This window comes from Moschus berezovskii, chromosome 23 (genome assembly GCF_049115385.1).
Source record: "Moschus berezovskii isolate FMDL1 chromosome 23, NW_MosBer_1.0, whole genome shotgun sequence".
NCBI classification, from domain to species: Eukaryota; Metazoa; Chordata; class Mammalia; order Artiodactyla; family Moschidae; genus Moschus; species Moschus berezovskii.
The window spans coordinates 9,679,456-9,750,639 of record NC_142482.1 but is presented as its reverse complement, the minus strand read 5'-3'; positions in this window follow the sequence as shown (position 1 = coordinate 9,750,639).

Genomic DNA, 71,184 nt, shown 5'->3' with positions numbered 1-71,184 from the left:
GCGACAGGGATTTCAGTAAATCGTTCCTGTAGTCCCTGGGAAGTCAGGTCTCGTTTCGTTTTGGTAGGGGAACATCGGGCTTACTCTAGAGGCATGGAATGGGAATAGGGCCTCATCTAAAAATGAGTCAGTAAATTGTGTTGTCCTCTCAAATTGGGACAGCTATGTCAAGGAATGTCTTGAGATGCATAAAGTGTGTCAACTACTTATTGGCGTTTCAAGCGGGAATGTTGGATAACTCTTGACTCTGCCAGGGGAATTTCCTGATCTCACCTTGAGTTCAGAATCTTTGGTTTTTCTCCGAGCTGTGGCGGGAAGCTTGCGGTCTTTCTCGTGTCGTGACACAGACCTCAGGAACTCACTCATGTAGACCCTGGGATTTCAGGTCCCCTTTCCTTATGGTAGTGGAACATCGGGATTACTCTCGAGGTGTGGAATGGGAATAATGCCCCATGTAAAGTTGAGTCCAAGAATTGCGTTTTGCTCTCAAGTGGGGACAGCTATGTCAGGGAATGTCTTGAGTCGCTTAAAGTGTGTCAAGAAACTTTTCGTGTTTCAAGTGGGAATGTGGGATTTCTCTGGATATTCTGCAGGGGAAATTTTCCACATCTCACCTTGAGTGCAGAATATTGTGGTTTTTCTCGAGTTTAGGCGGGAAGCTAGGGGTCCTTCTCAAGTTGCTACAGGGACCTCAGGAACTCGCTGGTGTATTCCCTGGGAAGTCATGACTCATTTCCTTTTGGGAGGGGAACATCGTTATTACTAATGAGGTGAGGAATGCGAATCGGGCCTCATCTAACGTTTGTCCATAAATTTTGTTCTCCTCTCAAGTGAAGACAGCTATCAGGGAATGTCTTGAGTCGCATAAAGGGTGTCAAGTACCCGTTCAAGTTTCAAGCAGAAATGTGCGATTTCTCTTGAGATTCAAAGGGGAAATTTTCCTCATCTCACTTTGAGTGCAGGATCTTGTGGTTCTTCTCGAGTTGCGGCGGGAAGATTGGGGTCCTTCTCGAGTTGCAACAGGGACCTCAGGAACTCGCTCGTGTAGTCCCTGGGACGTAATGTCTCCTTTAGTTTGGTAGGGGAACATCGGAATTACTCTTGAGGCGTGAAATGGGAATAGGTCCTCATCTAAAGTTCAGTCCATAAATTGTGTTCTCCTCTCAAGTGGGGGCAGCTATGTCAGGGAATGTCTTGAGTCGCATAAAGAGTTTCAAATACCATTTCAAGCTTCAAGCGGGAATGTGGGATTTCTCTTGAGACTCTGCAGGGGGAATTTTCCTCATCCACCTTTGAGTGCAGGATCTTGTGTTTTTTCTCAAGTTACGGGGGAAGCATGGTGTCCTTCTCGAGTGGCGACAGAGTCCTCAGAAACTCGCTCGTGTAGTCCCTGGGAACTCAGATCTCCGTTAGTTTTGCTAGGGGAACATTGGGATACTCTCTAGGCTTAGAATGTTAATAGGGCTTCATCTAAATTTGAGTCCATAAATTGTGTTCTCCTCTCAAGTGGGGACAGCTATGTCAGGGAATGTCTTCAGTCACATAAACAGTGTCAATACACGTTCGCGTTTCTAGCGGGATGGTGGGATTTCTCTTGAGATTCTGCAATGGAAATTTTCCTCATCTCACCTTGAGTGCAGATCTTATGTTTTTTCTCGAGTTGTGGCGGGAAGCTTGGGGTCCCTCTTGAGTTGCGTCACGGACCTCAGTAACTCGGTCCTGTAGTCTCTGGGAAGTTAGGTCTCCTTTCGTTTGGTAGGGGAACATCGAAATTACTCTCGAGGTGTGGAATGGGAATAGGGCCGCATCTCAAGTTAAGTCCATAAATTGTGGTCTCCTATAAAGTGGGGACTGCTATGTTAGGGAATGTCTTGCGTCGCATAAGTGGTGTCAATTACCATTCTCGTTTCAAGTGGGAATGTGGGATTTCTCTTGAGACTCTGCAGGGGAATTTTCCTCATCTCACCTTGAGTGCAGAATCTTGTGATTTTTCTCGAGTTGCTTCGGGAAACTTGGGGTCCTTCTCGATTTGGGACAGTGAACTCACAGTTTGTTTATGCAGTCCCTGGTAATTCAGGTTTCCTTTCGTTTTGGTAGGGGAATATCGGGTTACTCTTGAGGCGTGGAATGGGAATAGGGCTTCATCTAAAGTTGAGTCCATAAATTGTGTTTTCCTGTGAAGTGGGGACAGCTATTACAGGGAATGTCTTGAGTCGTATAAATGGTGTCAAATACCAGTTCAAGTTTCAACGGGAATGTACAATTTTTCTTGAGATTCAAAGGGGAAATTTTCCTCATCTCACATTGAGTACAAAATCTTCTGGTTTTTCTCCAGTTGCCACTGGAAGCTTGGGGTCCTTCTCGAGTTGTGACAGGGGCCTCAGGAGCTCGCTCTTGTAGTCCCTGGGAAGTCAGTTCTCCTTTCGTTGTACTAGGGAACATTGGGATTACTCTCGAGGCGTGGAATTGGAATAGGGGATCATCTAAAGAGAGTCCATAAATTGTGTTCTCCTTTCAAGTGGGGACAGCTATGTGAGGGAATGTCTTGAATCCCATAAAGGGCGTCAAGTACCCATTCGCGTTTCAAGCGGGAATAAGGGATTTCTCTTGAGACTCTGCAGGGGATATTTTCCTCATCTCACCTTGAGTGCAGAATCTTGTGGTTTTTCTCGAGTTGCGGCGGGAAGCTTGGGGTCCATCTTTAGTTGCGACCGGGACCTCAGCAACTCGCTCGTGTAGTCCCTGGGAAGTCAGGTCTCCTTTCATTTTGGTAGGGGAACATCAGCATTACACTCGAGGCGTGAAATGGGTATAGAGCCTCATCTAAAGTTGAGTCCATAAATTGTGTTCTCCTCTCAAGTGGGGACAGCTATGTCAGGAAAAGTCTTGAGTCGCATAAAGGGTGTCAATTATCCATCCGTTCAAGTTTCAAGCGGGAATGGGTGATTTCTCTTGAGACTTTGCAGGGGAAATTTTCCTCATCTTGCCTTGAGTGCAGAATCTTGTGGTTTTTCTCGAGATGCAGCGGGAAGCTTTGGGTCCTTCTCGAGTTGCGACGGGGACCTCAGTTACTTGCTGGTCATGCCCCAGGGAAGTCATGTCTCCTTAAGTGTTGGAAGGAAACTTCGGGATTATTCTCCAGGCATGGAATGGCAATTGGAAGTCATCTAGAAATGAGTCCTTAAATTGTGTGCTCCTCTCCAGTAGGGACGGCTTAGTCAGGGAACTTTTATGGGTGCAGAAAGGGTGTCAAGTACCCGTTCGAATTTCAAGCGGTAATGTGGGTTTTCACTTGAAACTCTGCAGCAGACTATTCCTCATCCCGCATTGATGTGGATTTCTCGTGGTTTTTATCAAGTTGATGCGGGAAGCTTGTAGTCCCTCTCAAGTTGAGACAGTGCCCTCAGAAGCTAGCTCTGTTTACTTCAGGGAAGTCAGGTCACTTTTCTTTTTGCAAGGAGAGCTTCGGGATTACACTCGAGGTCTAGAATGGGAATACGGCCTCATCTAAAGTTGAGTCCATAAATTGTGTTCTTCTCTCCAGTGGGGAGAGCTGTGTCAAGGAATGTCTTGGGTCGCATATAGTGTGTCAAGTCCTGGTTCGAGTTTCAAGCGGGAATGTGGGATTTCTCTTGAGACTCAGAATGGGACAATTTTCCTCATCACACCTTGAGTGCACAATCTTGTGGTTTGTCTCGAGTTGCGTCGGAAGCTTGGGGTCCTCTTCGACTTACAACGGGCACCTAAGGGACACGCTCGTGTTGTCTCTGGGAAGTCAGGTCTCCTTTCCTCTGGCAGGGGACTTCGGGATTACTCTTGAAGCGTGGAATGGGAAAAAGGCCTCAGCTAAATTTGAGTCCAGAAATTGTGTTCTCCTCTCAAGTGGGGAAAGCTATGTCAGGGAATGTCTTGAGTCGCATAAAGGGTGTCAAGTGTCCGTTCGAATTTCAAGCGCGAATATATGATTTCCCTTGAGACTCTGTAGGGGAAATTTTCCTCATCTCGCTTTAAGTACAGAATCTTGTGTTTTTTCTCGAGTTGCGGCTGGAAGCTTGGGGTCCTTCTCGAGTTGCGACGGGGAACTCAGTTACTTGCTGGTCATGCCCCAGGGAAGTCAGGTCTCCTTGTGTTTTGGAAGGGAAATCTCGGGATCATTCTCGAGGCGTGGAATGGCAATTGGACGTCATCTAGAGATAAGTCCATAAATTGTGTGCTGCTCTCCAGCAGGGACGGCTTAGTCAAGGAACTTTTATGGTTTCGAAAGGGTGTCAAGTTCCTGTTCGATTTTCAAGCTGTAATGTGGGTTTTCTCTTGAGACACTGCAACAGAAAATTCCTCATCTCGCATTGATTTGGGAATCTCGTGGTTTTTATCGAGTTGCTGCGGGAAGCTTTAGTCCCTCTCAAGTTGACACAGTGACCTCAGAACCTAGGTCATTTTACTTCAGGGAGGTCAGGTCACTTTTCTTTCTGCAAGGAGATCTTCGGGATTACACTCAAGGAGTAGAATGGGAATAGAGCCTCATCTAAAATTGAGTCCATTAATTGTGTTCTTCCCTCAAGTGGGGACAGCTATGTCAAGGAATGTCTTGGGTCGCATATAGTGTGTCAAGTCCTGGTGCAAGTTTCAGGCTGGAATGTAGTATTTCTCTTCAGTCTAAGCATGGGAAAATTGTCCTCATCACACCTTGAGTGCACAATCTTGTGGTTTGTTTCGAGTTGCGGCACGAAGCTTATGGTCCTTCTCAAGTTGCGACGGGGACCTCAGAAACTCGCTGGTGTTATCCCAGGGACGGCAGGTCTCCTATCGTGTTGGAAGGGGAACTCGGGATTCCAATTGTGGCATGGAATGTGATTTGCTTCTCATTTTGTGTTGAGTCCGATAATTGTGTGCTCCTGTCCAGTGGGGACGGCTTAGTCTGGGTTCTTTTTGTGTTTCAGAAAGGGTTTCAATAACTTATCGAGTTTCAAGCAGGAATGTGTGATTTCCCTTGAGACTCTGCAGCAGAAATGTTCATCATCTCGCATTGAGGGGAGAATCTTGTGGTTTTTCTCATGTTGCGGCTTGAAGCTTGGGGTCCCTTTCATGTTGCAACGGTGATATCAGGAACTCGATCATGTAGTCCCTGGGAAGTCAGGTCTCCTTTGGTTTTGGTAGGGGATTTCAGGATTGCTATAGAGGCATGGAATGGGAATACGGCCTCATCTAAAGTTGAGTCCATAAATTGTGTTCTTCTCTCCAGTGGGGAGAGCTGTGTCAAGGAATGTCTTGGGTCGCATATAGTGTGTCAAGTCCTGGTTCGAGTTTCAAGCGGGAATGTGGGATTTCTCTTGAGACTCAGAATGGGACAATTTTCCTCATCACACCTTGAGTGCACAATCTTGTGGTTTGTCTCGAGTTGCGTCGGAAGCTTGGGGTCCTCTTCGACTTACAACGGGCACCTAAGGGACACGCTCGTGTTGTCCCTGGGAAGTCAGGTCTCCTTTCCTCTGGCAGGGGACTTCGGGATTACTCTTGAAGCGTGGAATGGGAAAAAGGCCTCAGCTAAATTTGAGTCCAGAAATTGTGTTCTCCTCTCAAGTGGGGAAAGCTATGTCAGGGAATGTCTTGAGTCGCATAAAGGGTGTCAAGTGTCCGTTCGAATTTCAAGCACGAATATACGATTTCCCTTCAGACTCTGCAGGAGAAATTTTCCTCATCTCACCTTGAGTGAAGAATCTTGTGGTTATTCTCGAGTTGCAGCGGGAAGCTTGGGGTCCTTCTCGAGTTGCGATGGGGACCTCAATTACTCGCTGATCATGCCCCAGGGAAGTCATGTCTCCTTGCGTTTTGGAAGGGAAACCTCGGGATTATTCTCGAGGCGTTGAATGGGAATACAGCCTCATCTAAAATTGAGTCCATTAATTGTGTTCTCTCCAGTGGGGACAGCTATGTCAAGGTATGTTTTGGGTCTCATATAGTGTGTCAAGTCCTGGTTCGAGTTTCAAGCGGGAATGTGGGATTTCTCTTCAGACTCAGCATGGGAAAATTTTCCTCATCACACCTTGAGTCCACAATCTTGTGGTTTGTCTCGAATTGTGGCGGGAAGCTTGGGGTCCTTCTCGAGTTGCAACGGGGACCGCAGAAACTCGCTCGTGTTATCCCAGGGACGGCAGGTCTCCAATCGTGTTGTAAGGGGAACTCGGGATTCCAATTGTGGCATGGAATGTGATTTGCTTCTCATTTTGTGTTGAGTCCGATAATTGTGTGCTCCTCTCCAGTGGGGACAGCTTAATCCGGGATATTTTTGTGTTTCAGAAAGGGTTTCAAGTAACCTATCGAGTTTCAAGCAGTAATGTGTGATTTCTCTTGAGACTCTGCAGTAGAAATGTGTTGCGGCTTGAAGCTTGGGGTCCCTTTTGGGTTGCGACAGTGATATCAGGAACTCGGTCGTGTAGTCCCTGGGAAGTCAGGTCTCCTTTGGTTTTGGTAGTGGATTTCGGGATTACTCTCGAGGCATGGAATGGGAATACAGCCTCATCTAAATTTGAGTCCATTAATTTTTTCTCGTCTCATGTGGCGACAGCTATGTCAGGGAATGTCTTGAGTCGCATGAAGGGTGTCATGTACCCTTTCGAGTTTCAAGCAGGAATGTGGGATTTCTCTTCAGACTTAGCATGGGAAAATTTTCCTCATCACACCTTGAGTGCACAATCTTGTGGTTTGTCTCGAGTTGCGGTGGGATGCTTTGGCTCCTTCTGGATTGTGACGGTATCTCAGGAATTCGCTCATGTTGCACCAGGGATATCCGGTCTCTAATCGTGTTCGAAGAGGAACCTCGGGATACCGCTCGTGGCATGGAATGTGACTTGGGCATCATCTTGTGTTGCGTCCGTGAATTGTGTGTTCCTCTCCAGTTGGGTCGGATTAGTGAGGGATCTTTTTGTGTCAAAGAAATGGTTTAAAGTACCCTTTCGAGTTTCAAGGTTAAATGTGTGATTTCTCTTGAGACTCTGCCTTAGAAATATTTCTCATCTCGCATTGAGTGGAGAATCTTGTGGTTTTTCTCGAGTTGGGGCTGGATCCTTGGGGTCCCTTTCGGGTTGCGACGGGGATCTCAGGAAATCGCTCGTGTTGCCCCAGGGAAGTCAGTTCTTCTTTCCAGTTGGAAAGGGTACTTCGGTATTTCACTCTAGGCATCGAATGTGAATTGAGCCTCATTCTTAGATGAGTCTGTTAAATGTTTGCTCCTCTCCAGTGGGGACGGCTTAGTAAGGGTCCTTTTTGTGTCACAGAAATAGTGTCAAGTGCCCGTTCGACTTTAAAAGGGTATAGGGGATTTCTCTTGAGACTCTGCAGGGGAAATTTTCCTCATCTCACCTGGAGTGAAGAATCTTGTGGTTTTTCTCGAGTTGCGGAGGAAACTTGGGGTCCTTTTCGACTTACAACGTGCACCCCAGGGACACGCTCATGTTGTCCCTGGGAATCAGGTCTCCTTTCCTCTGGTAGGGGAACTTCGGGATTACTCTTGAGGCGTGGAATGAGAATAGGGCCTTATCTAAATTTGAGTCCATAAGTTGTGTTCTCCTCTCAAGTGGGGACAGGTATGTCAGGAAATGTCTTGAGTCGCATAAAGGGTGTCAAGTATCCATTCGGGTTTCAAGTAAGGAATGTGTGATTTCACTTGAGACTCTGCAGCAGAAATGTTCCTCAACTCGCATTGAAGCGAGAATCTTGTGGTTTTTCTCAAGTTACAGCTTGAAGCTTGGCGTCCCTTTCCGTTTTTGATGGTGATATCAGGAACTCGCTCGTGTAGTCCCTGGGAAGTCAGGTCTCCTTTCCTTTTGGTAGGGGATCTTCGGTACTACTCTCGAGGCATGGAATGGGAATACGGCCTCATCTAAAGTTAAGTCCATAAATTGTGTTCTCCTCTCATGTGGCGACAGCTATGTCATGGAATGTCATGAGTCTCATAAAGGGTGTCATGTACCCTTTTGAGTTTACATCGGGAATGTGGGATTTCTCTTGGGACTCTAAATGGGATATTTTCCTCATCTCACCTTGAGTGCAGAATCTTCTGGTTTTTCTCTAGTTGAGGCGGGAAACTTTGGTTCCTTCTGGATTGCTATGGGGAACTCAGGAATTCGCTCGTGTTGCCTCTGGGACCTCAGGTCTCCAATCGTGTTGGAAGGGGAACCTGGGGATTCCAATCGTGGCGTGGACAGTGATTTGGGCATCATCTTGTGTTGAGTTGGTTAATCGTGTGTTCCTCTCCAGTGGGACGGATTAGTCAGGGATTTTTGTGTGTCAAAGAAAGTGTTTGAAGTACCCTTTCGAGTTTCAAGGGGGAATGTGTGATTTCTCTTGAGACTCTGCAGCAGAAATATTCCTCATCTCGCATTGAGGGGAAAATCTTGTGGTTTTTCTCGAGTTGCGGCTGGAAGCTTGGTGTCTCTTTCAGGTTGTTATGGGTATCTCAGGAAATCGCAGGTGTTGCCCTAGGGAAGTCACGTCTCCTTTCCTGTTGGAAAGTGTACTTCAGGATTTCTCTCGAGGCGTCGAATGTGAAATGGGTCTCATCTAGAGATGAGTCCATTAATTGTGTGCTCCTCTCCAGTGGGGACGGCTTAGTAAGGGTCCTTTTTGTGTCGCAGAAATAGTGTCAAGTGCCCGTTCGAGTTTAAAAGGGAATGTGGGATTTCTCTTGAGATTCTGTAGGGGAAATTTTCCTCATCTCACCTTGAGTGAAGAATCTTGTGGTTTTTCTCGAGTTGCGGAGGAAGCTTGGGTTCCATTTTTACTTTCAACGGGCACCTCAGGGACACGTTCGTGTTGTCCTTGGGAAGTCAGGTCTCCTTTCCTCTGGTAGGGGAACTTCTGGATTACTCTTGAGGCGTGGAAAGGGAATAGGGCCTCATCTAAAGTTGAGTCCAGAAATTGTGTTCTCCTCTCAAGTGGGGACAGCTATGTAAGGTAATGTCTTGAGTCGCATAAAGGGTGTCAAGTATCCTTTCAAGTTTCAAGCGGGAATGTGTGATTTCTCTTGAGACTCTGCAGGGAAAATTTTCCTCATCTTGCCTTGAGTGCAGAATCTTGTGGTTTTTCTCGAGCTGCAGCGGGAAGCTTTGGGTCCTTCTCGAGTTGCGACGGGGACCTCAGTTACTCGCTGGTCAGGCCCCAGGGAAGTCAGGTCTCCTTGCTTGTTGGAGGGAAACTTCAGGATTATTCTCTAGGCGTGGAGTGACAATTGGAAGTCATCTAGAGATGAGTCCTTAAATTGTGTGCTCCTCTCCAGTAGGGACGGCTTATTCAGGGAACTTTTATTGTTGCAGAAAGGGTGTCAAGTACCCATTCTAATTTCAAGCGGTAATGTGGTTTTTCTATTGAGACTCTGCAGCAGAAAATACCTCACCTTGCAATGATGGGGGAATATCGTGGTTTTTATCGAGTTGCGGCGAGAAGCTTGTAATCGCTCTCGAGTTGAGACAGTGACGTCAGAACCTAGCTCTTTTTACTTCAGGGAGGTCAGGTCACTTTTCTTTTTGCAAGGCGAGCTTCGCGATTACACTCGAGGTGTAGAATGGGAATACGGCCTCATCTAAAATTAAGTCCATAAATTGTGTTCTTCTCTCCAGTGGGGACAGCTGTGTCAAGGAATGTCTTGGGTTGCAAATAGTGTGTTAAGTACTGGTTCGAGTTTCAAGCGGGAATGTCGGATTTCTCTTCAGACTTAGCATGGGAAAATTTTCCTCATCACACATTGAGTGCACAAACTTGTGGTTTGTCTCGAGTTACGGCAGGAAGCTTGGGGGCCTTCTCGAGTTGCGATGGGGACCTCAGAAACTCTCTCATGTTATCCAGTGATGGCAGGTCTCCAATTGTGTTGGAAGGGGAACCTCAGGATTCCAAACGTGGCGTGGATTGTGATTTGCTTCTCATTTTGTGTTGAGTCCGATAATTGTGTGCTCCTCTCCAGAGGGGACTGCTTAGTCCGGGATCTTTTTGTGTTGCAGAACAGAAAGGGTTTCAGGTACCCTATCGAGTTTCAAGCAGGAATGTGTGATTTCTCTTGAGACTTTGCAGCAGAAATGTTCCTCCTCTCGCATTGAGGGGAGAATATTGTGGTTTTTCTCGTTTTGCGGCTTGAAGCTTGGGATGCCTTTCGGATTGCGAGGTGATATCAGGAACTCACTCTTGTAGTCCCTGGGAAGTCAGGTCTCCTTTCGCTTTGGTAGGGGATTACGGGATTACTCTCGAGCATGGAATGGGAATACGGCCTCATCTAAAGTTCAGTCCATAAATTTTGTTCTCCTCTCATGTGATGACAGCTATGTCACGGAATGTCTTGAGTCTCATAAAGGGTGTCATATACCCTTTCGAGTTTCAAGCGGGAATGTGGGATTTCTCTTGGAACTCGGCATGGAATATTTTCCTCATCTCACCTTGACTGCAGAATCTTATCGTTTTTCTCGAGTTGCGGGGGGAAACTTTGGCTCCTTCTCGATTGCTTCAGGGACCTCAACAATTCCCTCCTTTTGCCCCAGGAACGTCAGGTCTCCAATCGTGTTGGAAGGGGAACCTCAGGATTCCAATCATGGCGTGGACTGTGATTTGGTCATCATCTTGTGTTGAGTCATTTGATTGTGTGTTCCTCTCCAGTGGGACGGATTAGTCAGGGATCTTTGTGTGTCAAAGAATGGGTTTAAAGTACCCTTTTGAGCTTCAAGGGGGAATGTGTGATTTCTCTTGAGACTCTGCAGCAGAAATATTCCTCATCTCACCATGAGTGAACAATCTTGTGGTTTTTCTCAAGTTGCGGCGGAAAGCTTGGGGCCCTTCTCGATTTGTGACAGGGACCTCAGTACCTGGCTCTGTAATCCCTTTGAAGTCAGGTCTCCTTTCGTTTTGGTAGAGATTTCGGGATTACTAGCGAGGCCCTGAAGGTAAATAGGGCCTCATTAAAGTTGAGTTCATAAATTGTGTTCTCCTCTCAAGTATGGACAGCTTTGTCAGGGAATGTCTTGAGTCGCCTAAAGTGTGTCAAGTACCCGTTCGCGTTTCTAGCGCGAATGTGGGATTTCTCTTGAGGCTCTACAGGGGAAATTTTCCTCATCTCACCTTGACTGCAGAATCTTGTGGTTTTTCTCAAGTTGCGGCGGGAAGATTGGGGTCCTTCTCGAGTTGGGACAGGGACCTCAGGAACTCGCTCGTGTAGTCCCTGGAAAGTCAATTCTGCTTTGGTTTTGGTAGGAGAACATCGGGATTACTCTCGAGGGGTGGAATGGGAATAGGGCATCATCTCAAGTTGAGTCCATATACAGTGTTCTCCTCTCAAGTGGAGACAGCTGTGCCAGGGAATGTTCTGATTCGCAAAAGGGTGTCAAGTACCCGTTCGAGTTTCAAGCGGTAATGTGGGATAACTTTTGTGACCCTCTAGGGGAAATTTTCCTCATCTCACCTTGACTGCAGAATCTTGTGGTTTTGCTCGAGTTGCGGCGGAAAGCTTGGGGTCCTTCTCGAGTTGCGACAGGGACCTCAGGAATTCGCTCGTGTACTCCCTGGGAAGTCAGGTCTCTTTTCGCCTTGGTAGGGGAACATCGGGAATACTCTCGAGGCGTGGAATGGGAATAGGACCTCTTTTAAATATGAGTCCATAAAATGTGTTCTCTTCTCAAGTGGGGACAGCTATGTCAGGGTATGTGTCGCATAAAGGGTGTCAAGTACCCGTTCGCGTTTCAAGCGGGAATGTGGGAATTCTCTTGAGACAGTGCAGGGGAAATTTTCCTCATGTCACCTTGAGTGCAGAATCTTGTGGTTTTTCTCGAGTTGCGGTAGGAAGCGTGGGGTCCTACTCGAATTGCGACAGGTACCTCAAGATCTCGTTCCTGTATTCCCTGGGAAGTCAGGTCTCTTTCGTGATGTAGGGGAACCTCGGGATTACTCTCAAGGCATGGAATCTGAACAGGGCCTCATTTCAAGTTGAGTCCATAAATTGTTTTCTCCTCTCAACTGCGAAGAGCTATGTCAGGGAAAGTCTTGAGTCACATAAATTGTGTCAAGTACCCGTTCGCGTTTCCAGCGGGAATGAGGGATTTCTTTTGAGATTCTGCAGGGGAAATTTTCCTCATCTCACCTTGAGTGCAGAATCTTGTTGTTTTTCTCGAGTTGCGGTGGGAAGCTTGGGGTCCTTCTCGATTTGCGAAGAGTTCCTCAGCAACTCCCTCGTGTATTCCCAGGGAAGTCAGGTCTCCTTTCGTTTCGGTATGGGAACATTGGGATTACGCTCAAGGCGTGGAATGGAAATAGGGCCTAATCTCAAGTTCATTCCATAAATTGTGTTCTCCTCTCACGTGGGGAGAGCTATGTCAGGGAATGTCTTGATTTGCCTAAAGGGTGTCAAGTACCCATTCACGTTTCAAGGGGGATTGTAGGCTTTCTCTTGAGACTCTGCAGGGGAAATTTTCCTCATCTCACCTTGAGTGCAGAATCTTGTGGTTTTTCTCGAGTTGCGGCGGAAAGCTTGGGATCCTTCTCGAGTTGTGACATGGACCTCAGGAACTCGCTCTTGTAGTCCCTGGGAAGTCAGGTCTGCTTTTGTTTTGGTAGGGGAACCTCGGGATTACTCTCAAGACTTGGAATGGGAACAGGGCCTTATCTATGATTGAGTCCATAAATTGTGTTCTCCTCTCAAGTGAGTTCAGCTATGTCAGGGAATGTCTTGATTCGCATAAATGTTGTCAATACTTGTTCGCATTTCAAGCCAGAATGTAGGATTTCTCTTGAGACTCTGCAGGGGAAATTTTCCTCATCTCACCTTGAGTGCAGAATCTTGTGGTTTTTCTCGAGTTGCGGCGGGAAGCTTGGGGTCCCTCTCGAGTTGTGACATGGACTTCAGGAACTCGATCGTGTAGTCCCTGGGAAGTCACGTCTCCTTTCATTTTGGTAGGGGAACCTCGGGATTACTGTCGAGGCATAGAATGGGAATAGGGCCTCATCTTAAGTTGATTCAATAAATTTTGTTCTAATCTCAAGTGGGGACAGCTATGTCAGGGAATATCTTGAGTCTCATAAAGGGTGTCAAGTACCCGTTCGCGTTTCAAGCGGGAATGTGGGATTTTTCTTGAGACTCTGCAGGGTAAAATTTCCTCATCTCACCTTGAGTGCAGAATCTTGTGGTTTTTCTCAGTTTGCGTCGGGAAGCTTGGGGTCCTTCTCCAGTTGCGATGGGGACCTCAGGAACTGGCTCATGTAGTCCCTGGAAAGTCAGGTTTCCTTTCGTTTTGGTAGGGAAACATCGGGATTACTCTAGAGGCGTGGAATGGGAATTGGGCCTCATCTAAAGTTGAGTCCATAAATTGTGTTCTCCTCTCAAGTGGGGACAGCTATGTCACGGAATATTTTGAGTCTCATAAAGGGTGTCAAGTACCCGTTCTGGTTTCAAGCAGGAATATGGGATATCCCTTGAGACTCTGCAGGGGAAATTTTCCTCATCTCACTTTGAGTGAAGAATCTTGTGGTTTTTCTCGTGTTGCCGTGGGAAGCTTGGGGTTCTTCTCGAAAGGGGAAAGGGATCTCAGGACCTCCCTCTTGTAGTCCCTGGGAAGTCACATCTTCTTTCGTTTTGGTAATCACATCGGGATTACTCTCGAAGCTTAGAATGGAAATAGGGCCTCTTACCGAGTTGAGTCCTAAATTGTGTTCTCCTCTCCAAAGGGGACGGCTCTGTGAGGGAACTTTCTGAGTTGCATAAAGGGTGTCAAGTACCCGTTCACCTTTCAAGCGGGAATGTGGAATTTCTCTTTATATGCTGCAGCGGAAAATGTCCTCATCTCGCATTGAGGGGATAATTTTGTGGTGCTTCTCGACTTGCGGCGGTAAGAATTGAGTTCCTATCGAGTTACGACGGGGACCTCAGTACCTCGATCTCGATATTCCAGGGCATTTAGGTCTCCTTGAGTGTTGGAAGAGGAACATTGCCATTCCTCTCGAGGCACGGGAGAGTAATAGGGTCGCATCTAGTGATGTGTAGATAAATTGTGTTCTCTGCTTCAATGTGGACGGATACCTGGGGGAAATTTTTGGGTCGCATAAAGTGTGTCAAGTTCCGTTCGGGTTTCAAGCGGTAATGTGCAATTTCTCTTGAGACTCAGCAGCGGAAATTATCCTCATCTCGCATTGAAGGGAAAATTTTGTGGTGTTTCTCGAGTTGCGGCGTAAAGCTTGGTATTTTTTTGGACTTGCGACGGGGACCTCAGGAACTTGCTCGTGTTGCTTCAGGGAAGTCAGGTCCCCTTTTGTGTTGGAAGGGGAACTTCAGGATTACTGTCGACCCGTTAAATGTGAACAGGGCCTCTTCTCGACCTGAGTCTGTAAATTGTGTTCTCCTCTCCAATGGGGACGGCAGTGTGAGGGAACTTTCTGATTCGCATAAAGGATGTCAAGTACCCGTTTGCCTTTCAAGCAGAAGTGTGGGATTTCTCTTGAGATTCTGCAGTGAAAAATGTCCTCATTTGCACTGAAGGGATAATTTTTTTGTGTCTCTCAACTTGCAGTTGGAAGATTGGCGTTCCTCTCGAGTTGCGACGGGGACCCCAGGAACTCGCTCGTGTTGTCCCAGGGAAAGTCAGGTCTCCTATCATTTTCGAAGGGGAACCTCGAGATTCCTATATAAGGAGCAGCAGAGGAATGGGACCTTATCTAGCATTCAGTTGATCCACTGTTTGTTCTTTTCCAGTGGAGACAGAGAAATTTTGGTTGCTCTCAAAATTCTCCAGGGGATTCAGGCCTCGTCTCTTGTTCAGACCTGGAACTGTGCTTTTTTCTCGAGTTGTAATACGGGTGATAGGCCACTTTAGTTTTCCATTTATACCTGGAGATTGTATAGAGTATGCTCGTGGAGTCAGGTCTCCTATCGTCTTCTGAGTTGATACTCGAGGATACATCTGAATCTGTGCAGTAGAATCAGACAATATCTCGAGTGGGTGGTGACATCCGTACCTTTTCCATTTGTGTTTTGAAAACCAGTTATCCTCCCCAGTTTCAAGGTGGTACCTGCCTGCTCGTCCTGTGGGATCGGAACGTCTGATTTCCATTCCAGAGGAAGCAGAGGAATCAACTCTCATCTGGAAAAGAGGAGTGGAAAACGGGGCATTTTGTCAGTGTCACAGGAAACTCGGTGTTCCTCTGGATTGGGGCTGTGTATGTAGGTTTAGTTTTTAGTCTCATTAAGGATGTTAAGTAAACTGTCGAGTTTCAAGCGGGAATGTGGAATTTCTCTTGCGAATCTGAAATGCAAATGTTCTTCATCTCGCCTTGAGGGCAGAATCTTGTGGGTTTTCTCGAGTTGCGGCGGGAAGCTTGGGCTCTATCTCGATTTGCCAAGGGGACATCAGGACATCCTCCATGTTGCTTCAGAGAAGTCAGTTCCCCTTTTTTGTTGGAAGGAAAACTTCGGGATTACTCTCGAGCCGTTAAATGGGAATAGGGCCTCTTCTCGAGTTGAGTCCGTGAAATGTGTACTCCTCTTCAATGGGGACCGCTGTGTTAGGGAACTTTCTGAGTCGCATAAATGTTGTCAAGTTAACGTTCGCGTTTCAAGCGGCAATTTGGGATTTCTCTAGAGATCTGCAGTGGAAATTTTCCTCATCTCTCATTGAGGGGTAATATTGTGCTGTTTCTCGACTTGCGGCAGGAAGTTAGATGTTCCTGTCGTGTTGTGACGGGGACCTCAGGACCTTGATCGTGATGTCCCAGGGAAGTTGGGTCTCATTGCGTGTTAGAAGGGGAACATGGTGATTCCTCTCGAGACACAATAGAATAACAGGATCACATCTAGTGTTGTATAGAAAATTGTGTTCTCCGCTTCAAAGTGGACGGCTTTCCTGGGGAAGTTTTTGAGTCGCATAAATGGTGTCAAGTACCCGTTCGAGTTTCAAACGGTAATGTGTGATTTCTCTTGAGTCTCTGCAGCGTAAAATATCCTCATCTCGCATTGAGGGGAAAATATTGAGGTGTTTTTCGAGTTGCGGCGGGAAGCTTGGTCCCCCTCTCGATTTGGGACGGGGACCTCAGGAAATCCCCCGTGTGGCTTCAGAGAAGGCATGTCCCCTTTTGTGTTCAAAGGGGAACTTCGGGATTACTCTCGTGCCGTTCAATGGGAATAGGGCCTCTTCTCAAGTTGAGTTGGTAAATTGTGTTCTCCTCTCCAATGGGGACGGCTGTGTTAGGGAACTTACTGAGTCTCATAAAGTGTGTCAAGTTCCGTTCAGGTTTCAACCAGTAATGTGCGATTTCTCTTGAGACTCTGCAGCGGAAATTATCCTCATTTCACATTGAGGGGAAAATTTTGTGGTGTTTCTCGAGTTGCGGCGTAAAACATGGTGTTTTTTCCGACTTGCGACGGGGACCTCAGGAACTCACTCGTGTTGCTTCAGGGAAGTCAGGTCCCCTTTTGTGTTGGAAGGGGAACTTCAGGATTACTGTCGACCTGTTAAATGTGAACAGGGCCTCTTCTCGACCTGAGTCCGTAAATTGTGTTCTCCTCTCCAATGGGGACATCTGTGTTAGGGAACTTACTGAGTCGCATAAAGGATGTCAAGTTCCCGTTCGCCTTTCAAGTGGAAATGTGGGATTTCTCTTGAGATTCTGCAGTGGAAAATGTCCTCATCTCGCATTGAGGGGATAATTTGTGGTGTTTCCCGATTTGTGGCGGGAAGCTTGGGGTTCCCCTCGAGTTGCGACGGGGACCCCAGGAACTCGTTCGTGTTGCCCCAGGGAAGTCAGGTCTCCTATCTTTTTGGAAGGGGAACCTCGAGATTCCTCTATAAAGAGCAGCAGAGGAATAGGGCCACATCTAGCGTTGAGTCAGTCAACTGTTTGTTCTTCTCCAGTGGAGACAGGGATCTCACGGTTGCTCTCAAAATTCTCCAGGGGATTCAGGCCTCGTCTCTTGTTCAGACCTGGAAGTGCGCTTTCTTCTCGAGTTGTAATACGGGTGATAGGCCACTTTCAGTTCAGTTCGATTCAGTCGCTCAGTCATGTCTGACTCTTAGTGGCTCCTGAACCACAACACGAAAGGCCTCCCTGTCCATCACCAACTCCCGACGTTCACTCAAATTCATGTCCATCGAGTCAGTGATGCCATCCAGCCACCTCGTTCTCTGTCGTCCCCGTCTCCTCCTACCCCCAACCGCTCCCAGCATCAGAGTCTTTTCCAGTGAGTCATCTCATCGCATGAGGTGGCCAAAGTATTGGAGTTTCAGCTTTAGCATAAGTCCTTCCAATGATCACCCAGGATTTATCTCCTCTAGAATGGACTGGTTGGATCTCCTTGCAGTCCAAGGGACTCTCAAGAGTCTTCTCCAGCACCACAGTTCAAAAGCATCAATTCTTCGGTGATCAGCTTTCTTCACAGTCCAACTCTCACATCCATACATGACCACGGGAAAAACCATAGTCTTGACTAGACAGAACTTGGTGGGCAAAGTAATGTCTCTGCTTTTTAATATGCTGTCTATGCTGGTCATAACTTTCCTTCCAAGGAGTAAGTGTCTTTTAATTTCATGGCTGCATTCAGCATCTGCAGTGATTTTCCAGCCCCCAAAAATAAAGTCTGACACAGTTTCGACAGTTTCCCCATCTATTTCCCAAGAAGTGATGGGACCAGATGCGATGATCTTCATTTTCTGAATGTTGAACTTCAAGCCAACATTTTCACTCTCCTCTTTTGCTTTCATCAAGAGACCTTTGAGTTCCTCTTCACTTTCTGCCATAAGGGTGGTCTCATCTGCATATCTGAGGTTATTGATATTTCTTCTGGCAATCTTGATTCCAGCTTGTGCTTCTTCCAGCACAGAGTTCCTCATGATATACTCTGCATAGAAGTTAAATAAGCAGGGTGACAATATACAACCTTGACGTACTCCTTTTCCTATTTGGAAACTGTTGTTTCATGTCAAGTACTAACTGTTGCTTCCTGACCTGCATACAGGTTTCTCCAGAGGCAGGTCAGGTGGTCTGGGATTCCCATCTCTTTCAGAATGTTCCACAGTTTATTGTGATCCACACAGTCAAAGACTTGGCATAGTCAATGAAGCAGAAATAGATGTTTTTCTGGAAATCTCTTGCTTTCTCCATAATCCAGCGGATGTTAGCAATTTGATCTCTGGTGCCTCTACCTTTCCTTAAACCTGCTTGAACATCTGGAAGTTCACGATTCACATATTGCTGAAGCCCAGCTTGGAGAATTTTGAGCATGACTTTACTAGCGTGTGAGATGAATGCAATTGTGTGGTAGTTTGAGCATTCTTTGGCATTGCCTTTCTTTGGGATTGGAATGAAGACTGACCTTTTCCAGTCCTGTGACCACTGCTGAGTTTTCCAAATTTGCTGGCATATTGAGTGCAGCACTTTCACAGCATCATCTTTTTGGATTTGAAATAGCTCAATTGGAATTCCATCACCTCCACTAGCTTTGTTTGTCGTGATGCTCTCTAAGGCCCACTTGCCTTCACATTCAAGATGTCTGGTTCCAGGTGAGTGATCACGCCATCCTGATTATCTTCATCGTGAAGACCTTTTTTGTACAGTTCTTCTGTGTATTCTTGCCACCTTCTCTTAATATCTTCTGCTTCTATTAGGTCCATACCACTTCTGTCCTTTATCGAGCCCATTTTTGCATGAAATGTTCCCTTGATATCTCTAATTTTCTTGAAAAGATCTCTTGTTTTTCCTATTCTGTTGTTTCCTCTATTTCTTTGTATTGATCGCTGAGGAAGGCTTTCTTATCTCTCCTTGCTCTTCTTTGGAACTCTGCATTCAGATGCTTATATCTATCTTTTCCTCCTTTACTTTTCGCTTCTCTTCTTTTCACAGCTATTTGTAAGGCCTCCTCAGACAGCCATTTTGCTTTTTTGCATTTGTACCTTGAGATTGTATAGAGTATGCTCATGGAGTCAGGTCACCATTTGTCCTGTGATTTGATACTCGAGGATACGTTTGAAACTGTGCAGTAGAATCAGACAATAGGGTCGAATCTATTGCTGTGTAGATAATTTGTGTTCTCCGCTTCAATGTGGACCACTATCTCGGGGATGTTTTGGAATCACATAAAGGATGTCAAGTACCTGTTCGAGTTTCAAGCAGTAATGTGTGATTTCTCTTGAGACTCTGCAGCGGAAAATATCCTCATCTCGCATTGAGGGGAAAATTTTGTTGTGTTTCTCGAGTTGTGGCGGAAAGCTTGGGGTTTTTCTCGATGTGCGACGGGGACCTCAGGAACTCGCTTGTGTTCCCCCAGGGAAGTCAGGTCCCCTTTTCTGTTGGAAGTGGAACTTCGGGATTTCTCTCAAGCCGTTAAATCAGAATAGGGCCTCTTCTCGAGTTGAGCCCATGAATTGTGTTCTCTCCAATGGGGATGGCTCTGTTAGGGAACTTTCTGAGTCACATAAAGTGTGTCAATTTCCCGTTCGCATTTCAAGCGGGAATGTGGGATTTCTCTTGAGATTCTGCAGCGGAAAATTTCCTCCTCTCGCATTGAGGGGATAATTTTGTGTTGTTTCTCGACTTGCAGCAGGAAGCTTCATGTTGCTCTCGAGTTGCGAAGGGGACCTCAGGACCTAGATCGCGATGTCCCAGGGAAGTTACGTCTCCTTGCGCGTTGGAAGGGGAACATCGGAATTCCTCTTGAGGCATGGCAGAGTAATATGGTCGCATCTAGTGCTGTGTAGATATATTGTGTTCTCCGCTTCAATGTGGATGGCTATCTCGGTGAAGTTTTTGGTCGCATAAAGGGTGTCAAGTTCCCGTTCGATTTTCAAGTGGAAATGTGGGATTTCTCTTGAGATTCTGCTGCAGAAAATTTCCTCAGCTCGCATTGATGGGGGAACGTTTTTTTTTTATCTTGAGTTGCAGCGGAAATCTTGGGGTTCCTCTCGAGTTGTGACGGTGACCCCAGGAACTCGATCACGTTGTCCCAAGAAGGTTGAAATCGTTTGCTGTTTGAAGGGGACCTCAGGATTCATGTCTAGTCGCAGGAGACGAATAGGACCGCATCTAGTGTTGTGTACGTAAATTGTGTGCTCCGCTTAAATGTGGACGGCTATGTTGGGGAAGCATTTGGTTCGCTTAAAGGGTGTCAAGTTCCCATTCGAGTTTCAAGTGGGATAGTGGGATTTCTCTTGAGACTCTGCCGCAGAAAAAATTCCTCATCTTGCATTGAGGGGATAATTTTCTGGTGTTTCTCGAGTTGCGGCAGGAGGCCTGGGCTCCCTCTTGAGTTGCAATGGGGACCTCAGGAAATCCCCGTGTCTCTTCAGAGAAGTCAGGTCCATTTTTTGTTGGAAGGAGGATTTCTGGATTACTCTCGAGTCGTTTAATGATAATAGGGCCTCATCTCAAGTTAAGAATATAAATTGTGTGTTCCTCTTGAGTGGGGATGGCTATGGTAGGGAACTTTCTGAGTCACATAAAGTGTGTCAAGTACCCGTTCGCCTTTCAAGCTAGAATGTGGGATTTCTCTTGAGACACTGACACGGAAAAAATTCCTCATCTCGCATTGAGGGGGTAATTTTGTGGTGTTTCTTGAGTTGCGGCGGGAAGTTGGGGTTCATCTTGAGTTGCGACGGGGATGTCAGGAACTCGCTCGTGTTGACCCAGGGAAGTCAGGTCTCCTATAGTGTTGAAAGGGGAAACTCAGGATTCCTCTATAAGGAGAAGCAGAGGAATAGGGCCGCATCGAGCGTTGAGTCAGGCAACTGTTTGTTCTTCTCCAATGGAAACAGGGATCTCCGGTTGCTCTTAATATTCTCCAGGGGCTTCAGTTCTCTCTTGTTCTGACCTGGAACTGCGCTTTCTTCTCGAGTTGTAATACGAGTGTTAGGCCACATTAGAGTTGAATTTGTACCTGGAGATTGTATAGAGTATGCTCGTGCAGTCAGGTCTCCACTCGTCCTGTGAGTTGATACTCGAGATTACATTTGAATTTCTCTTGCGAAACTGAAATGGAAATGTTCTTCATCTCGCCTTGAGGGAAGAATCTTGTGGTTTTTCTTGTGGCGGGAAGCTTGGGCTACCCCTCGAGTTGCGATGGGGAACTCAGGAAATCCCCGTGTTCCTTCAGAGAAGTTAGTTCCATTTTTTGTTGGAAGAGGAACTTCGGGATTACTCTCGAGCTGTTAAATGGGAATAGGGCCTCATCTCAATTTAAGTCTGTAAACTGTGTGCACGTCTCCAGTGGGGATGTTTGTTAGGGAACTTTTTGAGTCGAATAAATGGTTTCAAGTGGCCTTTTGAGTTTCAAGCGGGAATGTGAGATTCCTCTTGAAACTCTGCAGTGGAAATGTTCCTCATCTTACATTGAGGGGAAAATTTTGGTATTTCTCACATTGCACTGGAAAGTTTGGTGTTCTTCTCGAGTTGCGAGGGGGACCTCATGTCTTATCTAGTGTTGCTTCAGGGAAGTCAGGTCGTCTTTTGAGTGGTACGGGGAACTACGGGTTTACTCTCGAGACCTTAAATGGGAATGGGGCCTCATCTCAAGTTCAGTCCATAAATTGTGTGCTCCTCTTCAGGGGTCAGGTATGGTAGGGAACTTTTTGAGTCACATAATGGCTGTCAAGTACCGTTCGAGTTTCAAGTGGGAATATGGGATTTCTATTGAGATTCTGCAGCAGAATATTTCCTCATCCCGCATTGATGGGGTACCATTGTCGTTTTTCTCGTGTTGCGGGGGAAAGCTTGGTGTGGTTCTTGAGTTGCAACGGGGACCTCTGGAACCCAATCTCGTTGTCCCAAGATGTTCAAAATCATTTGCTGTTGGAAGGGAAACCTCAGGATTCATGTCTAGGCTCAGGATACGAATAGGGCCACATGTAGTGTTGTGTACATAAATTGTGTGCTTCGCTTCAATGTGGACGGCTATTTCAGGGAAGTATTTGGGTCGCATAAAGGGTGACAAGTACCCAATCGCCTTTCAAGAGGGAATGTGGCATTTCTCTTGAGACTCTGCCCCCGAAAGAAGTCCTCATCTAGCATTGAAGGGATAATTTTGTGTTGTTTCTTGGCTTGTGTTGGGAAGCTGGGGATTCCTCTCGAGTTGCGATGGGTATGTAAGGAACTCGCTCGTGTTGCCCCAGGGAACTCAGGTCTCCTATCCTGTCGAAAGGGGAACCTCGGGATTGCTCTATAAGGAGAAGCAGAGAAATAGGGCCGCATCGAGCATTGAGTCGGGCAACTGTTGTTCTTCTCCAGTGGAGAGAGGGATTGCGCGTTTGCTCTCAAAATTCTCCAGGGTATTCAGGCCTCGTCTCTTATTCAGTCCTGGAACTGCGCTTTCTTCTCGAGTTGTAATACGGTTGATGGGCCACTTTAGAGTTGCATTTGTACCTGGAGATTGTATAGAGTATGCTCGTGGAGTCAGGACTCCATTCGTCCTGTGAGTTGATACTCGAGGAAACATTTGAACCTGTGCAGTAGAATCAGACAGAATATCTGGATTGGGTGGTGACATCCGTACCTTTTCCACTTGTGTTTTGAAAACCGGTTATCCTCCCGAGTTTCAAGATTGTACCTGCCTACACGTCCTGTGCGACTGGAACATCTGGATTCCATTCCAGAGAAAGCAGAGGAATCAACCCTCATCTGTAAAAGAGAAGTGGAAAATGGGGCATTTTGTTAGTGTGGCAAGAAACTCGGTGTTCCTCGGGATTGGGGCTGTGTATGTCGGTTTAGTTTTTAGTCGCATAAAAAATGTTAAGTAACCTGTCGAGTTTCAAGTGGGAATGTGGAATTTCTCTTACCGAATCTGAAACGGAAATGTTGTTCATCTCGTCTTGAGGGCACAATCTTGTGGTTTTTCTTGAGTGTCGGTGGGAAGCTTCGGCTCTCTCTCGATTTGCGACGGGGACCTCAGGTAATCCCCCGTGTTGCTTCTGAGAAGTCAGTTTCCCTTTGTGTTGGAAGTGGAACTTCAGGATTACTCTCGAGCCGTTCAATGGGAATAGGGCCTCTTCTCGAGTGAGTCCGTAAATTTTGTTCTCTGCAATGGGGACGGCTGTGTTAGGGAACTTTCTCAGTCGCATAAAGGGTGTCAAGTTCCCATTCTCCTTTCAAGCGATAATGTGGGATTTCTCTTGAGATTCTGCAGCGGAAAATTTCCTCATCTCGCATTGAGGGGAAAATTTTGTGGTGTTTCTTGAGTTGCTGCCGGAAGCTTGGGGTTTATCTCGACTTGTGATGGGGACCTCAGGAACTCGCTCGTGATGCTTCAGGGAAGTCAGGTCCCCTTTTGTGTTGGAAGGAGAACTTCAGGATTACTCTCGAGCCGTTCAATGGGAATAGGGCCTCTTCTCGAGTGAGTCCATAAATTTTGTTCTCTGCAATGGGGACGGCTGTGTTAGGGAACTTTCTCAGTCGCATAAAGGGTGTCAAGTTCCCATTCTCCTTTCGAGCGGTAATGTGGGATTTCTCTTGAGATTCTGCAGCTGAAAACTTCCTCATCTCGCATTGAGGGGATAATTTTGTGGTGTTTCTATACTTGTGGCGGGAAGCTCGGGGTTCCTCTCGAGTTGCGACGGGGACCTCAGGAACTCGCTTGTGTTGCCCCAGGGAAGTCATGTCTTCTATCGTTTTTGAAGGGGAACCTTGAGATTCCTGTATAAGGAGCATCAGAGGTATAGAGCCGCATCTAGCGTTGTGTCGGTCAACTGTTTGTTCTTCTCCAGTGGAGACAGGTATAGCACGGTTGTTCTCAATATTCTCCAGGGTATTCAGGCCTTGTCTCGCGTTCAGGCCTGGAACTTCGCTTTCTTCTCGAGTTGTAATACGGTTGATGGGCCACTTTAGAGTTGCATTTGTACCTGGAGATTGTATAGAGTATGCTCGTGGAGTCAGGACTCCATTCGTCCTGTGAGTTGATACTCGAGGAAACATTTGAACCTGTGCAGTAGAATCAGACAGAATATCTCGATTGGGTGGTGACATCCGTACCTTTTCCACTTGTGTTTTGAAAACCGGTTATCCTCCCGAGTTTCAAGATTGTACCTGCCTACACGTCCTGTGCGACCTGAACATCTGGATTCCATTCCAGAGAAAGCAGAGGAATCAACTCTCATCTGTAAAAGAGAAGTGGAAAACGGGGCATTTTGTTAGTGTGGCAAGAAACTCGGTGTTCCTCGGGATTGGGGCTGTGTATGTAGGTTTAGTTTTTAGTCGCATAAAGGATGTTAAGTAACCTGTCGAGTTTCAAGTGGGAATGTGGAATTTCTCTTACCGAATCTGAAACGGAAATGTTGTTCATCTCGCCTTGAGGGCACAATCTTGTGGTTTTTCTTGAGTGTCGGTGGGAAGCTTCGGCTCCCTCTCGATTTGCGACGGGGACCTCAGGTAATCCCCCGTGTTGCTTCTGAGAAGTCAGTTTCCCTTTGTGTTGGAAGGGGAACTGCGGGATTACTCTCGAGCCGTTCAATGGGAATAGGGCCTCTTCTCGAGTTGAGTCCGTAAATTTTGTTCTCCTCTCCAATGGGGACGGCTGTGTTAGTGAACTTTCTCAGTCGCATAAAGGGTGTCAAGTTCCCATTCTCCTTTCAAGCGATAATGTGGGATTTCTCTTGAGATTCTGCTGCCCAAAATTTCCTCATCTCGTATTGAGGCCATATTTGTGTGGTGTTTCTAGCGTTTCGATGGGAAGCTGTGGGTATTTCTCTAGTTGCCTCGGGGACCTCAGCAACTCGCTGTGGTTGCTTCAGGAAAGTCAGCTCTCCTTTTGTGTTGGAAGGGGAACTTCCAGATCACTCTCCAGGCGTTAAATGGGAACAGGTCCTTCACTCAGGTCGAGTCCAAAAAGTGTGTTTTCCTCTCCAATGGGGACGGCTGTGTGAGGGAAATTTCTGAGCCGCATAAATGGTGTCAAGTACCATTTTACCTTTCAAGTGGGTATGTGGGATTTCTCTTGAGATACTGCTGCGCAAAATTTCCTCATTTCGCATTGAGGCCATACTTTGTGGTGTTTCTCAAGTTACGGCGGGAAGCTGGGGGTACTTCTAGAGTTGCAACGGGGACTGCAGGAACTAGATCGGGTTGCTTCAGGGAAGTCAGGTCTCCATTTTGTGTTGAAAGGGGAACTTCTGGATTACTTTCAGGCCATTTAATGGGAATAGGGCCTCTTCTCGAATTGAGTCCATAAAGTGTGTTCTCCTCTACAATGGGGACGGCTGTGTGAGGGAAATTTCTGAGTCACATAAAGGGTGTCAAGTACCCTTTTGCCTTTCAAGTGGGAATGTGGGATTTCTCTTGAGATACTGCCACGCAAAATTTCCTCATGTCGCATTGAGGCCATATTTTTGTGGTGTTTCTGGAGATTTGGCGGGAAGCTGGGGGTACTTCTCGAGTTGAGACGGGGACCTCAGGAACTCGCTCGGGTTGCTTCAGGGATGTCAGATCCCCTTTTGTGTTGGAAGGGGAACTTCCGGATTACTCTCGAGCCATTAAATGGGAGTAGGGCCTCTTCTCGTGTTGAGTCCATAAAGTGTTTTTTCCTCTCCAATCGGGACATATGTGTGAGGGAACTTTCTGAGTCACATAAAGGGTGTCACTACCATTTTGCCTTTCAATCGGGAATGTGGCTTTTCTCTTGAGATCCTACAGCACAAAATTACCTCATCTCGCACTGAGGGGATAATTTTGTGGTGTTTCCCGAGAAGCGGCGGGAAGCTGGCAGTAATGTTCGAGGTACAACGACGACCTCGGGAACTCATTCCGGTTGCTTCAGGGAAGTCAAGTCCCCTTTTGTGAAGCAAGTGGAAATTCGGGATTACTTTCACGACGTTAAATGGGAAAGGGCCTCTTCTCGAGGTGAGACCATAAAGTGTGTTCTCCTCTCAAATGGGGACGGCTGTGTGAGGGAACTTTCTGAGTCCCACTAAGGACTTTAAGTATCCTTTTGCCTTTCAACAGGGAATGTCGGATTTCTCTTGAGATTCTGCAGCGCACAATTTCCTCAACTCGAATTGAGGGGATAATTTTGTTGTTTTTCTCTAGTGTCTACGGGAATCTTGTGGTACTTCTCGAGTTGCGACGAGGACCTCATGAACTCGCTCGGGTTGCTTCAGGAAAGTCAGTTCCCCTTTTGTGTTGGAAGAGGAACTTCCAAGTTACTCCAGAGGCATTAAATGGGAATAGAGCCTCTTCTCGAGTTTAGTCCATAAGGTGAGTTCTACTCTCCAATCGGGAATGCTGTTTGAGGGAACTTTCTGAGTCACATAAGGGGTGTCAAGTACACTTATGCCTTTCAAGCGGGAATGTGGGAATTCTCTTGAAATTCTGCAGTCCAAAATTTCCTCATTTCACTTTGAGGGGATAATTTTGTGGTGTTTCTCGAGTTTCGGTGGGAAGCTGGAGGTACTTCTCGAGTTGCAACAGGGACCTCAGGAACTAGCTCGGGTTGCTTCAGGGAATAAGGTCACCTTTTTTGTTGGAAGGGCAACTTCCGGATTACTCTCGAGCCGTTAAATGGGAATAGGATCTCTTCTCGAGTTTAGTCCAAAAAGTGTGATTTCCTCTCCTATGGGGCAGCCGTTTCAGGGAACTTTCTGAGTCGCACAAAGGTTGTCAAGTAACCTTTTGCCTTTCAAGCGGGAATGTGGGTCTTTTCTTTAGATCTGCAGCCCAAAATTTCCTCATTTCGCTTTGAGGAGATAATTTTGTGGTTTTCTCGAGTTGGGGGTAGCTGGGTGTACTTCTCCAGTTGCCACGGGGACCTCAGCTACTCGCTCATATTGCTTTAGAGAATTCAATTCCCCTTTTGTGAAGGAAGGGGAATTTCGGGAATACTCTCGAGCCATTACATGGGAATAGGGCCTCTTTTCGAGTTGAGTTCATAAAGTGTGTTCTCCTCTCCAATGGGGACAGCTGTGTGAGGGAAATTTCTGAGTCACATAAAGGGTGTAAAGTAGAGTTTTGCCTTTCCAGCGGGAACGTGGGATTTCTTTTCAATTGTGCAGTACAAAATTTCCTGATCTAGCATTGAAGGGATAATTTTGTGGTGTTTCTCGTGTTACGGCAGGAAGCTGGGGGTAATTCTCGAGTAGCAAAGAGGACCTCAGGAACTTACTCAGGTTACTTCAGGGAAGTCAGGTCCTCTTTTGTGTTGGAAGGGGAACTTCAGGATTACTCTCGAGCCGTTAAATGGGAATAGGGCCTCTTCTCCAGTTGAGTCCATAAATTGTGTTCTCCTCTCCAATGGGGACAACTGTGTGAGGGAATTTTCTGAGACTCACCCGTTTGCGCAGACCCGAGAGATCCCGGCCCCGCCCGCGGAGATGGGAGAGATGCCAGCCCCGGAGCAACCGATCATGCAAAGATGTGCGGCCATGAGGAGCTACCACATGCCTGAGGCCAGGGCAGGCGGCCGAGAGGAGGTACCCCACGTCCAATAGGCGGTGGATGTTCGAGGGAGGGCCGAGAGGATCTACTCACGTTCAAGATCAGGAGGGGTGGCCTTGAGGACATAACCTTCATCCAAGGTAAGATGCAGCAGCTGTGCTTTCTTGGAGCAGCTGTGAAGAGATATCCCACACCCAAGGTAAGAGAAACTAAACAAGATGGTAGGTATTGCGAGGGGGCATCAGAGGGCAGACACACTGAAATCATAATCACAAGAATCTAGTCGATCTGATCACATGGACCACAGCCGAATGTGGTCCACTGGAGAAGGGAATGGCAAACCACTTCAGTATACTTGACTTGAGAACCCCATGAACAATATCAAAGGGCAAAATGAGAGGATACTGAATGAGGAATTCCCCAGGTCGGTAGCTGTCCAGCATGCTACTGGAGATCAGTAGAGAAATAACTCTAGAAGGAATGAAGGGATGGAGCAAAAGCAAAATCAGTACCCAGTTGTGGATGTGACCGGTGATAGAAGCAAGGTCCGGTGCTGTAAAGAACAATATTGCATAGGAACCTGGAATGTTAGGTCCATGAATCAAGGCAAATTGGAAGTGGTCAAACAGGAGATGGCAAGAGTGAACATAGACATTCTAGGAATCAGTGAGTTAAAATGGACTGGAATGTGTGAATTTAAATCAGATGACCATTATATCTACTACTGTGGGCAGGAATCCCTTAGAAGAAATGGAGTAGCCATCATGGTCAACAAAAGAGCCGGAAATGCAGTACTTGGATGCAATCTTAAAAATGACAGAATGAATTCTGTTCGTTTCCAAGGCAAACCATTCAACATTACAGTAATCCAGGCCTATGCCCCAACCAGTAACACTGAAGAAGCCGAAGTTGAATGGTTCTATGAAGACCTACAAGACCTTTTAGAACTAACACCCAAAAAAGATGTCCTTTTCATTCTAGGGGACTGGAATGCAAAAGTAGGAAGTCAAGAAACACCTGGAGTAACAGGCAAATTTGCCCTTGGAGCACGGAATGAAGCAAGGCCATGTCTAATAGAGTTTTGTCAATAGAACGCACTGGTCATAGCAAACACCCTCTTCCAACAACACAAGAGAAGACTCTACACGTGGACATCACAAGATGGTCAACACCGAAATCAGATTGATTATATTCTTTGCAGCCAAAGATGGAGAAGCTGTATACAGTGAGCAAAAACAAGACCAGGAGCTGACTGTGGCTCAGATCATGAACTCCTTATTGCCAAATTCAGACTGAAATTGAAGAAAGTAGGAAAAACCCCTAGAGCATTCAGATATGACCTAAACCAAATCCCTTATCATTATACAGTAGAAGTGAGAAATAGATTTAAGGGACTAGATCTAATAGATAGAGTGCCTGATGAACTCTGGACGGAGGTTCGTGACATTGTACAGGAGACAGGGACCAAGAGCATCCCCATGGAAAAGAAATGCAAAAAAAGAAAAATGGCTGTCTGAGGTGGCCTTACAAATTACTGTGAAAAGAAGAGAATCGAAAAGCAAAGGAGAAAGGGAAAGATATAAACATTAGAATGCAGAGTTCCAAAGAATAGCAAAGAGAGATAAGAAAGCCTTCCTCAGTGATTAATGCAAAGAAATAGAGGAAAACAACAGAATAGGAAAAACAAGAGATCTCTTCAAGAACATTAGAGATTCCAAGGGAATATTTCATGCAAAGATGGGCTCGATAAAGGACAGAAATGGCATGGACCTAACAGAAGCAGAAGATATTAAGAAGAGGTGGCAAGAATACACAGAAGAACTGTACAAAAAAGATCTTCTCGAACAGGATAGTCACGAAAATGTGATCACTGACCTAGAGCCAGACATCTTGGAATGTGAAGTCAAGTGGGCCTTAGAAAGCATCACTACGAACAAAGCTAGTGAAAGTGATGGAATTCCAGTTGAGCTCTTTCAAATCTTGAAAGATGATGCTGTGAAAGTGCTGCACTCAATATGCCAACACATTTGGAAAACTCAGCAGTGGCCACAGGACTGGAAAAGTCAGTCTTCATTCCAATCCCAAAGAAAGGCAATGCCAAAGAATGCTCAGACTACCGTACAATTGCATTCATCTCACACGCTAGTAAATTCATGCTCAAAATTCTCCAAGCCAGGCTTCAGCAATATGTGATCCGTGAACTCCCAGATGTTCAAGCGGGTTTTAGAAAAGGCAGGGGCACCAGAGATCAAATTGCCAGCATCCGCTGGATCATGGAGAAAGTGAGAGAGTTCCAGAAAAAACACCTATTTCTGCTTCATTGACTATGCCAAAGCATTTGACTGTGTCGATCCCAATAAACTGGGGAAGATTCTGAAAGAGATGGGAATATTAGACCACCTGACCTGCCTCTTGAGAAACCTGTATGTAGGTCAGGAAGCAACACTCAGAACTGTACATGGAACAACAGACTGGTTCCAAATAGGAAAAGGAGTACGTCAAGGCTGTATATTGTCACCTTGCTTATTTGACTTAAATGCAGAATACTTCATGAGAAATGCTGGTCTGGAAGAAGAACAAGCTGGAATCAAGATTGCTGGGAGAAATATCAATACCTCAGATATGCAGATGACACCACCCTTAGGGCAGAAAGTGAAGAGGAACCCAAAAGCCTCTTGATGAAAGTGAAAGAGGAGAGTGAAAAGTTTGGCTTGAAGCTCAAAATTCACAAAACAATGATCATGGAATCTGGTCCCATCACTTCACTGGAAATAGATGGAAAAACAGTGGAAACAGTGTCATACTTTATTTTTTGGGGGGCTCCAAAATCACTTCAGATGCTGATTGCAGTCATGAAATTAAAAGGCGCTTACTCCTTGGAAGGAAAGTTATGACCAACATTGATAGGATATTAAAAAGCAGAGACATTATTTTGCCAGCAAATGTCCGTCTAGTCAAGGCTATGGTTTTTCCCATGGTCATGTAAGGATGTGAGAGTTGGACTGTGAAGAAAGCTGATCGCCGAAGAATTGATGCTTTTGAACTGTGGTGTTGGAGAAGACTCTTGAGAGTCCCTTGTACTGCAAGAAGATCCAACCACTCCATTCTAAGGGAGATCAATCCTGGGTGTTCATTGGAAGGACTGATTCTAAAGCTGAAACTGCAATACTTTGGCCAACTCAGGCGACGAGTTGACTCACTGGAAAAGATTCTGATGCTAGGAAAGATTGGGAACGGGAGGAGAAGGAGACGACAGAGTATGAGATGGCTGGATAGCATCACCGACTCTGTGGACATGAGTTTGAGTGAATTCTGGGAGTGGGTGATGGACAGGGAGGCTTGGCGCACAGTGATCCATTAGGTCGCGGAGAGTTGGACACGACAGAGAGACTGAACTAAACTGAATAAAGTGTGTCAAGTACCCTTTTACCTTTCAGGTGGATATGTGGAATTTCTCTTGATTGTGCAGTGCAAAATTTCCTCATCTCGCATTGAGGGGATAATTTTGTGGTGTTTTTCGAGATGCGGCGGGAAGCTGGGTGTAATTCTCGAGTTGAGACGGGGACCTCAGGAATTCGCTCGGGTTGCTTCAGGGAAGTCAAGTTCACTTTTGTTTTGGAAGGGGAACTTCCGGATTCCTCTCCAGCCATTAAATGGGAATAGGGCCTCTTCTCAAGTTGAGTCCAAAAAGTGTGTTCTCCTCTCCAATAGGGACGGCTATGTCAGGTAACATTGTGAGTCGCATAAAGGGTGTCAAGTAACATTTTTCCTTTCAAGCGGGAATGTGGGATTTCTCTTGACATTCTGCAGCAAAAATTTCCCCATCTCCCATTGAAGGATAATTTTGAAGTGTTTCTCGAGTTGCAGCCGGAAACTGCGGGTTCTTCATGAATTGCGATGGGGACCTCAGGTATTCGCTCGGGTTGCTACAGGGAAGTCAGGTCCCTTTATGTGTTCGAAGGGGAACTTCGGGATTACTGTCGAGTCGTTAAATGGGAATTGGCCTCTTCTCGAGTTGAATTCATAAAGTTTGTCCGCCTCTCCAATGGGGACGGCTGAGTGAGGGAACTTTCTGAGTCGCATAAAGGGTATCCAGTACCCTTTTGCCTTTCAAGAGGGAATGTGGGATTTCTCTTGGGATTCTGCAGCATAAAATTTTCTCCTCTTGCATCGAGGAGATAATTTTGTGGTGTTTCTCGAGTTGCGGCGGGAAGCTGGGGTTACTTCTAGAGTTGCGATGGGGACTTCAGCAACTCGCTTGGGTTTCTTCAGGGAAGTCAGGTCCCATTTTGTGTTGGAAGGGGAAATTCGGGATTACTCTGGAGCCGTAAAATGGGAATAGGGCCTCCTCTCGAGTTGAGTCCATAAAGTGTGTTCTCCTCTCCAATGGGGACTAACAGTGTTAGGGAAATTTCTGAGTCGAATTATTGTTGTCAAGTACCCTTTTGCCTTTCAAGCTGAAATGTGGGATTCCTCTTGAGATCTGCTGCACAAAATTTCCTCATCTCGCATTAAGGGTATAATTTTCTGGTGTTTCTCGAGTTGCGGCAAGAAGATTGGGGTATTTCTTGAGTTGCGACGGGGACTTCAGGAACTCACTCGGGTTGCTTCAGATTATTCAGGTCCCATTTTGTGTTGGAAGGGGAACTTCCGGATTACTCTCGAGCTATTAAATGGGAATAGGGCCTCTTCTCGAGTTGAGTCCATAAAGTGTGTTCTCCTGTCCAATTGGGATGTCTGTGTGAGGGAAATTTATGTGTCGCATAAATAGTGTCAAGTACCCTTTTGATTTTCAGGTGAGAATGTGGGATTTCTCTTGAATAGTGATGCACAAATTTTCCTCATCTCGCATTGAGGGGATTATTTTGTAGTGTTTCTCCTGTTGAGGCGGGAAGCTGGGGGTACATGTCGAGTTGCGACATGAAATTCAGGAACTCGCTCGTGTTGCTTCAGGGAAGTTAGGTCCCCTATTTAATGGAAAGGGAATTTCGGGATTACTCTCGAGCCCTTAAATGGAAATAGGGCCTCTTCTCGAATTGAGTCCGTAAAGTAGTTTCTACTCTCCATTGGGGACGACAGTGTGAGGGAAATTTCTGAGTCGCATAAAGCGTTTCAAGTACCTGTTTGCCTTTCAAGCGGGAAAGTAGGATTTATCTTGAGATTCTGCAGCGCAAAATTTCCTCATCTCGCATTGAGGGGATAATTTTGTGGTGTTACGCCTGTTGAGGCCGGAAACTGGGGGTACATCTAGAATTGCAACGGGGACGTCAAGAACTCGCTCAGGTTCCTTCAGGGAAGTAAATTCCCCTTTTGTGAAGTAGGGGAAACCTCAGGATTACTCTCGAACCGTTAAAGGGGAATAGCGCCTCTTCTCGTGTTGAGTCCAAAAAGTGTGTTTTCCTCACTAATGGGGACGGCTGTGTGAGGGAACTTTCTGAGTCTCATAAAGTTTGTCAAGTACACTTTTGCCTTTCTAGAGGGAATGTGGGATGTCTCTTGAGATTCTGCAGCAAAAAATTTTAGTCATTTCACATTGAGGGGATAATTTTGTGGTGTTTCTCGATTTATGGCGGGAAGTTGGGTACTTCTCGAGTTGCGACGGGGACCTCAGGAACTCGCTCGGGTTGTTTCAGAGAAGTCAGGTTCCCTTTTGTGTTGGAAGGAAAACTTTGGGATTTCTCCCAAGACGTTAAATGGGAATAGGGCCTCTGCTAGAGTTGAGTCCTTAAATTGTGTTCCCCTCTCCAATGGGGACGTCTGTTAGGGAACTTTCTGAGTCGCATAAAGTGTGTCAAATAAACTTTTGCCTTTCAAGCAGAAATGTGGGATTTCTCTTGAGATTCTGCAGCGCACAAATACCTTATCAGGCATTGAGGGAATAATTTTGAGGTGTTTCTCCAGTTGGGCCTTGTAGGTGGAGTATTTTACGAAATGCGACAGGGACTTCAGGAATTTGCTCGGGTTGCTTCAGGGAAGTCAGTTCCCTTTTTGTTGGAAGGAGAACTTTCGGAATACTCTCGAGCCGTAAAATGGGAATAGGGCCTCTTCTCGAGTTGAGTCCATAAAGTGTGTTCTCCTCTCCAATGGGGACGGCTGTGTGAGCGAACTTTCTGAGTCGCATAAATGGTGTCAAGTACCCTTTTGCCTTTCAAGAGGGAATGTGGTATTTCTCTTGAGATTCTGAGCTCAAAATTTCCTCATCTCGCATTGAGAGGATAATTTTGTGGTGTTTCTGGACATGGGGAGGAAAGCTGGGGTTACTTCTCGAGTTGCGACGGGGACCTCAGGAACTCGCTCGGGTTTCTTCAGGGAAGGAAGGTCCCCTTTTGTGATGGGAGGGGAACTTCCGGTTTACTATTGAGCCATTAAATGGGAATAGGGCCTCATCTCTCTTTTTTTTTAATTTCTTTTTTTTTACGATAACTTTGGGGTTTTTTTGTAATTAATTTATTTTTTATTGGAGGCAAATTATTTTACAATATTATATTGGTTGGTTTTGCCATACATTGACATGAATTCGCCCCGGGTTTACATAAGTTCCCCCTCCTGAACCCCCCTCCCACCTCCCTCCTCCCTTTATCCTCCCTCTGGGTCATCCCCGCATGCCAGCCCCGAGCATCCTATAACATGCATTGACCCTGAACTAGTGATTCGTTTCACATATGACAACATGCGTGTTTCAATGCCATTCTCCCAAATCATCCCACCCTCACCCTCTCCCATAGAGTCCCAAAGACTGTTCTATACATCTGTGTCTCTTTTGCTGTCTCGAATACAGGGTTATCATTTGTATCTTTCTAAATTCCATATATATGCGTTAGTATATTGTATTGGTGTTTTTCTTTCTGGCTTACTTCACTCTGTATAATAGGCTCCAGTTTCATTCACCTCATTAGAACTGATTCAAATGTATTCTTTTTAATGGCTGAATAATACTCCATTGTGTATATGTACCAAAGCTTTCTTATCCATTCGTCTGCAAATGGACATTTAGGTTGCTTCCATGTCCTGGCTATTGTAAACAGTGCTGCGATGAACATTGGAGTACATGTGTCTCTTTCAATTCTGGTTTCTTCGGTGTGTATGCCCAGGAGTGCGATTGCTGGATCATATGGCAGTTCTATTTCCAGTTTTTTGAGGAATCTCCACACTGTTCTCCATAGTGGCTGTACTAGTTTGCATTCCCACCAACAGTGTAAGAAGGTTCCCTTCTCTCCACACCCTCACCAGCAGTTATTGCATGTAGACTTATAGCAGCCATTCTGACTGGTGTGAAATGGTATCTCATCATGGTTTTGATTTGCACGTCTCTGATTATGAGGGATGTTGAGCATTTTTTCATGTGTTTGTTAGCCATCTGTATGTCTTCTTTGGAGAAATGTCTGTTTAGTTCTTTGTCCCATTTTTTGATTGGGTCATTTATTTTTCTGGAATTGAGCTGCAGGAGCTACTTGTATATTTTGGAGATTAATCCTTTATCCGTTGTTTCATTTGCTATTATTTTCTCCCATTCTGAAGGCTGTCTTTTCACCTTACTTATAGTTTCCTTTGCTGTGCAGAAGCTTTTGATTTTAATTAGGTCCCATTTCTTTATTTTTGCTTTTATTTCCAATATTCTGGGAGGTGGGTCATGGAGGATCCTGCTGTGATTTATGTCGGAGAGTGTTTTGCCTACATTCTCCTCTAGGAGTTTTATAGTTTCTGGTCTTACATTTAGCTCTCTAATCCATTTTGAATTTATTTTTGTGTATGGTGTTAGGAAGTGTTCTAGTTTCATTCTTTTACAAGTGGCTGACCAGTTTTCCCAGCACCACTTGTTAAAGAGACTGTCTTTTCTCCATTTTATATTCTTGCCTCCTTTGTCAAAGATGAGGAGTCCATAGGTGCGTGGATTTATCTCTGGGCTTTCTATTTTGTTCCATTGATCTATATTTCTGTCTTTATGCCAGTACCATACTGTCTTGATGACTGTGGCTTTGTAGTAGAGCCTGAAGTCCGGCAGGTTAATTCCCCCAGTTCCATTTTTCTTCCTCAAGATTGCTTTGGCTATTCGAGGGTTTTTGTATTTCCATACAAATTGTGAGATTATTTGTTCTAGTTCTGTGAAAAATATCGTTGGTAGATTGATAGGTATTGCATTGAATGTATAAATTACTTTGGGTAGTATACTCATTTTTACAATATTTATTCTTCCAATCCATGAACATGGTATATTTCTCCATCTATTAGTGTCCTATTTGATTGCTTTCAGTGGTGTTTTATAGTTTTCTATGTACAAGTCTTTTGTTTCCTTAAGTAGATATATACCTAAGTATTTAATTCTTTTCGTTGCAACAGTGAATGGAATAGTTTCCTTAATTTCTCTTTCTATTTTCTCATTATTGGTGTATAGGAATGCAAGGGATTTCTGTGTGTTGATTTTATATCCTTCAACATTACTGTAATCATTGATTAGCTCTAGTAGTTTTCTGGTAGAGTCTCTAGGGTTTTCTGTGTAGAGGATCATGTCATCAGCGAACAGTGAAAGTTTTACTTCTTCTTTTCCAATTTGGATTCCTTTTATGTCTTTTTCTGCTCTGATTGCTGTGGCCGAAACTTCCAGAACTATGTTGAATAGTAGTGGTGAGAGTGGGCACCCTTGTCTTGTTCCTGACTTTAGGGGAAATGTTTTCAGTTTTTCACCATTGAGGATAATGTTTGCTGTGGGTTTGTCATATATAGCTTTTATTATGTTGAGATATGTCCCTTCTATTCCCACTTTCTGGAGGGTTTTTATCATAAATGGATGTTGAATTTTGTCGAAGGCTTTCTCTGCATCTATTGAGATAATAATATGATTTTTATTTTTCAGTTTGTTAATGTGGTGTATTACGTTGATTAATTTGCGGATATTGAAGAATTCTTGCATTCCTGGGATAAAGCCCACTTGGTCATGATGTATGATCTTCTTAATATGCTGTTGGATTCTGATTGCTAGAATTTTGTTAAGGATTTTTGCATCTATGTTCATCAGTGATATTGGCCTGTAGTTTTCTTTTTTGTGGGATCTTTACCAGGTTTTGGGATTAGGGTGATGGTGGCCTCATAGAATGAGTTTGGAAGTTTCCCTTCCTCAGCAATTTTCTGGAAAAGTTTGAGTAGAATAGGTGTTAGCTCTTCTCTAAATTTTTGGTAGAATTTGGCTGTGAAGCCGTCTGGACCTGGGCTTTTGTTTGCTGGAAGATTCCTGATTACAGCCTCTAGTTCCGAGCTTGTGATGGGTCTGTTCAGATTTTCTATTTCTTCCTGGTTCAGTTTTGGAAAGTTGTACTTTTCTAGGAATTTGTCCATTTCTTCCAGGTTATTCATTTTATTGCCATATAATTGCTGATAGTATTCTCTAATAATCCTTTGTATTTCTGTGTTGTCAGTTGTGATCTCTCCATTTTCATTTCTAATTTTATTGATTTGATTCTTCTCCATTTGTTTCTTGATAAGTCTGGCTAGTGGTTTGTCAATTTTATTTACCTTTTCGAACAACCAGCTTTTGGCTTTGTTGATTTTTGTTATGGTCTCTTTTGTTTCTTTTGCATTTATCTCTGCCCTAATTTTTACGATTTCTTTCCTTCTACTGACCCTGGGGTTCTTCATATCTTCCTTTTCTAGTTCCTTTAGATGTAGAGTTAGGTTATTTAGTTGACTTTTTTCTTGTTTCTTGATGTGTGCCTCTATTGCTATGAACTTCCCCCTTAGTACTGCTTTTACAGTGTCCCAGAGGTTTTGGGTTGTTGTGTTTTAATTTTCATTCATTTCTATGCATATTTTGATTTCTCTTTTGATTTCTTCTATGATATGTTCATTATTCAGCAGCGTGTTGTTCAGCCTCCATATGTTGGCATTTTTAATAGTTTTTCTCCCGTAATTGAGATCTAATCTTATTGCATTGTGGTCAGAAAAGATGCATGGAATGATTTCAACTTTTTTGAATTTACCAAGGCTAGATTTATGGCCCAGGATATGATCTATCCTGGAAAAGGTTCCGTGTACACTTGAGAAAAAGGTGAAATTCATTGTTTTGGGGTGAAATGTCCTATAGATATCTCTTAGGTCTAACTGGTCTATTGTATCATTTAAAGTTTGTGTTTCCTTGTTAATTTTCTGTTTAGTTGATCTATCCATAGATGTAAGTGGGGTATTAAAATCTCCCACCATTATTGCATTATTGTTAATTTCCCCTTTCATACTTGTTAGTAATTGTCTTACATATTGCGGTGCTCCTATGTTGGGTGCATAAATATTTATAATTGTTATATCTTCTTCTTGGATTGATACTTTGATCATTATGTAGTTTCCTTCTTTGTCTCTTTTCACAGCCTTTGTGTTAAAGTCTATTTTATCTGATATGAGTATTGCTACTCCTGCTTTCTTTTGGTCTCTATTTGCATGGAATATCTTTTTCCAGCCCTTCACTTTCAGTCTGTATGTGTCCCTCGTTTTGAGGTGGGTCTCTTGCAGACAAAATATATGGGGGTCTTGTTTTTGTATCCATTCAGCCAGCCTTTGTCTTTTGGTTGGGGCATTCAACCCATTTACGTTTAAGGTAATTATTGATAAGTGCGATCCCGTAGCCATTTTCTTTATTGCCTTGGGTTCGAGTTTATACACCCTTTCTGTGTTTCCTGTCTAAAAAAGATCCTTTAGCATTTGTTGGAGAGCTGGTTTGGTGATGCTGAATTCTCTCCGCTTTTGCTTGTCTGTAAATCTTTTGATTTCTCCTTCATATTTGAATGAGATGCTTGCTGGGTACAGTAGTCTGGGCTGTAGGTTATTTTCTTTCATCACTTTAAGTATGTCTTGCCATTCCCTCCTGGCCTGAAGAGTTTCTGATGAAAGATCAGCTGTTATCCTTATGGGAATCCCCTTGTGTGTTATTTGCTGTTTTTCCCTTGCTGCTTTTAATATTTGTTCTTTGTGTTTGATCTTTGTTAATTTGATTAATATGTGTCTTGGAGTATTTCGCCTTGGGTTTATCCTGTTGCGGACTCTCTGGGTTTCTTGGACTTGGGTGATTATTTCTTTCCCTATTTTAGGGAAGTTTTCAACTATTATCTCCTCAAGTATTCTTTCATGCTCTTTCTTTTTGTCTTCTTCTTCTGGGACTCCTATGATTCGAATGTTGGAGCGTTTAACATTGTCCCAGAGGTCTCTAATATTGTTCTTATTTGTTTTAATTTGTTTTTCTTTTTTCCTCTATGTTTCATTTATTTCTACAATTCTATCTTCTAGCTCGCTTATCCTGTCTTCTGCCTCTGTTATTCTACTGTTTGTTCCCTCCAGAGTGTTTCTGATCTCATCTATTGCATTATTCATTGTATATTGACTGTTTTTTATTTCCTCTAAGTCCTTCTTAAACCTTTCTTACATCTTCTCCATCCTTTTCTCCAGGTTATTTATCTGTAACTCCATTTTGCTTTCAAGATTTTGAATCATTTTCACCACCAAAATTCGAAATTCTTTATCAGGTAGATTCCCTATATCTTCCTCTTTTGTTTGTGTTGGTGGGCATTTATCTTGTTCCTTTACTTGCTGGGTATTTCTCTGCCTCTTCATCTTGCTTATAATGCTTTGCTTGGGGTGGCCTTTCCCTCTTCTGGCCGTTTGTGGAGATCTCTTTATTATGTAGTTTCCTCTCTGTGTGTGGGGTTGGACAGGTGACTTGTCAAAGTTCCCTGGTTATGGAAGCTTGTGTCGGTGTTCTGGTGGGTGCAGCTGGATTTTTTCTCTCTGGAGTGCAATGAAGTGTCCAGTAATGCGTTATGACATGGCAGTGCGTTTGGAGTGACTTTGGGCAGACTGTATATTGAAGCTCAGGGCTGTGTTCCTGGAGAATTTGCGTGGTATGTCTTGTTCTGGAACTTGTTGACCCTTGGGTGGTGCTTGGTTTTAGTGTAGGTATGGAGACGTTTAATGAGCTCCTATCGATTAATGTTCCCTGGAGTCAGGAGTTCTCTGGTGTTCTCAGGATTCGGCCTTAAGCCTCTTGCCTCTGGTTTTTGGTCTTATTCTTGGAGTAGCCTCTAGACGTCTCTATCTATCATTTCCAAGGTGGTTCCCTCTGTTTTAGCTTCTGTTTGCTGGTTTCTTCAGTGTCTAATTTCCGCCCTGATACTAGGGGGTGGGTGGACACTTTCTAAGGCTCAGTTGTTCAGTCCTGTTCTGGGAAGGGAGGAACGCTTCAGTCGAATATCTCTGGCGTCTGTGGGGAGTGCTCGCAGCGTCTCGGCCACACTGGGTTTGCCGCCGCTCACAGCACGTATGCTGTCCCAGTCTATACTGCACAGGCTCTAGGTTGCTCTGCTGGGAGCTGTCTGAGGCCGGCGCCGGGTTGTATGCACTTCCCAGGTCTGAGCGGCTCAAGTTCAGGTTCTCAGGTACTCCACAAAGGTGCAGACTTGGTTGGGCCTGCGTTTTGTGCCTTCCCCGGTCCGAGCAGCTCAGGGGACCAGGTGTTTGGCGAGCGCGGTCTCTGCGACTTATCGCCTCCCCAGTCCCCACCACTCAGTTTTTTGGGTGTCCAACCGGCGCACCTTCTCAGGGGGATATCGACCGGCCCGAGCCCAAGAAGTCCTGAATAGCAACAAGCCTGTCTGCAGTTTGTATCAGATGCCTTTCTGGGGCCGCAGTTGCCTGCTCCAGCTCTGACTGCGCTCCCTGCCTGTCTCGGCGGGGGATGGGGGATGGGCCAGCCGCAGCCACCTCACTCTGCTTAGTCCTTTATTCTGTGAGCGGGGCTGGCCGATTCATAGGTTAGAGCTTTCCGCCTTTTCGTTGTGAAGCTATCCCACAGTCTGCTTTGCTCTCCCCATTTCTCTCAAATTGTTCTCGCGGCATTCAAGCCCAGTCCTCTCTCTAAGCAGTTCAGCCGGCTCCTCCCTGCCCAGCCCCCGCTTGCTAATGGCGTATGCAGACGTCTGCGCTGCTTCTCCACTGGGAGTTACCGTTTGGCGGGTAATCTGTGGGTTTTTAAAAAATCTTAAAAAAAAAAAGAGGGTTATGTGGCCCTTTGAGCTTCCAAGGCTTGCCACAGATTTGCCAGTAAGAGTGTTTCCTGGTGTTTGGAAAGTTCTCTCTTTTTAAAGCCTCCCTTCCCGGGACGGAGCTCTGTCCTTACTTCTTTTGTCTCGCTTTTTATCTTTTATGTTTTTTCCTACCTCCTTTCGAAGACAATGGGCTGCTTTTCTGGGTGCCTGACGACCTCTGCCAGCATTCAGAAGTTGTTTTGTGGACTTTACTCGCCGTTCAAATGTTCTTTTGATGAATTTGTTAGGGAGAGAGTGGTCTATCTGTCCTATTCCTCCGCCATCTTGTTCCCTCCACCCTTTTAGCCTTTCAAGCGGGAATGTGGGATTTCTCTTGAGATTCTGCAGCGCAAAATTTCCTCATCTCGCATTGAGGGGAAAATTTTGTGGTGTTTCTCGAATTGCCCTTTGTTACTGTTCATGGGGTTCTCAAGGCAAGTGTACTGAAGTGGTTTGCCATTCCCTTCTCCAGGGGACCACATTCGGCTGTGGTCCATGTGATTAGATCAGCTAGTTTCCTGTGATTATGATTTCAGTTTGTCTGCCCTCTGGTGCCCCCTAGCAATACCTACCGTCTTATTTGGGTTTCTCTTACCTTGGTCGTGGAAAATCTCTTCACAGCCGCTCCAGCAAAGTGCAGCCGCTGTACCTTACCTTGGACGAGGGGTATCTCCTCAAGGCCACCCCTCCTGACCTTGAACGCGGAGTAGCTCCTCTCGGCCCTCCTGCGCCCGCGCAGCCACCGCCTGTTGGACGTGGGGTAGCTCCTCTCGGCCGCCGGCCCTGGCCTCAGGCGTGGGGTAGCTCCTCACGTCCGCACCTCTTTGCGTGGTTCGCTGCGCCGGGGCCGGCGTCTCTCGCGTCGCGTCTGCGCCGCCGGGGCCGGCGTCTCTCGCGTCGCGTATGATAGGATACTGAATGAGGAATTCCCCAGGTCGGTAGGTGCCCAGTATGCTACTGGAGCTCAGTGGAGAAATAACTCTAGAAGGAATAAAGGGATGGAGCAAAAGCAAAACCAATACCCAGTTGTGGATGTGACCAATGATGGAAACAAGGTCCGGTGCTGTAAAGAGCAATATTGCATAGGAACCTGGAATGTTAGGTCCATGAATCAAGGCAAATTGGATGTGGTCAAACAGGAGATGGCAAGAGTGAACGTCGACATTCTAGGAATCAGTGAATTAAAATGGACTGGAATGGGTGAATTTAACTCGGATGACCATTATATCTACTACTGTGGGCAGGAATCCCTTAGAAGAAATGGAGTAGCCATCATGGTCAACAAAAGAGTCCGAAATGCAGTACTTGGATGCAATCTTAAAAATGACAGGATGATTTCTGTTCGTTTCCAAGGCAAACCATTCAATATTACAGTAATCCAGGCCTATGCCCCAACCAGTACTGCTGAAGAAGCCGAAGTTAATCGGTTCTATGAAGACCTACAAGACCTTTTAGAACTAACACCCAAAAAAGATGTCCTTTTCATTCTAGGGGACTGGAATGCAAAAGTAGGAAGTCAAGAAACACCTGGAGTAACTGGCAAATTTGGCCTTGGAGCACGGAATGAAGCAGGGCAAAGGCTAATAGAGTTTTGTCAAGAGAATGCACTGGTCATAGCAAACACCCTCTTCCAACAACACAAGAGAAGACTCTACACATGGACATCACCAGATGGTCAACACCGAAATCAGATTGATTATATTCTTTGCAACCAAAGATGGAGAAGCTGTATACAGTTAGCGAAAACAAGACCAGGAGCTGACTGTGGCTCAGATCATGAACTCCTTATTGCGAAGTTCAGACTTAAATTGAAGAAAGTAGGGAAAACCACTAGACCATTCAGATATGACCTCAATCAAATCCCTTATGATTATGCAGTGGAAGTGAGAAATAGATTTAAGGGACTAGATCTGATTGATAGAGTGCCTGATGAACTCTGGACGGAGGTTCGTGACATTGTACAGGAGACAGGGACCAAGAGCATCCCCATGGAAAAGAAATGCAAAAGAGCGAAATGGCTGTCTGAGGAGGCCTTACAAATAGCTGTAAAAAGAAGAGAGGCGAAAAGCAAAGGAGAAAAGGAAAGATATAAGCATCTGAATGCAGAGTTCCAAAGAATAGCAAGGAGAGATAAGAAAGCCTTCCTCAGTGATCAATGCAAAGAAATAGAGGAAAACAACAGAATAGGAAAAACAAGAGACCTCTTCAAGAAAATTAGAGATTCCAAGGGAACTTTTCATGCAAAGATGGGCTCGATAAAGGACAGAAATGGTATGGACCTAACAGAAGCAGAAGATATTAAGAAGAGGTGGCAGGAATACACAGAAGAACTGTACAAAAAAGATCTTCCGACCAAGATAGTCACGATAATGTGATCACTGACCTAGAGCCAGACATCTTGGAATGTGAAGTCAAGTGGGCCTTAGAAAGCATCACTACAAACAAAGCTAGTGGAGGTGATGGAATTCCAGTTGAGCTATTTCAAGTCTTGAAAGATGATGCTGTGAAAGTGCTGCACTCAATATGCCAGCAGATTTGGAAAACTCAGCAGTGGCCACAGGACTGGAAGAGGTCAGTCTTCATTCCAATCCCAAAGAAAGGCAATGCCAAAGAATGCTCAAACTACCGCACAATTGCACTCATCTCACACGCTAGTAAAGTCATGCTCAAAATTCTCCAAGCCAGGCTTCAGCAGTATGTAAACCGTGAACTCCCAGATGTTCAAGCAGGTTTTAGAAAAGGCAGAGGCACCAGAGATCAAATTGCCAACATCCGCTGGATCATGGAGAAAGCAAGAGAGTTCCAGAAAAACATCTATTTCTGCTTCATTGACTATGCCAAAGCCTTTGACTGTGTGGATCACAATAAACTGTGGAACATTCTGAAAGAGATGGGAATCCCAGACCACCTGACCTGCCTCTTGAGAAACCTGTATGCAGGTCAGGAAGCAACAGTTAGAACCGGTCATGGAACAACAGACTGGTTCCAAATAGGAAAAGGTGTACGTCAAGTTTGTATATTGTCACCTTGCTTATTTAACTTATATGCAGAGCACATCATGAGGAACGCTGGGCTGGAAGAAGCACAAGCTGGAATCAAGATTGCTGGGAGAAATATCAATAACCTCAGATATGCAGATGACACTACCCTTATGGCAGAAAGTGAAGAGGAACTCAAAAGCCTCTTGATGAAAGTGAAAGAGGAGAGTGAAAAGGTTGGCTTGAAGCTCAACATTCAGAAAACAAAGATCATGGCATCTGGTCCCATCACTTTATGGGAAATAGATGGAAAAACAATGGAAACAGTGTCAGACTTTGTTTTTTTGGGCTCCAAAATCACTGCAGATGCTGATTGCAGCCATGAAATTAAAAGACGCTTGCTCCTTGGCAGGAAAGTTTTGACCAACCTTGATAGTATATTAAAAAGCAGAGACATTACTTTGCCGACCAAGGTCCGTCTAGTGAAGGCAATGGTTTTTCCCGTGGTCATGTATGGATGTGAGAGTTGGACTGTGAAGAAGGCTGATCGCCGAAGAATCGATGCTTTTGAACTGTGGTGTTGGAGAAGACTCTTGAGAGTCCCTTATACTGCAAGGAGATCCAACCAGTCCATTCTAAAGGAGATCAATCCTGGATGTTCATTGGAGGGACTGATGCTAAAGCTGAAACTCCAATACTTTGGCCACCTCATGAGACGAGTTGACTCACTGGAAAAGACTCTGATGCTGGGAAAGGTTGGGGGCGGGAGGAGAAGGGGACGACGGAGAATGAGATGGCTGGATGGCATCACCGACTCTGTGGACATGAGTTTGAGTGTACTCCGGGAGTTGGTGATGGACAGGGAGGCCTGGCGTGCTGTGATTCATGGGGTCGCGGAGAGTCGGACACGACTGAGCGACTGAACTGAACTGAACTCTCGAATTGCGGTTGGAAGCTGGGGGGATTTCTCGAGTTGCGACAAGGACCTCAGGAACTTACTCGAGTTACTTCAGGGAAGTCAGGTCCCCTTTTGTGCTGGAAGGGGGACTTCCGGATTACAGTCGAGTCCTTTAATGGGAATTGGGCCTCTTCTCGAGTTGAGTCCATAAAGTGTGTTCTCCTCTCCAATGGGGACGGATGTTAGGGAACTTTCTGAATGGCATAAAGTGTATCAAGTACCGTTTTGCTTTTCAAGCGGGAATATGGGATTTCTCTTGAAATTCTGCAGCGAAAAATTTCCTCATCTCACATTGAGGGGATAATTTTGTGGTGTTTCACGAATTGCGGCGGGATACTGGGGGTACTTCTCGAGTTGCGAGGTGGACTTCAGGAACTCACTCGAGTTACTTCAGGGAAGTCAGATCCCATTTTGTGCTGAAAAGGGAACTTCCGGATTACTCTCGAGCTGTTAAACAGGAATATTGCTTCTTCTCCATTTGAGTCCATAAAGTGTGTTCTCCTCTCCACTGAGGACCAATGTTAGGGACCATTCTGAGTCGCCTAAAGGGAATCAAGTACCCTTTTGCCTTTCAAGCAGGAATGTGGGATTTCTCTTGAGATTTTGCAGCACAAAATTTCCTCATCTCGCATTAAGGGGTAATTTTGTAGAGTTTCTCGAGTTGCGGAAGGAAGCAGGGGGTACTCTTGAATTGCAACGGGGACCTCAGGAACTCGGTCTGGTTTCTTCAGGTAAGTCAAGTCCCCTTTTGTGTTGGAAGGGGAACTTCCGGATTACTCTCCAGCCGTTAAATGGGAATATTGCCTCTTCTCGATTTGAGTCGACAAGTGCATTCTCCTCTTCTCTGCAGAGGGATGTTAGGGACCATTCTGAGTCGCCTAAAGGGACTTAAGTACCCTTTTGCATTTCAATCAGGAATGTGGGATTTCTCTTGAGATTCTGCAGCTCAAAATTTCCTCATCTCGCATTGAGGGGATCATTTTGTGCTGTTTCTCGAATTGCGGTTGGAAGCTGCGGGGTTTTCTCGAGTTGCGACTTGGACCTCAGGAACTCACTCGAGTTACTTCAGGGAAGTCAGGTCCCCTTTTATGCCAGAGGAGAAACTTCTGGATTACTCTCGAGCCCATTAATGGGAATAGGACATCTTCTCGAGTTGAGTCCATAAAGTGTGTTCTCCTCTCCAATGGGGATGGCTGTCTGAGGGAACTTTCTGAGTCGCATAAAGAGTGTCAAGTTCCCTTTTGCTTTTCAAGCGGGAATGTGGGATTTCACTTGAGACTCTGCAGCGCAAAATTTCCTCATCACGCATTGAGGGGATAATTCTGTGGTGTTTCACGTTTTGGGGCGGGAAGCTGGGGTACTTCTCCAGTTGCGACGGGGACCTCAGGAACTCGCTCGGGTTTCTTCGGGGTAGTCAGGTCCCCTTTTGTGTTGGAATTAGAACTTCTGGATTACTCTCCAGCTTTTAAATCGGATAGGGCCTCTTATCGAATTGAGTCCATAATGTGTGTTATCCTCTCCAAGGTGGTCGGCTTTGTGAGGGAACATTCTGAGTCGCAAAAAGGGTGTCAATAAACTTTTACCTTTCAAACGTTAATGTGGGATATATCTTGAGATTCTGCAGCTGAAATTTTCCTCATCTCGCATTGAAGGGATAATTTTGTGTTGTTTTTGAGTTGCGGCAGGAAGCTGGGTGTACTTCTTGAGTGGCGAAGGGGACCTCAGGAACTCACCCAGGTTGTTTCAGGGATGTCAGATCCCCTTTTGTTTTGGAAATGGAACTTCCGGATTCCTCTAGAAACGTTCAATGGGAATAGGGCCTTTTTTCGAATTGAGTCTTTAAAGTGTGATCTCTTCTCCAATGGGGACGGCTGTGTGAGGGAACTTTCTGAGTCGCATAAAGCATGTCAAGTACCCTTTTGCCTTTCAAGCGGGAATGTGGGATTTCCCTTGAAAATGTGCAGCGGAAATTTTCCTCATCTCGCATTGAAGGTATAAATTTGTGTTATTTCGAGAGTTGCAGCAGGAAGCTGGGTGTATTTCTCGAATTGCGACTGGGACCTCAGGAACTCGATCTGGTTTCTTCAGGGAAGTCTGATCACCTTTTTTGTTGGAAGGGGAATTTCCGGATTACTCTCGAGCCTTTAAATGGGAATAGGGCCTCATCTCAAGTTGAGTCAACAATTGTGATTTCCTCTCCAATGGGGACGACTGTGTGAGGGAACTTTCTGAGTCATATAAAGAGTGCCAAGTACCCTTTTGCCTTTCAAGCAGGAATTTGGGTATTCTCTTGAGATTCTTCAGTGCAAAATTTCATCATCTCCCATTGAGGGGATAATTTTGTGGTGTTTCTTGACTTGTGGAGGAAGCAGGGGATACTTCTCGAGGTGCAACGGCGAACCCAGGAACTCGCCGGAGTTGCTTCAGGGAAGTCAGGTCCCCTTTTGTTCTGGAAGGGGAACTTCCGGTTTATTCTCCAGACGTTCAGTGGGAATATTGCCTCTTCTCGATTTGAGTCCATAAAGTGTATTCTCCTCTCCACTGAGGACGGATGTTAGGGAACATTCTGAGTCGCATAAAGGAAGTCAATACCCTTTTGCCTTTCAAAGTGGGATTTCTCTTGAGATTCTGCAGCGCAAAATTTCCTCACCTCGCATTGAGGGGATGATTCTATGATGTTTCACGAGTTTCGGCGGGAAGCTGGGGTACTTCTCCAGTTGCGGCAGGGACCTCAGGAACTCGCTCAGGTTGCTTCAGGAAAGTCAGGTCCCCTTTTTGTTGGAAGGGGAATTTCCAGTTTACTCTCGAGCCTTTAAATTGGAATCGGGCCTTTCTCGAGTTGAGTGCATAATGTGTGTTCTCCTCTCCAAAGGGGACGCCTGTGTGAGGAAAATTTATGAGTCGCATAAATGGTGTCAAGTACACTTTTGCCTTTGAAGCGGGAATGTGGGCATTCTCTTGAGATTCTGCAGCGCAAAATTTCCCCATCTTGCATTGAGCGGACAATTTTGTGGTATTTCTCGATTTCAGCGGGAAGCTTGGGGTACTTCTCGAGTTGCCATAGGGACCTCAGGTACTCCATTTTGTTACTTCATTGAAGTCAGGTCCCCTTTTGTGTTGGAAAGGGTAATTTGGGATTACTCTGTAGCCATTAAATGGGAATAGGGCCTTTTCTTGATTTGAGTGCATAAAGTGCAATGGGGACGGCGGTGTGAGGGAATTTTCTGAGTCATGTAAAGGGTGTCAAGTAGCCTTTTGCCTTTCAAGCGGGAAATGGCATTTCTCTTGATATTCGGCAGGGCAAAATTTCCTCATCTCGCATTGCAGGGATAATTTTTTCGAGTTTCTCGAGTTTCGTCGGGAAGCTGGGGGAACTTCTGAGGTTGTGACGGGGACCTCAGGAACTCGCTCGGATTTCTTCAGGGAAGTCAGTTCCCCTTTTGTGTTGGAAGGGGAACCTCCGGATTACTCTCGAGCTGTTAAATGGGAATAGGGCCTCTTCTCGAGTTTAGTCCTTAAAGTGTGTTCTCCTCTCCAATGTGGATGGCTGTGTGAGGGAAATTTCTGAGTCACATAAAAGTTGTCAAGTACCGTTTTGATTTTCAGGCAGGAATATGGAATTTCTCTTGAATTGTGCAGTGCAATATATCCTCATCTCACATTGAGCAGATAATTTTGTGGTGTTTCGCCTGTTTAGGCGGGAAGCTGGGGGTACCTCTTGAGTTGTGACGGGGTCCCCAGTAACTCGCTCATGTTGCTTCAGGTATGTTAGGTACCCTTTAGTGCTGGAAGGGGAATTTTGGAATTACTCTCGAGCCGTTAAATGGGAATAGAGCCTCTTCCCAAGTTGAGTCCATAAATTGTGTTCTCCTTTCGAATGGGGACACCTGTGTGAGGGAACTTTCTGAATCGTGTAAAGGGTGTCAAGTACAGTTTTGCCTTTCCAGCCGGAAGATGAGATTTCTCTTGAATTGTGCATCGCAAAATTTCCTGATCTCGCATTGAGAGGATAATTTTGTGGTGTTTCTCGTGTTGCGGCCGTAAGCTGGGGGAACTTCTCGAGTAGCCCAGAGGACCTCAGGAATTCACTCTGGTTGCTTCAGGGAAGTCAGGTCCCCTTTTGTGTTGGAAGGGGAATTTCGGGATTACTCTCGAGCCGTTAAATGGGAATAGGGCCTCTTCTCGAATTAAGTCCATAAAGTGGGTTCTCCTCTCCAATGGGGACGACTGTGTGAGGGAATTTTCTGAGTCTCACCCCGCGGCGCAGACGCGAGAGACACCGGCCCCTTCCGCGCAGATGCGAGTGACACTGGCCCCGCCCAGGCAGACGTGAGAGTCGCCGGCCCCGCCCGCTCAGACCCTAGTGACCCGGGCCCCTCCTGCGCAGACCCGAGAGACCCCGGCCCCTCCGGCACACACGCGAGAGACACCTGCTCCACCCGTGGAGACAAGAGTATCGCCGGCCCAGCACGCTCAGAAGCGAGAGATGCTGTCCCCGCTGGGGCAGACGCGAGAGACTCGGGCCCTGCCCTCGCAGATGCAAGAGACGCCTTCCCCATCCGTGTAGTCGCGAAAGATGCTGGCCCCGCCTACGCAGACGCCAGAGACGCCGTCCCTGGCACAACCTACCATGCAAAGATGCGTGGCCATGAGGAGTTACCCCACGCTTGAGGCCAGGGCAGGCGGCCAAGAGGAGGTATCCCAGGTCCATAGGCGGTGGCTGTGCGGGGGAGGGCTGAGAGGAGCTACTCAGGTTCAAGGTCAGGAGGGGCAGCCTTGGGGACATACCCCTCATCCAAGGTAAGGTGCATCAGCTTCACTTTCTTGGAGCAGCTGTGAAGAGATATCCCACACCCAAAGTAAGAGAAACTCAAATAATATGGTAGGTATTGCGAGGGGACATCAGAGGGCAGACACACTGAAATCATATTCACAGGAATCTAGTCGATCTGATCACATGGACCACAGCCGAATATGGTCCACTGGAGAAGGGAATGGCAAATCACTTCAGTATACTTGTTTGAGAACCCCATGAACAGTATCAAAGGGCAAAATGACAGGATACTGAATGAGGAATTCCCCAGGTCGGTAGGTGCCCAGTATGCTACTGGAGATCAGTGCAGAAATAACTCTAGAAGGAATGAAGGGATGAGCAAAAGCAAAATCAGTACCCAGTTGTGGATGTGACCGGTGATAGAAGCAAGGTCCGGTACTGTAAAGAACAATATTGCATAGAAACCTGGAATGTTTGGTCCATGAATCAAGGCAAATTGGAAGTGGTCAAACAGGAGATGGCAAGAGTGAACATAGACATTCTAGGAATCAGTGAATTAAACTGGACTGGAATGTGTGAATTTAACTCAGATGACCATTATATCTACTACTGTGGGCAGGAATCCCTTAGAAGAAATGGAGTAGCCATCATGGTCAACAAAAGAGTCTGAAATGCAGTACTTGGATGCAATCTTAAAAATGACACAATGATTTCTGTTCATTTCCAAGGCAAAACATTCAACATTTCACTAATCCAGGCCTATGCCCCAACCAGTAACACTGAAGAAGCCGAAGTTGAACGGTTCTATGAAGACCTACAAGACCTTTAAGAACTAACACCCAAAAAAGATGTCCTTTTCATTATAGGGGACTGGAATGCAAAAGTAGGAAGTCAAGAAACACCTGGAGTAACAGGCAAATTTGGCCTGATAGCACGGAATTAAGCAGGGCCAAGGCTAATAGAGTTTTGTCAAGAGAACGCACTGGCCATAGCAAACACCCACTTCCAACAACACAAGAGAAGACTCTACAAGTGTACATCACCAGATGCTCCACACCAAAATCAGATTGATTATATTCTTTGCAGGCAAAGACAGAGAAGCTGTATACAGTTAGCAAAAACAAGACCAGGAGCTGACTGTGGCTCAGACCATGAACTCCTTATTGACAAATTCAGACTTAAATTGAAGAAAGTAGGGAAAACCACTAGACCATTCAGATATGACCTAAATCAAATCCCTTATGATTATACAGTGGAAGTGAGAAATATATGTAAGGGACTAGATCTGATAGATAGAGTGCCTGATGAACTCTGGACGGAGGTTCGTGACATTGTACAGGAGACAGGGGCCAAGAGCATCCCCATGGAAAAGAAATGCAAAAAAAGCAAAATGGCTATCTGAGGTGGCCTTACAAATAGTTGTGAAAAAAGAGAAGCGAAAAGCAAAGGAGAAAGGGAAAGATATAAGCATTAGAATGCAGAGTTCCAAAGAACAGCAAGGAGAGATAAGAAAGCCTTCCTCAGTGATCTATGTAAAGAAACAGAGGAAAACAACAGAACAGGAAAAACAAGAGATCTCTTCAATAACATTAGAGGTTCCAAGGAAATATTTCATGCAAAGATGGGCTAGATAAAGGACAGAAATGTTATGGACCTAACAGAAGCAGAAGATATTAAGAAGAGGTGGCAAGTATACACAGAAGAACTGTTCAAAAAAGTTCTTCACTACCAGGATAGTCACGAAAACAGGATCACTGACCTAGAGCCAGACATCTTGGAATGTGAAGTCAAGTGGGCCTTAGAAAACATCACAACGAACAAAGCTAGTGGAAGTGATGGAATTCCAGTTGAGCTCTTTCAAATCTTGAAACATGATGCTGTGAAAGTGCTGCACTCAATATGCCAACAAATTTGGAAAACTCAGCAGTGGCCACAGGACTGGAAAAGGTCAGTCGTCGTTCCAATCCCAAAGAAAGGCAATGCCAAAGAATACTCAAACTGCCACACAATTGCACTCATCTCACACGCTGGTAAAGTCATGCTCAAAATTCTCCAAGCCAGGCTTCAGCAATATGTGATCCGTGAACTCCCAGATGTTCAAGAAGGTTTTAGAAAAGGCAGAGGCACCAGAGATCAAATTTCCGACATCCGGTGGATCATTGAGAAAGCAAGAGAGTTCCAGAAAAACATCTATTTCTGCTTCATTGACTATGCCAAAGCCTTTGACTGTGTGGATCACAATAAACTGTGGAAGATTCTGAAAGAGTTGGGAATCCCAGACCACCTGAGCTGCCTCTTGTGAAACCTGTATGCAGGTCAGGAAGCAACACTCAGAACTGTACATGCAACAACAGACTGGTTCCAAATACGGAAAGGATTAAGTCAAGGCTGTATATTGTCACCTTGCTTATTTAACTTATATGCAGAGTACATCATGAGAAATGCTGGGCTGTAAGAAGAACAAGCTGGAATCAAGATTGCTGGGAGAAATATCAATAACCTCAGATATGCAGATGACACCACCCTTAGGGCAGAAAGTGAAGAGGAACTCAAAAGCCTCTTGATGAAAGTGAAAGTGGAGAGTGAAAAGGTTGGCTTGTAGCTCAACATTCAGAAAACGAAAATCATGGCATCTGGTCCCACCACTTCACTATTAATAGATGGAAAAACATTTGAAACAGTGTGAGACTTTATTTTTTTGGGGCTCCAAAATCACTGCAGATGCTGATTGCAGCCATGAAATTAAAAGGGGCTTATTCCTAGGAAGGAAAGTTATGATCAACCTTGATAGTATATTAAAAAGCAGAGACATCACTTTGCCAACAAAGGTACGTCTAGTCAAGGCTATGGTTTTTCCCGTGGTCGTGTATGGATGTGAGAGTTGGACTGTGAAGAAAGCTGATCGCCGAAGAATTGATGCTTTTGAACTGTGGTGTTGGAGAAGACTCTTGAGAGTCCCTTGTACCGCAAGAAGGTGCAACCATTCCATTCTAGAGGAGATCAATCCTGGGTGTTCATTGGAAGGACTGATGCTAAAGCTGAAGCTGCAATACTTTGGCAACCTCAGGCGACCAGTTGACTCACTGGAATAGATTCTGATAATAGTAAAGGTTGAGGGAGGGAGGAGAAGGGGACGACAGATAATGAGATGGCTGGATAGAATCACCGACTCTGTGGACATGAGTTTGAGTGAACCCCGGGAGTTGGTGATGGACAGGGAAGCTTGGGGAACATTGAATCATGGGGTCGCGGAGAGTCGGACACGACTGAGCGACTGAACTGAACTGAACAGAATAAAGTGTGTCAAGTACCCTTTTGCCTTTCAGACAGGAATTTGGAATTTCTCTTGATTGTGCAGTGCAAAATTTAATCATCTCGCCTTGAGGGGATAATCTTGTGGTGTTTTTCGAGATGCGGCAGGAAGCTGGGGGTTCCGCTCGAGTTGCGACGGGGACCTCAGGAACTAGCTCCAATTGGTACCGGGAAGTTAGGTCCCCTTTTCTGTTGGAAGTGGAACTTCGCGATTACTCTCGAGCCGTTAAAAAGGAATTGGCCTTTTCTGGAGTTGAGTCCATAAAGTGTGTTCACCTATCCGATGCGGACAGCTGTGTAGGGAATTTTCTGAGTCGCATAAAGGGTGTCAAGTAACCTTCTGCCTTTCAAGAGGGAATGTGGTATTTCTCTTGAGATTCTGCAGCGCAGAATTTCCTCATCTCGCATTGAGGGGATAATTTTGTGGTGTTTCTCGAGTTGCAGCGGGAAGCTGAGGGTACTTCTCGAATTTGGATGGGGACCTAATGAACTCGCTCGTGTTGCTTCAGGGAAGTCAGGTCCCCTTTGTTGTTGGAAGGGGAACTTCCAATTTTCTCTCGAGCCATTAAATGGGCATAGGGGCTCATCTCGAATTGAGTCCATAAATTGTGTTATCCTCGACAATGGGAATTGATGTTTGTAAAATTTCTGAGTCACATAAAGGGTGTCAAGTACCCTTTTGTGTTTCAAGAGGGAATGTGGTATTTCTCTTGAGATTCTGCAGCGCAAAATTTCTTCATCTCCAATTGAGGTGATATATTTGTGGTGTTTCTCGAGTTGCAGCGGGAAGCTGAGGGTACTTCTCGAATTTGGATGGGGACCTAATGAACTTGCTCGTGTTGCTTCAGGGACGTCAGGTCCCCTTTGTTGTTGGAAGGGGAACTTCCGGTATACTCTCGAATGGGAATAGGGTCTCATCTCGAATTGAGTCCATAAACTGATTATCTCGAATGGAGACTGACGTTAGTGAAATTTCCGAGTCCATAAAGGGTTTCAAGTACCCTTTTGCGTTTCAAGAGGGAATGTGATATTTCTCTTGAGATTCTGCAGTGTAAAATGTCCTCATCTCGCATTGAGGGTATAATTTTGTGGTGTTTCACGAGTTGCAGTGGGAAGCTGGGGGTACTTCTCGAGTTGCGACGGGGACCTCAGGAACTCGCTCGGGTTGCTTCAGGGAAGTCAGGTATCCTTTGTTGTTGGAAGGGGACCTTCTGGTTTACTCTCCAGCCGTTAAATGGGAATAGGGCCTCATCTCGAATTGAGTCCATAAAGTGTGTTCGCCTGTCCATTGAGAACGGCTGTGTGAGGGAACTTTCTGATTGGCATAAAGGGGGTCAAGTACCCTTTTGCCTTTCAAGAGGGAATGTGGAATGTCTCTTCAGATTCTGCAGAGCAAAATTTCCTCATCTCGCATTGAGGGGATCATTTTGTTGTGTTTCTCGAGTTTTACTCGGAAAGCTGGGGTAATTCTCGTGTTGCGACGGGGACCTCAGCAACTCGGTCGGGTTGCTTCAGGGAATTCAGCTCCCCTTTTGTGTTGGAAAGGGAACTTCTGGTTTACTCTCGAGCCATTAAATGGAAATAGGTCTCATCTCAAATTGAGTCCATAAAGTGTTTTCTTCTCTCCAATGGGGACTGATGTTAGTGAAATTTCTGAGTCGCATAAAGGGTGTCCAGTACCCTTTTGCCTGTCAAGAGGGAATGTGGTATTTCTCTTGAGATTCTGCAGCGCAAAATGTCCTCATCTCCCATTGAGGGGATAATTTTATGGTGTTTCACGAGTTGCGGCGGGAAGCTGGGGGTACTTCTCGAGTTGCGACAGGTACCTCAGGAACTCGGTCGGGTTGCTTCAGGGAAGTCAGTTCCCATTTTGTGTTGGAAGCGGGACTTCCGGTTTACTCTCGAGCTGTTAAATGGGAATAGGGCCTCATTTCGAATTGAGTCCATAAAGTGTGTTCCCCTGTCCATTGAGAACGGCTGTGTGAGGGAACTTCCTGATTGGCATAAAGGGGGTCAAGTACACTTTTGCCTTTCAAGAGGGAATGTGGAATGTCTCTTGAGATTCTGCAGCACAAAATTTCCTCATCTCGCATTGAGGGGATCATTTTGTGGTGTTTCTCGAGATTGCGGCCGAAAGCTGGGGTACTTCTCGAGTTGGGACGGGGACCTTTCGGAACTCGCTCGGGTTGCTTCAGGGAAGTCAGGTCCCCTTTGGTGTTGGAAGGGGAACTTCCGTTTTCCTCTCGAGCCCTTAAATGTGAACAGGGACTCATCTCGAATTGATTCCATAAAGTGTGTTCTCCTCTCCAATGGGGCTTCTGTGTGAGGGAACTTTCTGAGTCGAATAAAGGGTGTCAAGTACCTTTTTGCCTTTCAAGAGGGAATGTGGTATTTCTCTTGAGATTCTGCATCACAAAATTTCCTCATCTCGCAAATAGGGGATAATTTTGTGGTGTTTCTCGAATTGCGGCGGGAACCTAAGGGTACTTCTCGAGGTGCGACGTGGACCTCAGAAATTCATTCGAATTACTTCAGGAAAGTCAGGTTCCCTTTTGTGCTGGAAGGGGAATTTTCGGATTACTCTCGAGCCCTTTAATGGGAATAGGGCCTCTTCTCGAGTTGAGTCCATAAAGTGTGTTGTCCTCTCCAATGGGGACAGATGTTAGGAAACTTTCTGAGTGGCAAAAAGTGTGTCAAGTACCCTGTTGCCTTTCAAGTGGGAATGTGAGATTTCTCTTGAGATTCTGCAGTGCAAATTTACCTCATCTCTCATTGAGGGAATAATTTTGTCGTGTTTCTCGAGTTTCGGCGGGTAGCAGAGGGTACTTCACCAGTTGAGACGAAGATGTCAGGAAATCGCTCGGTTTGCTTCATGGAAATCAGGTCCCCTTTTGTGCTGGAAGGGGAACTACCGGATTACTCTCTAGCCCTTTAATGGGAATAGGGCCTATTCTCGAGTTGAGTCCATGAAATGTTTTCTCCTCTCCAATGGGGACGGATATTAGGGAAAATTCTGAGTGGCATGACGTGTGTCAACTACACTTTTGCCTTTCAAGCGGGAATGTGGGATTTCATTGAGATTCTGCAGCGCAAAATTACCTCATCTCGCATTGAGGGGATAATTTTGTGGTGTTTCTCGAATTGCGTTGGGAAGCTGGGGGTAGTTCTCAAGGTGCGATACGGACCTCAGGAACTCACTCGTGTTACATCAGGGAAGTCAGGTCCCCGTTTTTACTGGAAGGGGAACTTCCGGATTACTCTCGAGCCGATAAATGGAAATATTGCCTCTTCTCGATTTTAGTCCATAATGTGTGTTCTCTCTCCAATGAGGGCGGATGTTAGGGGCCATTCTGAGTCGCCTAAAGGGAGTCAAGTACCCTTGTGCCTTTCAAGCTGGAATGTGGGATGACTCTTGAGATTCTCCAGTGCAAAATTTCCTCATGTCGCAATTAGGGGATAATTTTGTGGTGTTTCTTCAAATGCAGCGGGAAGCTTGGCGTAGTTCTCGAGATGCCACGGGGACCTCAGGAACTCACTCGAGTTACTTCAGGGAAGTCAGATCCCCTTTTGTGCTGGAAGAAGAACTTCCGGATTACTCTCGAGCTTTTTAATGGGAATAGGGCAACTTCTCGAGTTGAGTCCATAAAGTGTGTTGTCCTCTCCAATGGGGACAGATGTGAGGGAACTTTCTGAGGGGCATAAAGTGTGTCCAGTACCCTTTTGCCTTTCAAGCGGGAATGTGGGATTTCTCTTGAGATTCTCCAGTGCAAAATTTCCTCATCTTGCATTGAGGTTATAATTTTATACTGTTTCTCGAATTGCGGCGATGAGCTGGGGGTACTTCTCGAGTTGCAACGGGGACCTCAGGAACTCACTTGAGTTACTTCAGGGAAGACAGGTCCCCTTTTGTGCTGGATGGGGAACTTCCTGATTACTCCCGAGCCCTTTAATCGGAATAGGGCCTCTTCTCGAGTTGAGTCCATAAAGTGTTTTCTCCTTTCCAATGGGTACGGATGTTAGGGAAAATTCTGAGTGGCATGAAGTGTTTCAAGAACACTTTTGCCTTTCAAGCGGGAATGTGGGATTTCATTGAGATTCCGCAGCGCAAAATTACCTCATCTCGCATTGAGGAGATAATTTTGTGGTGTTTCTCGAGTTTTGACGGGAAGCAGGGGGTGCTTCTTGAGTTGCGACGGGGACCTAAGGAACTCGCTCCGGTTTCTTTAGGGAATTCAAGTCCCCTTTTATGTTGAAAGGGGAACTTCCGGATTACTCTTGAGCCATTAAATAGGAATAATGCCTCTTCTCTTTTTGAGTCCATAAAGTGTGTTCTCTTCTGCACTGAGGACGGAATTTAAGGTCCATTCTGAGTCGCCTAAACGGAGTCACGAAAACTTTTGCCTTTCAAGCGGGAATATGGGATTTGTCTTGAGATTCTGCAATGCAAAATTACCTCATCTAGCATTGAGGGGATAATTTGGTGGTGTTTCTGTAGTTGCGGCGGGAAGCAGGTGGTACTTCTAGAGTGGCAACGGGGACCTCAGGAACTCGTTCGGGTTGCTTCAGTGAAGTCAAGTCCCCTTTTGTGTTAGAACAGAAACTTCCGGGTTATTCGCGAGCCGTTAAAGGGAAATATTGCCTCTTCTCGATATGAGTCCATAAATTGTGCTCCATTCTCCACTGAGGACGGATGTTAGGACCATTCTGAGTCGCCTAAAGGGAGTCAAGTACCCTTGGCCTTTCAAGGAGGAAGGTGGGATTTCTCTTGAGATTCTGCAGCGCAAAATTTCCTCATCTCGCATTGAGGGGATAATTTTGTGGTGTTTCTCGAGTTGCGGCGGGAAGCTGAGGGTACTGCTTGAGTTGTGAATGGGCCTCAGGAACTCGCTCCGGTTATTTCAGGGAAATCACGTCCCCTTTGGTGTTGGAAGGGGAACTTCCGGTTTACTCTCGAACCGTTAAATGGGAATAGGACCTCATCTCGAATTGAGTCCATAAAGTGTGTTCTCCTCTCCAAAGGGGACTGATGTTAGTGAAATTTCTGAGTCGCATAAAGGGTGTCAAGTACCCTTTAGCCTTTCAAGAGGGAATGTGGTATTTCTCTTGAGATTCTGCAGCGCAAAATTTCCTCATCTCGCATTGAGGGGATAATTTTGTGGTGTTTCTCGAGTTGCGGCGGCAAGTTGGGGGTTCTTCTCGAGTTGCGACAGGGACCTCAAGAACTCGCTCGGGTTGCTTCAGGGAAGTGCGTCCCCTTTTGTGTTGGAAGGAGAACTTCCGGTTAACCTTCGAGCCATTAAATGGTAATAGGGAATCATCTCGAATTCAGTCCATAAATTGTGCTCTCCTCTCCAATGGGGACTGATGTTAATGAAATTTCTGAGTCCCTTAAAGGGTGTCAAGTACCCTTTTGCCTTTCAAGAGGGAATGTGGTATTTCTCTTGAGATTCTACAGCGCAAAATTTCCTCACCTCGCATTGAGGGGAAAATTTTGTGGTGTTTCTCGAGTTGCAGCGGGAAGCTGGGGTTACTGCTCGAGTTGCGACGGAGACCTCAGTAACTGGCTCGGGTTGCTTCAGGGATTTCAGGTCATCTTTGGTGTTGGAAAGGGAACTCCAGGTATACTCTCGAGCCGTTAAATGGGAATATTGCCTCTTCTCGTTTTGATTGCATAAATTGTGTTCTCCTCTAAACTGAGGACGGATGTTAGGGAACATTCTGATTCGCTTAATGTCAGTCAAGTACCGTTTTGACTTTCAAGCGGGATGTTGGATTTCTCTTGAGATTCTGCAGAGCAAAATTTCCTCATCTCGCAATGAGGGGAGAATTTTGTGGTATTTCTCGAATTGCGACTGGAAGATGGGGGTACTTCTCGAGTTGCGACAGGGACCTCAGGAACTCACTCGAGTTACCTCAGGGAAGTCAGGTCCCCTTTTGTGCTGGAAGGGGAATTTCCGGATTACTCTCGAGCCCTTTAATGGGAATAGGGCCTCTTCTGGTGTTGAGTCCATAAAGTGTGTTCACTTCTCCGATGGGGACAGCTGTGTGAGGGAATTGTCTGAGTCGCATAAAGTGTGTCAAGAACACTTTTGCCTTCCAAGAGGGAATGTGGTATTTCTCTTGAGATTCTGCAGCGCAACATTTCCTCATCTTTCATATAGGGGATAATTTTTTGGTGATTCTCGAGTTGCCGCCAGAAGCTGGCGGTACTGCTCAAGTTGCGACAGGGACCTCAGGAATTCGCTCGAGTTACTTCAGGGAAGTCAGGTCACCTTTTGTATTGGAAGTGGAACTCCGGTTTACTCTCGAGCCGTAAAATGTGAATAGGGTATCATCTCGAATTGAGTCCATAAAGTGTGTTCTCCTCTCCAAAGGGATCTGATGTTACTGAAATTTCTGAGTCCCATAAAGGGTGTCAAATACCCTTTTGCCTTTCCAGAGGGAATGTGGTGTTTCTCTTGAGATTCTGCAGTGCAAAATTTCCTCATCTCGCATTGAGGGGATCATTTTGTGGTGTTTCTCGAGTTGCGGTGGTAAGCTTCGGGTTCTTCTCGAGTTGCGACGGGGACCTCAAGAACTCGCTCGGGTTGCTTCAGGGTAGTCAGGTCCCCTTTTGTGTTGGAAGGGAAACTTCCGGTTAACTCTCGAACCGTGAAATGGTAATAGGGAATCATCTCGAATTCAGTCCATAAAGTGTGTTCTCCTCTCCAATGGTGACGGCTGTGTGAGGGAACTTTCTGAGTCGCATAAAGGGTGTCAAGTACCCTTTTGCCTTTCAAGAGGGAATGTGGTATTTCTCTTGAGATTTTGCAGCGCAAAATTTTCTCATCTCGCATAGAGGGGATAATTTTGTGGTGATTCTCGTGTTGCGGCGGGAAGCTGGGGTTACTGCTCGAGTTGCGACGGAGACCTCAGTAACTGGCTCGGGTTGCTTCAGAGAAGTCAGGTCTCCTTTTGTGTTGAAAGCGGAACTTCCGGTTTACTCTCGAGACATTAAATGGGAATAGGGGCTCATTTCCATTTGAGTCCATAAAGTGTGTTCTCCTGTCCAATGGGAACGGCTGTGTGAGGGAACTTTCTGAGTGGCATAAAGGGTGTCAAGTACCCTTTAGCCTTTCAAGAGGGAATGTGGTGTTTCTCTTGAGATTCTGCAGCGCCAAATTTCCTCATCTCGCATTGAGGGGATTATTCTGTGGTGTTTCTTGAGTTGCAGCGGCAAGTTGGGGGTCCTTCTCGAGTTGCATAGGGACCTCAAGAACTCGCTTGGGTTGCTTCAGTGAAGTCAGGTCCCCTTTTGTGTTGGAAGGGGAACTTCCGGTTAACTCTCTAGCCGTTAAATGGAAATAGGGAATCATCTCGAATTCAGTCCCTAAAGTGTGTTCTCCTCTCCATTGAGGAAGGAAGTTAGGGACAATTCTGAACCGCTTAAAGGAAGTCAAGTACCCTTTTGCTTTTCAAGCGGGACTGTGGGATTTCTCTTGAGATTCTGCAGCGAAAAATTTCCCCATCTCCAATTAAAGGGATAATTTTGTGGAATCTCTCGAATTGCAGCGGGAAGTGGGGGGAACTCCTCGAGTAGCAACGGGGACCCCAGGAACTCACTCGAGTTACTCTAGGGAAGTCAAATCCCCTTTGTACTGGAAGGGGAACTTCCGGATTACTCTCCAGCCCTTTAATGTTAATAGGGCCTCTCCTAGGGTTGAGTCCATAATGTGTGTTCTCCTCTCCAATGGGGGCAGCTGTGTGAGGGAACTTTCTGAGTCGCATAAAGGGTGTCATGTACTCTTTTGCCTTTCACGAGGGAATGTGTTATTTCTCTTGAGATTCTGCAGCGCAAAATTTCCTCATTTCGCATAGAGGGGATAATTTTGTGGTGATTCTCGAGTTGCGGTGGGAAGCTGGCGGTACTGCTCGAGTTGCGAGGGGCACCTCAGGAACTCGCGCGGGTTGCTTCAAGGAAGTCAGGTCCCCTTTTGTGTTGGAAGGCGAACTTCCGGTTTACTCTCGAGCCGTTAAATGGGAATAGGGTCTCATCTCGAAATGAGTCCATAAAGTGTGTTCTCCTCTCCAAAGGCGACTGATGGTAGTGAAATTTCTGAGTCCCATAAAGGGTTTCAAAAACCATTTTGCCTTTCAAGAGGGAATGTAGTGTTTCTCTGGAGATTCTGCAGTGCAAAATTTCCTCATCTCCCATTGAGAGGACAATTTTGTGTTGTTTCTCCAATTGCGGCGGGATGCTGGGGGTACTTCTTGAGTTGCGACGTGGACTCAGGAACTCACTTCAAGGAGGTCAGGTCCTCTTTTGTACTGGAAGTTTAACTTCCGGATTACTGTCGAGCCCTTTAATGGGAATAGGACCTCGTCTCGATTTGAGTCCATAAATGTTTTCTCCTCTCCATTGGGGACGGATGTTAGGGAACTTTCTGAGTGGCATAAAGTATGTCAAGTACCCTTTTGCTTTTCAAGCGGGAATGTGGGATTTCTCTTGAAATTCTGCAGCGCAAAATTTCCTCATCTCGCATTGAGGGGAAAATATTGTGGTGCTTCTTGAGTTGCATCGGGAAGCTGGGGGTACTTCTCGAGTTGCGACGGGGACCTCAAGAACTCGCTTGGGTTGCTTCAGGAAATTCAAGTCTCCTTTTGTGTTGGAAGGGGAACTTCCGGATTACTTTCGAGCCGTTAAATGTGAATATTGCCTATTCTCTATTTGAGTCCATAAAATGTATTCTCCTCTCCACTGTGGAAGGATGTTAGGGAACATTCGGAATCGAATAAAGGGAGTCAAGTACCCTTTTGCCTTTCAAGTAAGATTGTGGGATTACTCTTGAGATTATGCAGCGAAAATTTCCTCTTCTCGCATTGAGGGTATAATTTTGTGTTGTTTCTCGAGTTGCGGCCGGAAGCTCGAGGTACTTCTCGAGTCCCGACGGGGACCTCAGGAACTCGCCTGTTTTGATTCAAGGTAGTCAGGTCCCATTTTTGTTGGAATTGGAACTTCGGGATTACCCTTGAGCCGTTAAAAGGAAATTGGTCTCTTCTCGAGTTGAGTCCTTAAAGTGTGTTCTCCTCTCCAATGGGGACTGATGTTAGTGAAAATTCTGAGTCGCATAAAGGGTGTCAAGTAACCTTTTGCCTTTCAAGAGGGAATGTTACATTACTCTTGATATTCTGCAGCGAAAATTTCTTCATCTCGCATTGAGGGGATAATTTTGTGGTGTTTCGAGTTGCGTCTGGAATCTGGGGGTACTTCTCGAGTTGCCACGGGGATCTCAGGAACTCGCTCGGTTTGCTACAGGGAAGTCAGGTCTGCTTTTGTGCTGGAAGGGGAACATCCGGAATACTCTCGAGCCGTTAAATGGGCATTGGCCTCTTCTTGAATTGAGTCCATTAAGTGTGTTCTGCTCTCCAATGGGGACGGCTGTGTGAGGGAACATTCTGAGTCGCATAAAGGGTGTCAAGTACCCTTTTGCCTTTCAAGCGGGAATGTCAGTTTTCTCTTTAGATTCTGCAGCGCAAAATTTCCTCATTGAGGGGATAATTTTGTGGTGTTTCTCCAGTTGAGGCGGGAAGCTGGGGGTATTACTCTAGTTGTGAAGGGGACCTCTGGTAGTCGCTCAGGTTGCTTCAGGAAAGACAGGTCCACTTTTGTTTTGGAAATTTAACTTCTGGATTATTCTCGAACGTTAAATGGGAATAGGGCCTCATCTCGAGTTGAGTCCAAAAGGTTGTATTCATCTCCAATGGGGACGGCTGTGTGAGGGAGCTTTCTGAGTGGAATAAAGAGTGCCAAGTACCCTTTTTTCTTTCACGTGGTAATGTGGGATTTCTCTTGAGATCCTGCAGCGCAAAATTTCTTCATCTCGCATTGAGGGGATTATTTTGTGCTGTTTCTCGTGTTGCAGCGGGAAGATGGGGTAATTAGTGATTTGCGTCGGGACCTCAGGAACTCGCTCGGGTTGCTTCAGGAAAGTCAGGTCCGCTTTTGTCCTGGAGGCGGAACTTGCGGATTACTCTCGAGCCATTAAATGGGAATAGGGAATCTTCTCGATTTGAGTGCATAAAGTGTGTCCTCCTCTCCAATGGGGACGGCTGTGTGAGGGAACTTTCTGAGTCGAAAAAAGGGTGTCAACTAACCTTTTGCCTTTCAAGCGGCATTGTGGGATTTCTCTTGAGATACTGCAGCGCAAAATTACCTCATATCGCATTGAGGGGATAATTTGGTGGTGTTTCTTGAGTTGCAGCGGGAAGTAAGAGGTACTTCTCGAGTTGTGACGGGGACCTTAGGCACTCGCTCGGGTTGCGTCAGGGAAGACAAGTCCCCTTTTGAGTTGGAAGGGGAACTTCCGGATTACTCTCGAGCCTTTAAATTGGAATATTGCCTCTTCTCGAGTTGAGTCCATAAAGTGTGTTCTCCTCTACAATGGGGATGGAATGTAGGGACCTTTGAGTGGCATAAAGTCTGTCAAGTACCCTTCTGCCATTCAAGCGGGAATGTGGGATTTCTCTTGAGATTCTGAGCACAGAATTACCTCATCTCGCATTGAGGGGATAATTTTGTGGTGTTTCTCGAGTTGCGGCCAGAAGCAGGGGGTACTTCTCGATTTGCGACGGGGAGCTCAGGAACTCGCTTGGGTTACCTCAGGGAAGTCAGGTCCCTTTTTGTGCTGGAAGGGGAATTTCCGGATTACTCTCGATCCCTTTAATGGGAATAGGGCCTCTTCTGGTGTTGAGTCCATAAAGTGTGTTCACCTCTCCGATGGGGACGGATTTTAGGGAACTTTATGAGTGGCATAAAATATGTGAAGTACACTTTTGCCTTTGAAGCGGGAATGTGGGATTGCTCTTGAGTTTCTGCAGCACAAAGTTACCTCATCTCACATTGAGGAGATAATTTTGTGGTGTTTCTCGAATTGCGGCGGGAAGCAGGGTGTACTTCTCGAGTTGGGACGGGGACCTCAGGAAATCGCTTGGGTTGTTTCAAGGAAGTCAAGACCTCTTTTGTGTTGGAAAGGGAACTTCCGGATTACTCTCGAGCCGTTAAATGGGAATATTGCCTGTTTTCGATTTGAGTCCATAAAGTCTGTTCTCTTCTCCCCTAGGATGGATGTTAGGGACCATTCTGAGTCGCCTGAAGAGAGTCAAGTACCCTTTTGCCTTTTGAGTGGAAAATACATGATTTCTCTTGAGATTCTGCAGCACAAAATTTCTTCATCTCACATTGAGTATATTATTTTGTGGTGTTTCTCAAACTGCGGCGGGAAGCTGGGGGTTTTATGCTAGTTGCGACGGGGACCTCAGGAATTCACTGGAGTTACTTCAGGGAAGTCAGTTCCCCTTTTGTGCTGGAAGGGGAACTTCCGGATTACTCTCAAATCCTTTAATGGGAATAGGGCCTCTTTTCGATTTTAGTCCATAAAATGTTTTCTCGTCTCAACTGAGGATGGAAGGTAGGGAACATTCTGAGTCGCCTAAAGGGAGTCAAGTAGCCTTTTGCCTTTCAAGGAGAAATGTGGGATTTCTCTTGAGATTCTGCAGTGCAAAATTTCTTCATCTCGCATTGAGGGGATAATTTTGTGGTGTTTCTCGAATTGTGGCGGGAAGCTGGGGTAATTCTCGAGTTGCGACGGGGACCTCAGGAATTCACTCGAGTTACTTCAGGGAAGTCAGGTCCGCTCTTCTGCTGGAAGGGGAACTTCCGGATTACTCTCGAGCCCTTTAGTGGGAATAGGGCCTCTTCTCGAGTTGAGTCCATAAAGCGTGTTCTCCTCTCCAATGGGGATGGAAGTTAGGGAACATTCTGAGTGGCATAAAGTGTGTCAAATACCCTTTGGCCTTTCAAGCGGGAATGTGGGATATCTCTTGAGATTCTGCAGCGCAAAATTACCTCATCTCGCATTGAGGGCATAATTTTGTGGTGTTTCTAGAGTTGCGTCGGGAAGCAGGGGGTACTTCTCGAGTTGCGACAGGGACCCCAGGCACTCGCTCGAGTTGCATCAAGGAAGTCAAGTCCCCTTTTGTGTTGGAAGGGGAACTTCTGGATTACTCTCGAGCCGTTAAATGGGAATATTTCCTCTTCTCGTTTTGAGTCCATAAACTGTGTTCTCCTCTTCACTGAGGATGGATGTTAGGGACCATTCTGAGTCGCCTCTAGTGAGTCAAGTACTCTTTTGCCTTTCAAGCGGGAATGTGGGATTTCTCTTGAGATTCTGCAGCTCAATATTTCTTCATCTCGCATTAAGGGGATAATTTTGTGGTGTATCTCGAATTGCGACGGGACGCTGGGTGTACGTCTAGAGTTGCGACGGGGACCTCAGGAACTCACTCGAGTTACTTCAGGGAAGTCAGGTCCCCTTTTGTGCTGGAAGGGGAACTTCCAGATTACTCTCTAGCCGAAAAATAGGAATATTGCCTCTTCTCGATTGGAGTTTATAAAGTGTGTTCTCCTCTCCATTGAGAACGGATGTTAGGGATCATTCTGAGTCGCCTAAAAGGAGTAAAGTACCCTGTTGCCTTTGAAGAGGGAATGTGGAATTTCCCTTGAGATTCTGCAGCGCACAATTTCCTCATCTCGCATTGAGGTGATAATTTTGTGGTGTTTCTCAAATTGTGGCGGGAAGCTGGGGGTATTTCTCCAGTTGCGACGGGGACTTCAGGAACTCACTCGAGTTAATTCAAGGAAGTCAGGTCCCCTTTTGGGTTGGAAAAGGAACTTCCGGATTATTTTCGAGCCGTTAAATGGGAATATTACCTCTTCTCGATTTGACTCCAAAAAGTGTGTTCTCCTCTCCACTGAGGACGGATGTTAGGGACCATTCTGAGTGGCATAAAAGGAGTCAAGTACCCTTTTGCCTTTCAAGCAGGAATGTGGGATTTCTCTTCAGATTCTGCAGTGCATAATTTCTTCATCTCGCATTGATGGGATAATTTTGTAGTGTTTTTCGAAATGGGACCGGACGCCTGGGGTATGTTTCGAGGTTCTACGGGGAGCTCGGGACTCACTCGAGTTACTTTAGAGAAGTCAGGTCCCCTTTGTGCTGGAAGGGGAACTTCCGGAATACTCTCGAGCCCTTTAATGGGAATAGGGCCGCTTCTGGAGTTGAGTCCATAAAGTGTGTTCTCCTCTCCAATGGGGATGGATATTAGGGAACTTTCTGAGTGACATAAAGTGTGTCAAGTACCTTTTTACCTTTCAAGCAGGAAGGTGAGATTTCTCTTGAGATTTGCAGCGCAAAATTACCTCATCTCGCATTGAGGGGATAATTTTGTGGTGTTTCTCGTTTTGCGTTGGGAAATAGGGGTTACTACTCGAGTTGCGACCGGGACTTCAGGAACTCGCTCGGTTTGCTTCAAGGATGTCAAGTCCTCTTTTTTGTTGGAAGGGGAACTTTCGGATTACTCTCGAGCCTTTAAATTGGAATATTGCCTCTTCTCGAGTTGAGTCCATAAAGTGTGTTCTCCTCTACAACTGGGACGGATGTTAGGGACCTTTGAGTGACATAAAGTGTGTCAAGTACCCTTTTGCCTTTCAAGCGGGAAAGTGGGATTTCTCTTGAGATTCTCCAGTGCAAAATAACCTCATCTCGCATTGAGTGAATAATTTTGTGGTGTTTCTGGAGTTGTGGCGGGAAGCAGGGGGTACTTCATGAGTTGCGACGGGGACCTCAGGAACTCGCTTGGATTTCTTCAGGGAAGTCAGGTCCCCTTTGGTGTTGGAAGGGGAACTTCTGCTTTACTCTCCAGCCGTTAAATGGGAATAGGGCCTCATCTCGAAGTGAGTCCATAAAGTGTGTTCTACTCTCCAATGGGCACGTCTGTGTGAGGGAACCTTCTGAGTCGCATAAAGGGTGTCAAGTAACCTTTGCCATTCAAGAAGGAATGTGGGATTCGTTTTGAGATTATGCAGCGAAAATTTCCTCATCTCCCATTGAGGGGATAATTTTCTGGTGTTTCTGAGTTGTGGCAGGAAGCTGGGAGTACTTCTCTAGTTGCGACGGGGACCTCAGGAACTTGCTCGTGTTGCTTCAGGGAAGTCAGGGCCCCTTTTGTGTTGGAAGAGGAATTTCGGCATTACTCTCCAGTCATTAAATGGGAATTGGCCTCTTCTCGAGTTGACTCCTTAAAGTGTGTTCTCCTCCTAAATGTGGATGGCTGTTTGAGGGAATTTTCTGAGTTGAATAATGGGTTTAAACTAACCTTTTGCCTTTCAAGCGGGCATGTGGAATTATCATTGAGATTCTGTCGCACAAAATTTCCTCATCTCACATTGAGGTGATATTTTTGTGGTGTTTCTCCAGTTTCGACGGGAGGTTGTGTGTACTTCTCGAGTTGCGACGTGGAACTCAGGAGCTCGCTCAGGTTGTTTCAGGCTAGTCAGGTCCCCCTTCGTGTTGGAAGTGGAACTTCGTGTTTACTCTCAAGCGGTTAAATGGGAAGAGGGCTTCTTCGTACAAGTTGAGTCCATAAAGTGTCTTCTCCTCTCCAATGGGGACGGCTGTGTGAGGGAACTCTCTGTGTAGCATATAGGGTGTCAAGTACCCTTTTGCCTTTCAAGCGGGGATGTGGGATTAACCTTGAGACTCTGCCACTCCAATTTTCCTCATCTCACATTGAGGGGATATTCTGTGGTGTTTCTCGTGTTGCTGTGGGAAGCTGGGGGTACTTCTCCAGTTGCGATGGGAACATCAGGAACTCGCTCGGGTTGCTTCAGGGAAGTCAGGTCCCCTTTTGTGTTGGAAGGATAACTTCGGGATTACTCTCCAGCCTTTAAATGGGAATTGGTCTCTTCTCGGGTTGAGTCCATAAATTGTGTTCTCCTCTCGAATGGGGATGGCTGTGTGAGGGAACTTTCTGAGTCGCATAAACAGTGTCAAGAACCCTTTTGCCTTTCGGCGGGATTGTGGGATTTCCCTTGAGATCTGCCACACAAAATTTCCTCATCTCGCATTGGGGGATAATTTTGTGGTGTTTCTTGAGTTGCGGCGGGAAACTGGGGGTATTTCTCGAGTTGCGACAGTGACCTCAGGAACTCGCCCGTGTGTCTTCAGGGAAATCAGGTCCCCTTTTGTGTTGGAAGGGCAACATCGGGATTACTCTTGACCTGTTAAATGAGAATAGGGCCTTTTCTCGAGTTGAGTCCATAAAGTGTGTTCTACTCTCCAATATGGACGCATGTTAGGGAACTTTCTGAATCGCATAAAGGGTGTCAAGTAAAATTTTGCCTTCAAGCGGGAATTTGGGATTTCTCTTGAGATTCTACAGCGTAAAATTTCCTCATCTCCCATTGAGGGGATAATTTTGCTTTGTTTCTCCAGTTTCGGAGGGAACCTGGGGGTACTTTTCGAGTTGTGACAGGGACCTCAGGAAATCACTCGGGTTGCTTCAGGGAAGTCAGTTCCCCTTTTGTGAAGGAAGGGGAACTTGGGGATTACTTTCGTGCCATTCAATGGGGATAGGGCCTCCTCTCGAGTTGAATCCATCAAGTTCGTTCTCTTCTCCAAAGGGGACGGCTGTTAATGAACTTTCTTTTTCACATAAAGCGTGTTATGTAGACTTTTGCCTTTCAAGTATGAATGTCTGATTTCTCTTGAAATTCTGCTGGGCGAAATTTCCTCATCTCGAATTGAGTGGATAATTTTGTGGTGTTTCTCAAATAGCGATGGGAAGCTGGGGGTAATTTTTGAGTTGAGACCATAAAGTGTGTTCTCCTCTGTAAAGGGAAGGCTAGGTGAGGGACCTTTCTGAGTCGCATAAAGGGTGTCAAGTACCCTTTCGCCTTTGAAGCGGGAATGTGGGATTTCTCTTGAGAATCTGCAGCGCAATATGTCCTCATCTCGCATTAGGGGATAATTTCGTGGTGTTTCTCAAGTTGCAGCGGGAAGTTCTGGGTCCTTCCTGAGTTGCGACGGGGACTTCAGGAACTCGCTCGGGTTGCTTCAGGGAAGTCAGGTCCCATATTTTGTTGGAAGGGGAACTTCCTGATTACTCTCGAGCCCATAAATGGGAATAGGCCCTCTTCTCGTGCTGAGTCCAAAAAGTGTGTTTCTCTCCAATGTGGACTGCTATGTGAGGGAACTTTCTGAGTTGCATATAGTGTGACAAGTACCCTTGTGCCTTTCAAGCGGGATTGTGGGATGTCTCTTGAGATTCTGCAGCGCAAAATTTCCTCATCTCGCTTTGAGGGGATAATTTTGTGGTGTTTCTCGAGTTGCGGCGGGAAGATGGGGGTACTTCTCGAGTTGCGAGGGACACCACAAGAACTCACTCGTGTTGCTTCAGGGAAGTCAGATCCCCTTTTATGCTGTAAGGGAAACTTCCGGATTTCTCTTGAGATTTTAAATGGGAATACGGCCTACTCTCCATTTAGGCCATAAAGTGTGTTCTCCTATCCAATGAGGATGGCTGTTAGGGAACTTTCTGTGTCGCATAAAGGGTGTCAAGTACCCTTTTGACGTTCAAGCAGGAATGTGGGATTTCTCTTGAGATTCTGCAGTGGAAAATTTCCTCATCTCGCAGTGAGGGGATAATTTTGGGGTGTTTCTCGTGTTTCGGTGGGAAGCTGGGGGTACTACTACTGTTTCGATGGGGTCCTCGGGAACCCTCTCGGGCTGCTTCAAGGAAGTCAGGTCCCCTTTTGTGTTTGAAGGGGAATGTCGGGATTACTCTCAAGCCGTTAAATGGGAATAGGGACTCTTCTCGAGTTGAGTCCATAAGGTGTGTTCTCCTCTCCAGTAGGGACGGCTCTGTGAGGGAACTTTCTGAGTCGCACAAAGGGTGTCAAGTACCCTTTTGCCTTTCAAGAGGGAATGTGGGATTTCTCTTGAGATTCTGCAGCACAAAATTTCCTCATCTCGCATTGAGGGGATAATTTTGTGTTGTTTTTCGAGTTGCAGCGGAAAGCTGGGGGTACTTCTCCAGTTGCAACTGGGACCTCAGGAACTCGCTCCGGTTGCTTCAGGGAAGTCAGTTACCCTATTTTGAAGGAAGGGGAACTTCCGGATTACTCTCGCGCCATTAAAGGGGAATAGGACCTCTTCTTAAGTTCAGTCCAAAATGTGTGTTCTCCCCTCCAATGGCGACGGCTGTGTGAGGGAATTTTCTGAATCGTATGAAGGGTGTCAAGTACCCTTTTGCCTTTCACAGGGAATGTGGGATTTCTCTTGAGATTCTGCAGCGCAAATTTTCCTCATCTCGCATTGAGGGGATAATTTTGTGGTGTTTCTCGAGTTTGGGCCGGAGGCTGGGGGTACTTCTAGAGTTTCGACGTGGAGTGAAAGAACTAGCTCAGGTTGCTTCAGGGATGTCAGGTCCCCTTTGTGTTGGAAGAGGAACTTCTGGATTACTCTCAAGCCGTTAAATGGGAATAGGTCCTCTTGTCGAGTTGAATCCATAAAATGTGTTCTCCTCTCCAATGGGGACATATGTGTGAGGGAAATTTCTGAGTCGCATGAAGGGTGTCAAGTACCCTTTTGCCTTTCAAGGGAGAATGTTGGATTTCTCTTGAGATTCTACAGCGCAGAATTTCCTCATCTCGCACTGAGGAAATAATTTTGTGGTTTTTCTCGAGTTGCAGCCGGAAGCTGGGGGTCCTTCTCGAGTTGCGATGGGAACTCAAGAACTCGCTCGGATTGCTATAGGGAAGTCAGGTCTCCTTTTGTGTTGCAAGGGGAACTTCCGGATTACTCTCGAGCCATTAAATGGGAATAGGACCTCTTATAGGACCTCTTCTCCAGTTGAGTCAAAAAAGTGTGTTCTCCTCTCCAATGGCGACGGCTGTGTGAGGGAATTTTCTGAGTCGCATGAAGCGTGTCAAGTACCCTTTTGCCTTTCACAGGGAATGTGGGATTTCTCTTGAGATTCTGCAGCGCAAAATTTCCTCACCTCTCACTGAGAGGATAAATTTGTGGTGTTTCTCAAGTTGTGGCCGGAAGCTGGGGTTATTTCTTGAGTTGCGACGTGGTCCTCATTAACTCGATCGGGTTGCTTCAGAGAATACAGGTCCCCTTTTGTGTTGGAAGCGGAACTTCCTGATTACTCTCGATTCCTTAAATGGGAATAGGGCCTCTTCTCGAGTTGAGTCCATAAAGCGTGTTCTCCTGTCCAAAGGGGACAGCTGTGTGAGGGAAATTTCTGAGACGCATAAAGCGTGTCATGAACACTTTGCCTTTCAAGCAGGAATGTGGGATTTCTCTTGAGATTCTGGATCACAAAATTTCCTCATCTCACATTTAGGGGATAGTTTTGCTGTGTTTCTCGAGTTTCAGCGGGAAGCTGGGGGTACTTCTCGAGTTGCAACGGGGACTACAAGAATATGCTCGGGTTGCTTCAGGGAATTCAGGTCCCCTTTTTGTGTTGGAAGGGTAACTTCAGGATTACTCTCGAGCCCTTAAATGGCAATAGGTCTTCTTATGGAGGAGAGTCCATGTGTTCTCCTCTTCAATGGGGACGGCTCTAAGAGGGAAATTTTTGATTTGTATAAAGGGTGTCAAATACTCTTTTGCCTTTCATGCGGGAATGTTGGATTTCTCTTGAGATTCTGCAGCGCATATTTTCCTCATCTCGCATTGAGGGGATAATTTTTGGTGTTTCTATAGTTGCGGCGGGAAGCTGGGAGTACTTCTCGAGCTGCAACGGGGACTTCAGTCATTCGCTCGGGTTTCTAGAGTTAAGTCAGGTCCCCTTTTTTGTTGGAAGGGGAACTTCCGGATTTCTCTAGAGCCGTTAAATGGGAATAGGGCCTCTTCTCGGGTT